Below are 72,089 nucleotides of genomic sequence, written 5' to 3'. Positions count from 1 at the left end.
CATCCTCCTTGTATATTATTCTTTATTGTTTCCTCTTGTTGAATCAGTGAAACAATCTTGGCACAGCATCTTTCAGAAAAAGGGTGGTTCAGGATTAAAACAGGCCAGTGTTTGCATGGAATGGCCTTTAAGGCTGCAGCCGTCTCATGGTCCACAGGAAACGCTCATTTAGATGGTCTCTCTATGCATGTGCACAGTGACCCACTTGACTTAAATTTTGAGATTCTGATGTAAACACGTGCCAAACTTCATTTTAGTTTAGTTTTGGAAGGGTTAGGGTTAGGTTCAAACAGGTCTGCCTGAAACTCTGCTGCTCTTTCTGCAGACTGCTTCAAATCATCCTTTGGGAGATAAAACCAGAGACTCTGCTTCCAGAAAGAAGAAACTGCCATTACCCCAAATGCATTCCTATCCTAAAGCTGCCATTGAGCCATGCTTGTATCTTTTATGTTCTTTATCAACCTAGGACAACATCAGATGAATGAAATACTGTACAGATATTTATTTATCCAATTTTGCCATGCCTTGAGTGCCAAGCACTCAAGAAAATGACAATATATTAACAGTAAAGGTTCCTTTGAGTCAAGCTCCATTAATCGTAACTTTACCCATGTAAAGGGGATTTTTTTGACAACAAAATAGAACTGGTTTGACATTACCTTCTTATGGGATATTTCTTTTGTGCGGGGGGCGACATGGAAGACGGCTTCTTAATATAGTTTACAGCCCTAGTTTTTCCTAATAGTCCTCCATCCAAATACTAACTAGGCCTGACACTTCTTGGCTTTCTTTGCTAATTTAGCTAAGTGAGACCTTCCACGCACCATCCATAGGCTACTTAACAAAACTTTGAAAGATGCCAATGCCTTGCAGGCTGGTAACCAGATAAATGGAGGGGGGGGGGGACACCAAAATGGTAGGAAACAGGTTATCTGGACTTTTAAAGACAAATTACAGTCATCAGCTTTGATACAAAAATTAGGGAAGGGGAAGAGAAAAAATATGGGAGGGGAAGGTGATCTGTAGCCCCCAAGTGGCCATAGACATGATCCCTTGCAAATTAAACTGAGTGATCAGGCAGCTTAAAGGATTGCAGGAAAACGTAAGATTAATGTATTTGAGCTGCAAAATGTGAAGAACCTCTAAGTGTCAGTCATGGTCAGAGGAAACAGGGCTATAACCACAGTTTGCCATCCTTTTTCTAAGACGTAAGTAGGTTGATAACAGAGGTTCAAATAGTGGCACAACTTTTGCTAGATCTTGTTCATTTTTGTTGCCACACACCTTCTATATCTATACATGTATTATTTGTGGGTTTTAGAGGTTTCAATGAGCAAGAGTGTTCCTATGAAAGGATCTGAAATCCTCCTCAGATCTCTCCTTTGCCTATGTCTGTCTTCTCTTTGGAACTTTGACCTTGGTTCAGAATGAGGTATGACTAATCAAGTTGGAGACTAGTGTTTGGATCCTCATCATTTTTTTTTTTAAATCAGGCTGCTTGTTCACTTTCCGTATGCTGCTGAGTATTGTATCTGTGCAATTTGAAAGTTATCCTTTCTTAATGACATTTGCTTAGACTGCTGGTGATCCTGTCCAGGCTTGGAGTGGTTCGAGTTGTTAAATCCAAGCCAATCTTATTCAGAGCCATGCATAAACCTCTGCTTGCTACTTGTGATTTAATTCTGTGCCTTTTCCTTTTAGCTTGTATGTTGATCATGGTTATGCATGAGCTAATTAATTCCCTACCAAAATTTGTTTGCTAATTTCCCCCACAAGAGATCATTTGTACACTTCAGTTCTCATGTAGTTCTCTCTCTGTGTGCTAATTCTGTATGCATTGCTACTTCATCTATTCACAGAGATGAACTACTACCAAGGTTAAAATTCCTTTAACGCACATGCATACGCACACGCACACGCACACACACACCCACAAACACAACTGAATTTTCATTGTGCTTCTGAAGCAGATGTGGTAAGGACAGGGTTGGGTTTTTTTTTTTAAAGTATTCTTCTTCTAAGTTTGGAGAAAGAGATCTGACTCCAGGTAGAGCTTTCTCTGACATTTAAATGGTGAAATCAGACAGCATCAAAAGGAGATATTCCATGAATGTTGCATGATGTACTAGAAGAGGCTATCACTTTGCAAGAGCCAAAGGCCCTCTCCCTCCCCTCCTATTCTAAGACTGACAAAATAATTATGTCAAACCTGAGATGTGCTTATTCATTTCTCTCCCATTGGAAACAATGGAAAACAGTTTTTAAATTGAAGGAGAAAATGTAACTCTTCTCTCTTTTTTATTGCAAGGAATTTGGATAAGATGATTTTTTTTGTATCTCCTTTCCCATTATACAAAATATTTGAGTAGGATAATAGCATTTTGAGTTTCACTGAATTCTCTGTAATCAGTAGCATTTTATTGATTCCTTCTATTACCCTTATTTTAAGCAACTTCTGATTCATTTGTGCAACCCTTTTTGAAAAAGATACTGATGCATGACTATACATCGTAGCATGTTTAACTGGAATGTAAACTTACCATCAGTATCATAATGCAGAATAATTTGAGATGGGAACGCCTCTTCTTTAGAAAATTACCGAATCCAATTTGAAATAATGAAATCTACTGATACAGATTTTCTTCTTAGCTTCTTACATTTACTCTATCCTGACCTAAAACCATCCAATCAGAAATTCAGTTTTTAAAATGATGCATAATTAAACAGTGTTTTTGAGAAGCTATCCATCATAAATATGTATTGTGCATTATATCATTTAGCATTTTTTGTTTTACATTTAAATGCCCGCTGTCTTCCTATCTGTAGTGGGAGGTGAAGAGATTCTAATTTCCAAGTGATATCAGTTTTCTGACTCTGATTCCCAAAAGCTAAATTAAATCTTATTTGCTAATATTGTTGTGGCCTAGATTAGACAAAAACTTTTCATATTAGCAGTGCCAATTATGAAAAAGCAATTGTATCTTAATGAAGCTTGAGGCATTACAGGTGAACCACAAGCTTATTGTGATTCATCTATTTTTCAACACCACCAACCCCCCAAAATCTGCCCTGGAATTGCTACAACATTGCCAAATATATCACCAAGAATATACGTGAGCCAGGGGTGGGGGACAGGAAACAAGCAACAATCAGTTGATTTAAGGATCCCTTGAATTCCATCAGAAACACACAAGTAAATGAAGTAATATTTCAGGAGGGAATTTTTTTTTTTGTCCAATTATCAATATTACTAAATGATAAAAATATTCAGTCTAAAGTGTGACTCTAGGGAAGGCAACGGCAAACCACCCTGCTCCATAGTCTGCCAAGAAAACATTGTGAAAAGCGGAGTTCCCCCAAAGAGTCAGAAAATGACTCGGGGACCTTTGTTCTTTCTAAAGTGTGACTACTGGAAAATTCTCTGAAGGCCCATTTCAGCCCCACCTCCCCCAAGATTATCCATACTAAATCCTTTATGAAAATGGATATCAGAAGATACCCTACAATTCAAATCAGAACGTGCCTGTTATTGTGTTGAAAGCTACTGTAGGTAAGATTGCGATACTGTTAAACGAATAAAGGATTTGCAAATCTGGTTGTGGAGCTTTATTAAGCTTTCCATAAACAAAAGAAAGAACTTGGGATCCTATGGTTTTGCTACTCCTTTGTTTTTTCACTAAGTAAAGTATAAGTAAATGTAATATGCATTTAGTATGAATTATTAGCAGCCATTATCATACTTTTATCAAAAAGCAAATATAGCAAGTGCTGTATGTGTGTTTGTGTGTGTGTGTGTGTGTGAGAGAGAGAAACAGAGAGAGAGGGAGTGTGCGTGTGAGGTAGCTGTGAGCAGAAATGTAAAAGAAATTATTTCCAAGAATGGTTGATATTGTTATGAATAAATTTAAGCTGAATTAATATGCATGTAGTGCTTCTGCTGAAGGTAAATGTACGGCAGAAAAAGAAATAAAGCAACCAATTGCTGTTAGAAGGCCATTTGTTAAAGAGCTGAAGTGTTAAAGCTGCTTATAATCTGCTAATTGCTTCTATTCCACATCTAGAAATGTGTTTTTTAGAGGGTTGAACATCTGCATGGAATATAACCTGGTGTCACAAAGTCAGGCATTTATCTGCCTTTTGATTTCACTCTTACAAGTAAAGTCTGCAAGCCCACGTGTTAAGAATTTGAAAGAGAATGGGTTCCGTAGAATTGTACCACAGCCAGTAAGAGCCAAGGACTGTGGCTGGGCAACTCTTGTTTGTGGCAGGAATTGGTTTGCTATGTTTATGAGCTTTCCAAATGGCCACGGGGAAGTTGTGGTATTGTTTATTTGGATTTCTGGCTCCAATATTGATGCTCTGATTGTATTACTTTCTTGGAATAATACAGATGGTCCTTGTTTAGTGACCACAACTGGGACCAGCAACTTGGTTGCTAAGTGAGAAATCACATGGCTGCAACTGTGCTTCCCTTTTCCTCCACTCTCTTGTCCTTTGGAATGCTCACCCCGGCACTGGGATAGTTAGCAAGAAGGGAATTAATATTTGTATTTACATTAATTGGAGAGAAAGGAATTACAAGAGGGTAAGAAGGCACAAAATGGGGAATACACATTGAAAGTAATGCACTAGCACTGGCTGTTTGCCTAGCGTGCTCAGGGCTCCTGTGGTGAACACATGACTGAGGGAGAGATGCTGTGAAGGTTGTAAATGCATGCCTTGGTTACAAAGTTATTTTTTCAGCATCTTCATAACTTTGGTCACTGCACAAGGCAGTCAGTAAATGAAGTCTACTTGTACCTCGGCCACCCTTCCCAAAACAATGCAACAGATCTGATAAGAAGATTTGGCCTTAGATGTAAATGGAAGATAAGGTTAAAAACATAGAATGAATTTGCAGTCCTAGTGGCTATAGCCTGTCAGAAAATATCCATTTACCTGGCAAAATGAACCTGCCAGGACATAAGGTGAAGCTTTTATGGAAAGAACCCAGCATGGCTGGCTAGTATATTGGGCAAATTCAGGAAATGGCTTTTCAGTAATCAAATTAAGCAGGTTGTATAAACCAGATCTGTAAAGCCTTGTGAGAGGCAGCAAAAGGCAAGTTCAATCTCCATCAAGTCTCAGCCACTGCAGGACTTCCAGTGGGGACATGGCGGACTAAGCAGCTGTGCCCGTGGGCTCCACAGGCAGAACTGACAACACAGCAATTTTTTTCAGGCTGAAGCAGGTTTTCCTTGTTGGAAGTGTTAGCAAACCCAGAATGCCTCATTAGCATGTGTATTAGCATGTAAATTGGGTTCATCCCAAGATGCAACTCTGAGGAAGCTGTTTGTTGCCACTCCCACTTCCTCTCTCTCTCTTCCCCCTTCTTCCACTGAGCAGGCAGCATGGATGCTGCTCTCTTCATCAGGGCCATGTGCTCGGGCCTTGATGAAGAATTCTGCCCCTTTCTTCCATGCAGCCCTTAGCAGCTATACGGCTAAGGGTGAATTAAATTTAGAAAGAACAGAAGAAACAAGGAACTTCATTTTTCCACCAAAGATGAATGTAACTGGACCAAAGAATAAAGTCAGTGAGAATTCTTTTACTTATCTTTAAACCTACTATGTCTAAGCGTGTGACAAGAGTGATGGGTACCTGATCCTACCTATACAATTAAAAACCCTTTCCTCTATAATCCATCAGATTTCCATGCTAAAGGAATATGCTTTGTTATGGGCATTTTAAGTTTGCATTGCAAGATAATGGCTTCAAAGCCTGGATTAAATAAGAAGACTGCAAAATGCCAGTATTGTCACTGAGTGGGAATTATGAGCCCTTTCAGGCTCCAAGTAGACTTAGCAGCAGTTAAACTGCATAATATTTTGCTTGAGTTGACAACAACAATATAACTGACAATGTAGCAGAAGACTGTCTCCTCTGAGTCTGACTATAAATTAACAAAATACAAGAAGTCTATTCTTCCACAGAGCTATAATCCTACCTCCCAACAGCAGTGTTCCTAGAAATAGATATATTTCATTATAGAAAGTCATACTTGCTCATGTGCATATTAAAGACCAGAACAGCAGCTATACTTTAATGTAGTTCTGATATCAAGTGTAATTCTGATATCATGGTGTTTAAAAGTTGTTATCAAATTTGATTTTTAATGTGACAGAAGGAGAAGTTATACCCAAGTGGTACATAATCACAGTGGAAGTCACCTCAGAGGTCATCTAGTCCAAGTTCCTTCTAAGTGCAGAATACACTACAACATCTCTGACAGAGAACCATCCAGCTTCTGTTTGAAGGCCTTCAATGAAGCAGAACTCATCATTTCACGTAGCAGCCATTGGCTGACAGCTCATACATTCATCCTTGATGCAGGTGCTTTAAAGAGTTGGAGACAAGTGTTCTGTGCATGCCTCTGTGTTCTCTGAAGCACTTTTTGCCTCCAAATCCAATGCGTTACACAGCCTTATCAGAATACCGCTACAGCAGCACGAACTGTTGCAGCATCAAAAAAGCACATTGGAATGAAACTGCCTGTTTCATTGTCCCTTGGTAGCTCTTCAAGTTCTGGAGGTCTCTGTTTCTGAACAGGAAAAAGATTTAACAGAAGTAAAAAGGACAGTGTTTTCTTTTATGTGACATTTTATTGGAAAGGTCCCTGCTGAAAACTATAGGAAATCGCATCCTTGGATCCTTCATACATGTTTTTTTTATTTCCGAAAGGATTTCAGTACAACTGGAATTCTTTGATGCCATCATTTTTCTGACAAGCTGTGCTGTGCTTCCCCTGTAGAAGGTCTGAAGCAGCCAGACTCTTTTTTTTTTTTATTACTCCAAGTGCTATCTTGGAACAAATTTTGTATTGAGCAGCAGTTCTTTTGCACTCAGCCTTACTTTTTCCTTCATAAATTAAGAATGTTTTCTATTTTACTTGGAGTGATTTCCACCCATAATTAACCAATTAATGGAAATGCCAGTTACGTTGCTCAGTATTCATGCTATTATTTCTTCCCATTTGTGCAGGGAAAGGTTTAATCAAAGAGTAGAGGCAATGGCAGTTTTATGCGTGGGAGACTAGCCAGTATGTGGGGCCCACTTTGCTTTGTTGATAGCTAAATGCAGCCAGAAAAATATATTTTCAATCCTGCATAATCCAAAGGTAAAGTAGAAAGGATAGGCAATTGACCATCCTCAGTAGACGCTCCCATGCGAACTGTGTTAATTCCATTGCTATTCATCAGCCACCCTGTTGCACTCCCATGTATTTTGGAAACACCAACCAATACAAGATGTTGAGTGAAGCAATGCTCATTCTAATCCACTTCACATGCCTTTCCACATATTGTTCACAAGGAAAGACAGGCAAAACCCCCAGAAAGACTCCCTTATTTGGAGCTAATAATGAGAAAATGGGAAACCAAGCCACGCCTAAAGATGGCCAGAGGTGGTCAACTTTGACTTTCCCTATTTCCACTTTTTCCATGCATCAGTTTGAGGTTTAAAAAAAAAAAAGTTTGCATGAAAAATGGTATGCATTTTCATGAATTTTCCTGAATAGAACTATTTTTATCCATAACAAGATAGCCCGTTGGGTCATTGTTTCAGAAATATTCCCTTACCTACAGTGAAACAGAATGACCTCAGGTGGATTGCTGTTGGTTTGGTTTGGAAATTAAAGAAGAAAGCATCAGTTTATTAAAATAGAAAGATGCATAGCAAGAGAAATATAGATTTTTTTGTTTAACAAAGGATGCTTTTGTTTACAACATTTCTGGTTGATCTGCCATCCTTTAAGAATACTTTAACGTTTTCACTTCTTTTTCCCTGGCTTAAAGCAACATACAGCTGACCATGCTGGAATACCAGTTTCTCCAGATAAATCAGCACATTTTCCACGTTTGTCTTTGTGCTTTATGTAGAAAGAGGGCAAAGCATGACTGTATCAGGAACTGGGTCTGCTAAAGACTGACATCTTCACCTTCTGATAAATTGAGCATAATTCTTGGAATCATGACAATGTCATTTTTTAACACACCAATGTTTATCTTTGCTACGATGAGATTCTTGTAGAGTTCTTCCATGATCATCCGCATTCCACTGCAAAGCCTTGGAAGATTAAAGCCTTGATTAAAGCCCTTGAATAATTACAAAAGGATTCCATCCATTCCTGACTGGAAGGACTTCTTTGGCACTAAAGGATGTCATTTGTATTGTCTGATGCCCTTCCTGAACTCATTTGCAATAGGTTCACCATTGCTGTATAAATTGAGGAGTTCATTAGATACAGGTTGCAAATTGCCTATCCTGACCTTTCCCTTCATACAGCAGAAATTGGCAGTTTCTCCAGGGAACAGGAAAGCATGACCGTGAGGGCAGACTTTGGCCATCGCACCAACATCAGCAGAAATATTATTCCATGCCCTTTCATTCTCTGTTCATATCTTTTGCTATTTGTTCTTTGTCTCTGATCCTGGAGACATTCATTTCTCTGCTCCTTTGATTCTTCCTCTCTTCTCCTTCTGTGCCTTTTGTTGTCATTCTGGAGACATGCATGCCTCCTTCCTCTGTCTCTCCTTCTCTCATGTTATTTCTCCTGACTGATCCTGGAGTCATGCAGTCCTGGCCTCATCCAATTCTTGTTGTCTCCTCCTCCTTGCTGCTTCCCAACAATGTTTGGTGTCATCTGTTGAGCATGACATCTCCTCTCTTTCCACATGGCATAATTAGGCTGATTATATTTTTTAAATTTTTATTTGTATTTTTTATTTTTATTGTATTTAATTTTTTAAAATCACAATGCTATATGGTGCCATCATCACCTCAGAAGAGTTCATACTTTCTGCCAGCTTCCCCATTGACTTGTGGGAAGTTGGCAGGGAGCATTGGAAATGGTGATCATGTGACTGTGGCTGACTGTGGCAGTGCTGAAGAGTCCATGACTTTTCCAAATTTCAATCCCACAGAAGTAAAGGATCCCAGATTTTGATGCATTCTTTAAGTTATCCCATTTGAGGTACATTGATTCAAAAATTGTTGCCCTACAATGCACCGTTTTGCCCAATTGAAGGTTACAAACAGACAAACAGTAGTAGTATATAGATTTGGCTTAATATATACAATTTACCTATATAAATTTACAGATATGCATATTGCATGTTCGCCATACAAAAGCACTTGGTATGACATTTTACAATATGCACATATTTTTGTGGCTACATTTCCCCATATACCCAGTGTTGTGCCCATATTCTTTGATTGGAGAACCACACTGCCCATTTTGGAGAGGCATGAACTTGGAAATATGACTTTGTTATAATTTGCATTTTGTTGGAAAATGTGGAATTAGCTAAGTTCAAAATTGCAGAAGCCCATTCATACAGGCACTTGATATGTAAGAAAAGGCAAGAGCAATCTAAAAGAAAGGGAACCATCCATTTATTCCTCCTCTTCCTCCCCCCACAAAATAATTGCCTTAAAGTAGGATAATTTATTCAATACATTGCTAAAAAGATGAAGTGCTCTGCAGGTTAGATAATGTTACCCAAATCATAGTAACCAAAAAAGAGCTCTGAGAAATACAGGTTTGCTCTGCAGCTATATAAGAAATGGCTTTTACCACATTCATTTCATAGGTTCTATTAACTACAATCTAGTTAATACATAGAGTAATGTAATTAGTATTGCTACTATTGTTATTAACAGTATTGCCTTCATTTTATTTTTGTTTTATATTAATATAAGATTGCTAAACTAATGTGAATGCACTCGTTTCCATCTTTCACCTTTCCTTTGTACAGTGACTGTGCAATCTTGGCAGGTAATGCAAATTAGAAGCCTGAACATTTTATACCATTTGGACCATGACCCAAAAGTCACAGATGCCAGAAGTCATTGAAATCAATGGAAAAACAGGTGAAACACAAGATTATGTAATTAAAACAAAGATGAAATGAAACAAATGCAATTAAAATGAAAGTAACATTAAATGGTTGTGGCTTTGAACACAAAAACCAAAATGGAAATGAAAATGGATCCACTGTACACCATGAACAGCTTTTTCCCACCTGGGAAAAATGCCAGGTCCAAGGCAGGAAATTGCAGCAGCCAGTTAATTCCATTGTTCAGTGGGAAGAAAGAGGTTTAAAGATAGATTCTGCAAGTTAGTTGTCCCCCCTGCCTCTCCCACCCCCAAGCACTTGGCTTTGCTGCAGGAGAATGAATAGATTTTTCTCCAAATATATGCACAGGACATAATACATTTGCACTAGTATCTGTAAAAGGGGACTTTATTTTTTTGCACAACCATTTTTTCACATTTCTCCACTAACTTCGTATTCAAGATTAGAGGCATCTTCACATGCTCTTCTTCTAATGTGAGATATTCCATCACCTGACAGCAATGCCCCCTGGATTCTATGGAGGCCAAACAGGGCAAACTTTCTGCAGAATTAATGGACACAAGCTTGATATCAGGACACAAAATAAAGACAAAGTAATATCTGAGCATTTATACCTCCCAGGACACCCCATTATACATCTCAAAGTAGCCAACTGAGTGACAGGCTGCTGAACTCACATACCTACAAAAATTTCAGGCCATCTCAAAAAGTCTGAACAAACACAGTGGGTTTTTAATACATTACAAGCCTTTGTAAGAATATAGAAATATATGATCACAATAATAGTTCTTTAATCCCCAACATCTTCCCATTGCAACTGTGATTCAATGGTCCTGTTTAAAAATAGAAGTTTCTCACACTGCTTTTTTGATCATAGCACACTGAAAAGTAATGAAGTTCTTGAATGGCTTTGACATAGGAAAGAAATGGAAGCATTTCAAACACTTTAGTATGAGGTGAAGCATTGATAGAGAACATTAATATTGGGTTTACTGACAGCATACAGGGTTCACATAACATGCTTTTGGCCAGAACCAGACATTCTCAGGAGTACGACATTGTACTTCCATAAAATAGTCCAATGGTTTCTTCCAAATAAGAGCAGATGTCTGATGCTCCAGATAGAAAATAAGGACATTAAATAAACATGCTGGGAGTAAGTAGCAATTACTTTATCATACTGTAGCCGTTTGTAATCAAATCTGGTTATCTGGACAGCTGGCTAAGTAGTTTGGAAACTTGAAAGCTGAAACAGAAAATAGACAAGAACTAAGAAGCAGGAGCATAACCATGAGGAGGAAAAAAAAGAAAAGTTTTTGTGATTGCACAAGAGGAACAAATGAAGCATGTTGGTAAAATGCTTGCCATAATAATGGTCATATGAAATTAAGCAAGATAAAATGTCATCACCTACTTGTTATGCTATAGTTATATAAATGTACAGGAGATTTACTGCACTATCAGAAGAAAGAAAAGAATCAGCAGAAATGCATGCTGTAGGCTCAATATACACAGGCGGTCAGTGTGACAGCCCTCTTGTTTTGGAATGACCTCCCCTTGGAGCTCAGACTCCTCCCCTCCCTGATATATTTCAGGAAGTTGCTGAAGTATTTCAGAGGGCATGTTCTTGACTTACTGTCTTGCACCATTTTTATATATTATGTTTACTTCTATTCATTTTTCTTGTCACCTATGTTGTGTTTTTACAGTGGATGGTTTAATTGTTTGATTTGATCTTGGAAGCCTCCAAGAGTAATTTGATTACTGGGGGCTATATGTTCAATGGATAAATCAGTGATACATAGATCTTTCTGCACAACCTTGGAAGGGTTCATCTAGTTACAGAATAATTTTTGGACCTTAGATAAATGTGTGCCTTACTTCCTTTTGCATTCTTCCATACAGTAAATGGAAGCCAGATTTTCAACATTTTGAAAATAATTTGAACTAAATGCTTAGTAAAGTGGGGCTCCACTCAGCCCTAAGAATTAGAAGTCTGTGTATGACAGCTCACAAATGCAGAAGAGTATTTCCATCTTCCTCTAGATGAAGGGCAGGGGATTGCCAACCATGGGCTAGATGGCACATATGCCACCTTTGCATCCATTTTGTGTCAGCTGGGTATGGGGATGGAATGGTTAACTCTTGCCTCCATGCTCAGTTTCTTTTTCGTTTTTTGCAAAACTGATTGCAGCAGTAGATTTTCAACAGAGAGGAAAGAGAAAAGAGAGGAGAGGAGAAAGAGAAGAAAAAAGAGATGGCAGCAGAGAAAGTAGCAGAAGATGTGAGAGAGGATAGGGCTAGCAAAAAGGCATCATCCATATCTGATACATAACCCTGGTGGGATTTTTCCCAATGAAAAGTGTACCCAAGCAAAAGATACTACCCAGAAGGGCACTGAAATAATTAAATTAGGGGATTTGATTCCAAATTCTCCATCTGAAATATCTGGAAAAATAATGAAACAAGAAATAGGCAATTAGACAAATGGAATAAAACAGCAACAATACGAGCTGTTTGTTAAAGCAGGCTTTTTCAACCTTGGTAACTCAAAGAAGTGTGGACTTCAACTTCCAGAATTCCCCAGCCTCTGTGAGTTGAAGTTCACACATCTTAGAGTTGCCAAGGTTGCGAAACACTGTGTTAAAGGAAATAGGTAAATGGAAAGATACAGCAGCCACCAGCAACATACAGAAATCTCCTCCCATGAGATTATAGTAGCAAAACACTCAACATTAAATCATATTCTGACAAAAGCCAAGTTTAAGGCAAGCTGCATATTTCACTCTTCATGTCCCTCCCCTTCACCACCTTAAAAAACATGCCAAAATAGACTATGATTTTGAAGAAAAAGCATTTTCAAAATGTGCTCTAGTTTTGAACTGCCCTTTCTGCTATAAAAGGCCTTTCTGGAATCAAACACAGCAAGTACGGGCAGTACTTAACAGAAAACCTGTGAAATCTAGTGGCTTTTTAAAAAAATTGAAATTAAATGGGCCATGATGGTGATGGTTAAGAATGGAATCTTAAATCTGGAAGGGGCCACATGCCACCAAGTCCAACCCATGCAAACACATACATTTCACAACCTAAATACTAACTGTGTAACTGTTTACCTCACAGTAAACAAGTACAATCCAATATATTCTCCAGCTCTGCTACAGTGATTATAATATTGAATCCCTTTCTTTTAAAGTGTAAGAAGCATGGCTATACCATTTGTTAGTCTGTCTCTCCTTCCCTCCCTCCCTGTTGTTACCTAGCTACAAAACAACAACAACATGTAATAATAAGGAAAGACAACCTTTCCACTACATAGTTATTATAACTTAAATGGCCACCATGTCTACCAACCACATTCAATTGACCCTGAGTCTTTGGACATGAATGGAATATATGAGATGTTATATATAGATAGGAGAAGTCAAACAAGATACCAAGAAAAATGTTTAGAATTTATAGACCCTAGAAGTTAATTGATGTTAGCCTTGCAAAGTAGTCCAGACAAGAATTACAACCAAGAGTACTAGCTTTATCTTTATTGTAAAGTTACATTAATAGAATCTGGCAAGTCTTAAAGTACTCCTCCTGTCCCTCACTTTTACTCTCCCAAAACTAGGGACAGTCCCTTCTGAGATGCTTTCACCACCCCTCCGCCTTCGGACTAAAATTTCATTTATCAGACCATTGTCTAGGCTGTGGCTCTTTGTCTCGTCCCCAAGGTCATTCCCACATACCATTACAATAGGTAACCAAGGAATTTCTGGGAAAATCAGATTTATATGCTCCAACAAGCCAGCTCAACTAAAATTCATTAGATAGCAAGTATAAAATTTGAAACTGCTTGATTAAAATATTAAGCAGATTTCTCCAGAAGGGAGTTGTCTGGTCATAACAATTAGGGTGGATAAATCAGATCATTCCCAATCTAATAAGGCCATTTTATATTGTTCCCATTTTTTAAACGGATCTAAATGGATTCTGAATGTCTTACATACACATTTTATCACATAACTTTACAAATATTTTTTGCTAAGAATTGTGTTGCCAAATTTGGAGAAAAGCACTATCTAAAGAATAAGGCTATAGTAGTCTGGGAAATGTGAATTTGCTTGGTTATAAATACATATGTATGTATGTATGTATGTATGTATGTAATAAACTTATGTGGCTGCCCAACTCACACACGGTGGGCAGTTTACAAAATTAAAATCTACAATATAAAAAACCCATTGACCCCACCCCCCACAGCAGCTACAAACACAATAAAATCAGGCACTTGATCAGCTCCATCTAAGTTGTTTCATATTTGTAATAAATAAACATAAGATATTATAATTCAAATTTATAAAAACAGAAATCACTGCTGACCAGTTAACTGACTTTGTAGAGCTAACTCTTTTACCCCATTTTGTCTCTGTTATGACATGCCACTTTTTGTCCAGGTCCCATGGATTGGAGTAACTGACAGTATAATTAGTTGCAGGAAAGAATCACAAAACTGCATGGATTTTACCTCACTCTTCAAAAATGTGCTAAATAAGTTGCATGCATAAGCATGATAGCTTTGAGACTAAGGAAATACTAAAGAAAATAAAAGAGACATATGAAATCTGGGGAAAGGGCAATATCAAATTACTGAAGAAAATCCAAATTAAGCTCCCTCACGCCATCCACCTCATCACATTAGAATCCAAATTAAAATGTAATTTAGAAGCAGTCCAAATTAAAAAAGCTCACTTAATTCCTTCGATCTGCAGAACAATTCCATGTCATTAGGCAACTAATTTCTACCTGTCAAATACAGAATGAAAGTGGTTCCTCTCAGGAGGAAACTTTTTATTTGAAGTAATTAGACATGAGGAATCTAGGAAGATGCCCACATTCTGATTGTTAGCTTGGTTTAAGCCAAGAGTAAATGACAACCAAATGTTGGCTTCAGGTGTGCCATAGAAATTTCAGCTGTGCTTAGATGTTTCATAATTAAGTAACAACATGGCTTGCCATTTTTATTTGGAAATCGTAAAAAATTTACCTGTTTGAAACTCCAGTACATAAATCCCTTTTGTTGATTATTCTAATGAGTTCTTAGAGACAATATGAAGAGATCTTGATTACATTTAGAAGATAAGAGCCAAGAGAGTACAAGGAATGAAGCCCATCATGGCTGTAATAAACATGGAATGGTAGAATTCTACAGGCAACACAAAATTGCTTCTTTTGCTTTTCCCTTTAGACAGTCCTTCAATTTATCTATTTACTTCTTTCCCAAGTGTATGTAATACATTTTATAAAGAGGGAGAGACAGATTCACAATGAAACATTACACTTGTCAGTTAAAATCCCTTGTCCTTTATTTTCTAAAAGACTACCAGTTCGGAAGAACAGGACTCCTATTTATTATTCACATTTTATATCTACATGCAAATGTAGATATATAGCCTAAGGGGCACAGATTGCACTTTTTGTATCCTATCTGTTCTGCATTAGGTATAGCATGGTTAGCAACTGAAAATAAAATAAAAACAAAATATTTACAAATATTCAGAAACTGATAGATTGCAAAATCTTGTGAAAGGTGGCGTTGTTCTCAGAATCTCACAAAATCTCATATGAAAACCTAGAGATGCCCTAGATTTTGATATCTCACAAGATGTCATCAATTCAAACTGTTTCAAATTTAAAACACCCTGTTTTGAGTGTACAGTACTCTTTTTGAATGTGAAATAGCTGTTAGATGTTTCATCAGATGTTTTCTGGCCTGACCTTCTCATTTTATAACTTTATCTCATATTATAACTGCCCTCATCAAACTATCCAGAATAAGGGATTTGATAAAGAGATCAACCTGGTTCTTTTTGCCTACCACAGCCTTGAAAAACAGGCTTGGCACTTCGTACCCTCCCTGGCTCCATCTTAGCAGTAATCTGTATTGTGCTGCCTCCAGGCTCTGTCCTTTTGGAATAAAAGATATATGATCAATCTGCTGCTGTTTCCCAGAACCTCTAATAATGCTGATGGAATTTCTCATGGCCTTTGTGATTCTTCAAGAACCACAAGATGATGAAACTGGCAAGACTGGAATCTAAATTCTGAAATGTTGGAAAGAAGCAACAGGGTCACAGAAAAGAACAGTATTCTTAACTGCTATACCTACTTTTAGCAGAAGAATGTGAACTTCAAGATCAATTTACTCTAGAAAAGCTTATTTAGAAGGAAAATGATCTGATCCAAAAAGCTGGGGGTTAAAGCTTGAGTCCAACCTGTGTGGGAACAATAACATTAACATGCAGTATGTATGTGTGTGTGTATATGCATGTGTGTGTATTTGTGTGTGTGTGTGTGTATGTGTGTGTAAAACAATTTTTAATGTATTTTATTTTATCAAATTTATCACCACCCATCTCCTCCCATCAGAGGGACTCTGGGAGGTTTTACAACAATAATCAATAAAACAATAAATATACCATAACATTACAATATATAAAAACATAATATCTAAAAATACAATTACAAGTAAACAACAATCATAGATAAAAATAGAATCCCAAATGATAGATAATAACTCAGTGCTCTAGAGCACTAGCCATCCCCAGGTATGACTATTCCCCGCCCTGCCCCAAGGCAGGTGGCAGAGCCAGGTCTTCAAATTCCTCTGGAAGGCCAGGAGTGATGGGGCTAGCCTCACCTCTGGGGGCAAGATGTTCCAGAGGGTGGGAGTTATTGCAGATAAGTCCCACCTCCTGGACCCCGCCAGACAGAATTCTCTTACCAATGGGGTCCGCCACATGCCCTTTCGCATGATCGGGGGGGATGGGTTGACATATGAGGGAAGAGGCGGTCCTTCAGGTAGCCTGGCCCCATGCCATGTAGGGCTTTAAAGGTGATAACCAACTGCTTGAATTGGACCCGGAAGCAAACTGGCACCCAATGCAGCTCTTGCAGCAAAGGTGTTACATGTGCCTTTCTAGGGGCACCAAAGATAGCCTGTGCGGCTGCATTCTGGACCAGCTGAAGCTTCTGGATACTCTTCAAGGGTAGCCCCATGTAGAGCGCATTGCAATAGTCTATATGGGAGATAACAAGGGCATAAATGACCGTTCAAAGGGCCTCCCGATCCAGGAAGGGGTGTAACTGGTACACAACATGAAGTTGCACAAAGGCGCTCCTGGCCACGACTGCCACCTGATCTTTGAGCAGGAGTTGTGAGTCCAGGAGGACCCCCAGATTACACACCGGGTCTGTCTGGGGCAGTGCAACCCCATCCAGAAGCAAAGATGACAAAGTCCCAGATACGGAAGAGCCATTAATCCACAGCCACTCTGTCTTACCAGAATATGTATGTATGTATGTATATGTGTGTGTGTGTGTGTGTATATATATTTATATGCACATACTGTGTGTGTATGTATATATGTGTGTGTCTCTATACACACACACACACACACACACACAGTGTGTATGTGCGTGTGTATGTATATATGTGTGTGTCTGTATATATATGTGTGTTTGTGTGTGTGTGTAGAGAGAGAGAGAGAGAGAGAGAGAAACCTAAGCCTAAAATGTAACCTAAGCCTCTAGGAAATGTTTTCAGAATAAGATGGTTGGAAGGAGATATACAGGTGCAACTAAGCCTTTGCAGGTATTTTGGCTTTTATGAATATCAAATATAGAATCATAATGAAATTTGGATTTTGGGACAATTTTTTTTTTTTTTTTTTTTTTTTTGAGTTCAGTGACTTTAAAGATAAGTTTGTACAATTGCTATGGGAACCTACAGCCCTTTAAATTTTGCTGAACTATAACATCCAGAAAATCCAGTCTGCAAGGTCAATTTTTAATAATATTTGAGATGATAGTGCAGTAATATTTGCATTAGGAGTGATGTCTGATGCATAACATTGCTTGTTCCTACTCTGATAGAGTCTTAGATTACTGTATATACAAGGGCAGAAGGAAAGGAAGAATTGCATTATAATAAAAAGTAATCTTTTTATTAAAGTTACAAGAAATGACTTTTAGGTAATTATGGACTCAACCATTCATACTTTCTCAGTTGAAAGAAGTACTGAGAAGGAAGAAAGGAAGGTAATTAAGAAAAGGAGATTAAAATTGTTACATGATTACTAGTGAGTAATACTGTGAATAATGGGATTTACTTCTGACTAGACATAGAGAGGATTTCACTACTAATGATAGCAGTGCTGTTGGATTATAATAAAAGGCAGGTACAATGTAATTGAGTCTTAGATGAGAATGTACAGAACTGAATGTGAACTTTCTTAACACAGCAGCATAGATAAATCTGCCACATAAATAGCTAGCAGATTCTCTCCTCATCAAGAACTGAGAACATTGGCATATGCCAGTAGAGATTTGTAGGATAGGTTTCTGTTAAGCAGTTGCACAAAGCCATACATTCTAGAGGAGGAAGCACCATGTTTTCTGTACAGTTACAGACAGTACATGTATTCATTACATGAAACCCCTTTTCCCACATGCAATTGTTGCTTAATATGCACATAGCAAACAGTATATCTATCTATAATGTTTAACACATCAGCATGAGACACATACCAAATAGGACATGTAGAAAAATCATGCACTTTTATTATTCATTTATTTATTTTTGGCATTCGTTTATTTTATTCTTTAGATGTGTATCGCATCTATTTTCCAGGAACAAAAGATAGCATTTGTAGCCCTCCCTTCTCCAGGTTTTCCTTGCAAAAACTACCCTAAGAGATGGTTTGCATTGAGAGATTGGGAGTGCATTTCCATGGCCTGCCCTTGACTTCAACTTCTATAGCACTGCAAAGGCAGGTTACAACTAGTGTCATATTTATGGCTTCTTCCTATTCAACATTTGTCTGTAATCATGTGCAATTGTGAACTTTAAAAAATAAACATTGTGCACTGATACAAATTTAAAACACAGTACCTTCATTCTTTGCAATTAATCACAGTTTTCTACATATCAATCAACTGCTCACAAGCTAAACAATCCTTTATCAAACTGGGTAACTCTGCTTATTTATTTTTCTGGTTATCTTTGCTTATTTGTTTGTTTGTTTATTTACTTTATTCCTCTCAGTAGCATCTTCTGTGACACTCAAGCTCTTTTTTTTTAAAATAAGAATTTTATTAAATTTCAGGACAAGATGAAAGTTACAGAAAAACAAAAAACTACAAAGAAAAAAACTAAAAACTTTTTTAGTTTTTTGTAATTTAGTTTTTTGTAATTTTGTAATTTAGAAATTACAAAAAGAGGTAACTTCTGACTTTAAACAGCAAGGATATACAACAGTTTTCCATAATCAATCCTTTACTCTATATTAAACCAAGATCACATTATTTCTATAAATCATTCCATAAGCACATTATGAAAATCACTAAATACAGTTGCTCCCTCACCTTATATTAAAAGAAAGAAAAAAAAAATACAAAGCTCCTAATTAACTCTCCCGCCAAAGATTGGGCGCTTTAGAAATGGGGTGGCTGGACTTAATGTCCCTTTAAGGTTACAGTGCGGCTTGGAAATGACATCCCAGCCTCCCGGCGAGCTCTTACCAGTCAATTGTGAATGCTGTTTATGATCTTCTGGCTATGAGCTGCTGTCCAAAGGACAAGTGGGGTGATTCCGAGCCTTTTCCTTTCTCCAGAAAAAATGCTCCAGTGCTTCAGAAAAAACCTGCCTGAGCCCCCACCCCCCAAAAAGCCATATTGTTAGTTCTGCCCATGGAGCTCGTGGGCACCGCTGTTCAGTCCGCCATGTTCACACCAGAAGTCCATGACACTCAAGCTCTAATTGCCTTGTAAGGGCACTTTGTCTCTCTCCCCAGCCCTGCAATGGAAACCCCTCTCACCAAGTTAAAGTTCTACCATTTGAAAAACAGATTTTGCCCAACAGGTACAGAAGCCAGAATCGTGCCAAAGAAGCGTAATGAAGACAGGCAGAAATATACTGAGAGAAATAAACTCCATAATGACAGGTTGGACAAGATGCCATGTGAAAAGAGCAAGTTATGTGTCACCATTCAAAGAACAAATGCTTGTGAAGTCCAATCATAAGACTGCATTCTTAGTCTAGACCTAAGCAATTATTCAGAGAATTGATTTTTTATAAATTATCTTTCTGTCTTTGAATTATCTTTCTGTCTCTATTCTAGCTTTGGAGAGGCCTCTTTTACAATTTTCCTCTTTCATTCATTTAAGAAACCATGTTACTTATGCAAGTATCTCTTCTCCTAATTGTAGCCATTCTGGACAGATAATCTCTGAATCCCCCCACCCACCCACCCACCACAGTTAATAAAGAATATTCACATGCTCATTCCTTTGTGAATGCAAAGCTATTTTTACCCATGAAATATATAAGCACCTAGGGGGATGACAACATCTGAAGAAAATGATCAACTGTTAAAGTAGTCAGAAGGACCATTTAGAACTCTGTTCATATAATTCATCTTGACAAACTTTTTCTTGATCTGAGAACAGCTCATATACATTTATCATCAAAAGCTGCAAACTGAATAAACATCCATTTATCCTTCCTATTTTGTCCCTCCTTGACAGGAAAATAATAGGATGGAACTGTTGGATCTTTGCAGAATTTGTGAGCCTGGCATTATTACACATAATAAGAATTGCATTTAAACTACAGGTAAAATAGGAATGTCCTAAAAAACAGTAAACACAGCAATCCAGCAATCTCTTAAAGTCAACAACTGTGAAAAGGTCAAGAGAGATATTCCTTTCCTTCATCAATTCCATCAGAGGTACTATTTTAAATTTTGATATTCAGAATCTACTAGAACTGATTTCTATAAGCATATATGTGATTTCTCGCATTTAAACTTCACATAATTTCTCTGCAGAAAGTCAGAAAATGTGTCTGTATGTGTCTTTTTCTTCTCAGGTTTAATAGCTATTGGGGTCCTTCTTTAGTAATCATTGCAACCTCCTCTGTAATTATTTGTGATTAAAAAAATCATCATAAAATGCATAGGTAAAGTTGGTGGCATATGTAAAGGAAATTTCCAAAGTACCCATCCATAACTAATAGTAGATTTATTTCTTTAAATGAAATTAAGTCATGTACAAAATAAACAAATAAAATAAATAAAATTACAGACATACTGGTTTATTTTCATATCACATGCCTTAAAAAAATAAAACTGTTTTGGACCCATCATCTAACCATTTTTCTTCTTCTTTGGAAGAGTTTAGATAACCAAAGACTAAAATAAATTAATTTCCCTTATCTTTTTAAGGAATATATTGTTTTTTTGTTCTCTTAAATTAAATCCTACAGAAGGAAATATTCTATTGTAAAACTTCATTTACAACCTCTTCCTTTACTGATTTTCAAAATAACCTTTTCATCTACTTCTGAGGCAAGTTTATCACATTGTACCATAGATAAGGGCATTTTGCAGGCCTAAGTGATGTCACAAGAATCTGAAATAGTACAGTACAGGGAATAGGGCACTTTTGAATGCTAGCAAACATGGCCAGTGGGAATATCTGCCTATGACACTGAGTTAGTCTTGCTTTTCTGCCTGCATTTATTGCTGTCAGTGTTTGTTGAGATTTCTGAAGGAAATACGTCCAGCAAATCATTGTTTACCATGACCATCCAACATTTACTGGAAACCTGGATTTGAGATTAACTTAAGGTCTAATTTGAGCAAACCATGCTTTGATATTGCACCTGAACGGACAAGCCATTGTTCAAGTTGTTACTTTGCTAATATCCAGAGATGGAGGAAGGGTGCAATCATAGGTTGTCTGTAAATCTGGAGCAAAATCTAAGTTTGGGTTCCCTTACAGCTTTGGTTAATGTATACAATAGTATTACATCTGGGAACAATCCAAGGCCAAATGAAACTTACTTATTGCTAAAATGTGTGTCACGTTTCAAAATCAGGATTTTCCTAGGGTGGTGTGCAACAGACTAAAATCACTCAACACTCCAAAACAATTAAAATATACAATAAAACACATATTTAAAATGTATAGTATTGAAACAGTGAAAGCAGAAGTCTAAATAAAAACTTCATAGCAATATGAGTGGCTCTTGTTTGAACTTACAATAGTGCTGAACAAGTACTACTTACAATGGGTCCTCATACTTTTGTGAGTTGCAGCATCCCCCAGTCACGTGATCGTCATCTGCAACCTTCTTTGCCAACTTCCTACAAGCAAAGTCAATGGGGAAGCCAGTGGGAGGATGGCGACTACGTGACGTCTTTGCTTAACGACCCACAGTGATTCACTTAACGATGGGAAGTGGACATGCCAGAATTTCCATCACTAAGCGGAATGGTCACATAACATAGCGATGAAAATTCTGGTCCCAATTACTATCGTTAAGTGAGGACTACCCGTAGTTTGTCTGATCATGATGCAATAATATGGCTGCTGGTTGTGGTAGATAACTGATAGAACTCCAAAGGTGAAGAACAACGAAAGTATTGTCAGATAATCCTTTATGGTTATCTTCTAAAGCAGTGTTTCCTTCAGCAACTTTAAGATATGTGGCCTTCAATTCCTAGAATTCCCCAGCCAGCATGGGAAGTTGAAGTCCACACATCTTAAAGTTGCCAATGTTGGGAAATGCTATTCTAAAGTCAGACATTTTGGTTAGGAATCATCTGCTTTCTTATGAGCAATGCTGTTAAATTAACACATACATTTCAGGAAAAAACAATGGCTTCCATTTTCCCTACTTATCCTCACTGAAGCATGCACATCTCCCAAATGATGAAAGTTTTAAGTCTTGTATAAAAGATATTTCATCAAGTGTTATATTAATTATAATCTGCTCTTGGGAAAAATTAAACTGCCTTCCCCCTGCAGAACAAAAAAACAAAGGATTTTAAAATGTTATTATTACCATCACCTGAGACTCTGCTTGTGGTACAATTCACTGAACAGCTTTTAAGAAAAGGCTTTTATTTTGCAATGACATCATATCACAAATCTATATTCTGATGATGTTCAGAACATGGAAGAAAGAATTGTGACTCACAAGTTTCTTTTTTTTTCCCTATCAACTCAATGTTTGGATATGTTATAAATAGAATATAGAAAATATTTTTTCTTATATTTTGCCAATAATGGTTCAGACCAAAATTCAATCATGCCAAAATTAATGATCTAAAATGATCCAGTAATTATGCTAAAGGCAGCAGGAACACGCATCAGGCGATGAGGGTACCAGGGATTAAGCTGCGCATAAATTCGCTCATACAGGAAAAGGTCACTGGCTGAGATTACCAAAATTTGATTAGACATAGGAGCTTTGGGCTTGAAATCAATGTTTCCTTGGCTTTGGCATTTCTGCTCTGAGTCAGCCACTCTCCTGGGGCCTTGGCTTTAATCATGGGATGTAGCAATGTTACATCCCTTCCAGAGCACAAAGATAGCAAGAAATTAGAAAGGATTTACAGGTCAAAGCAGACTAACGTCTGCAATTCATACAACTGAGTTGGGCTGCAAAGCTGAAGGGGAAGTCCGTAGTTGCAGCTGTGACGACAAAGCAACTGTCAGGATGGTTAAAGCCCATGGGAAAGCTAAAAGAAGGGCTGGTGATTTTACAGCTCTCAAACTGTTTCCAAGAACACTCTAATCAAACATGGCTAACTCTCACCCCCCACCCCCTGGACTCTGTATGGATGTTGGACCGTGGCTACAGAGTAATAACAAAAATGCAACTTAAGACAATAATTCAATGGTACCATTTTTTTAAAGATCCAAAGTAGGATTTAAACATACAGGTTTTCCAGACTGTGAAGCTAATATATAAGAGGAAATAATGAAAGTTCCTTAACCCCTTACTTCAACTCTCTGTTGGTTTGAGCTTAACTGTTCAGCAGATGACATCTGCTGTAGGAGATGTTTAGTTTTATTCATTCTCCTCATTAATTAAGTCCAACTCCTGTTCCCTACCCCTTGCCCCATCTCAGCATCTCAGTTGACAGCAGTGGGACAAAAAAGGCAAAGAAATGATCCCCAAAATGCTGAAAATGGCCTTCCTTTCTCTGGTTTGTGGACTAAACAGTTTTAATGTTCTAAAATCTGCTGCATGATGAATAAAAACCTTTTGATTAATTGGTGCCAGATTTTTTTAAAATTTATTGAATCAGGGCAATTTTAATTATTAAAATAGTAATGTTAGAGAATAACTTCTTAATGTTTAAAAATGTACTAAGAAGGATCACCCATTATAAGTGGTGCTCCCAGGTTATCTGGCAAATGGCAATCAAGGAAAGCCTCCTATGTTTTATGCTGGGTTAATCTTTGTCTTAATCTAAAAAATCTTGTCTTAATCTAAAAAAAGTGTGGATTTGGTGTTAATCTCTCTTGATCTGCTTTGCAGGACTTGGGGCATCCACAGGGGTCAAAAAATGTCAAAATGACAGCCACAAAGACATGGGGGAAGCCTCATCACATTTTAATGTGCACTGCATGTGCAAAACACATAAGAGGTGGGGATTTGATGCCGTGGTTGTGGGCATCTTGACTTTTTGATCACCCTGGGGATGCCTCTTGTGGGATTTCCAGGGGATTCTACTTCAATACCATTTCTTTTGCTTCAGATGCATTCAGGTTTCCTTGAAATCAAAGTGAAATTTGTTAAATTCTTCATTCACTGGATTCAGTCTGCATGTTCGGACCTTCTCTCTACTAACAGATTATGGGCCCAGAGATGTTGCTGCATAGATAGTGACTGAGTCTAATGTAGATCTTTGGGTAGCTCCATTGTGGTTTGTTTTTTTCAGAGGGGCTAGTTCTGAATTTGAGAAACTGCTATGAAGGGAGAAAATGCCCAGTTTTAAGACCCCTGAAGTTTCTTTTTTAAATTCCTATCCAAACCTGCTGCTAAATCTCCCACAAGTAGGGGCTCTGAGGGATATTACTCCCTGCACCTCATTGAGTAAGACCCAAAGCTCTTATAATTATGAACAACTAACTAAGTTTACCTTTCCAGCATTTCAGAACAAAAACTGGGAACAGCTGTCTTTTACTACTTGCATTAAAATAAAAACTGTAAAGAACTACAACTATTTTTTTCACCGATACAAACATAACATAATAAAAGAGTAGCCATTGAAATAAATGAAAATGAATCTATCCCACCCTCATTCTTGACAGGCTTACTTGGAGAGTGTAATTCCTCTCATTCTCCATTATTCTAAAACCCAGTATGGTTTAACCTCCTGAACATATTACCACAGTTCAAGAACCTTACTTGTCTTGTGAAAGTCTCACAGAACAGTTTCCTCACCTCTTCTCTTGACTCCATTTGATCCCTCTTGTGCTTCCTCATTGCTGGTCCTGATCAGCTTCTCATCAGTTCTTCCAATCATGATTGCTCCCTCTCTTTGCTTCAATCCTCTCTCCAGCTGATACTTTGCTTCCTTTGAACTGAGGCTTCAGACAGGCCTACCATCAGTGCATACAGCAAGGTATTCTTGGGCATTCCTTCTTTTTTTTTATCTGTTCAATTATGTCTAATTCTCAGACACTGCTTAGACAAGTTCCTGCTGTTTTTCAGAAGTGGTTTGCCATTGCTTCCTTCCTATGGCTGAGAGAAGGTGACTGGCCCAAGGTCGCCCAGATGGCTTTGTGCCTAACGTGGGACTAGAACTCATGGTCTCCCAGTTTCCAGCCTGATACCTTAACCACTAATCAAACTGGGTCTCTTTTCCCTCTGACTCAAGAGCAAACCTTTGTCACTTCCTCTCTTTACTCAGATTCTTTGCCTTTTATCACCATACTGTCTTCTTAAGTTACCTCACTCAAAAATAATCTTTTTATTCCTTCCTTCCACTCAAATAATTTTCCTGTAATATCCCACTTTAAATATAATTCCTTTTTATTTCCCCAGGTTGCTTTCCTACACTGCTTCCTTTTCCTAGCCATTTCTCCAGGGTTGGTCTGTCTCTTTGTGTCAAGGAGAACACACATCTCCATCTCCTTGCTTATCAGTGTGCTCTTGCACCACATTAATATCCTTTCCTCCAAATTAGGTTTCATTTCTTCCTCTCACCTCTTATAGGGTGATCTTCCTATTCCACTCAGAAGGATCCTCCTCCTCTTGTATGTTCCACTTTGGCTGCTAAGGAGCCCCTTATCTCATTTTTTGACTTAGTCCCCTTATTTCCTTCTGGCAGTGCTAACTATTAATATTGGGCCTCCAGATTCCTAGCATCCAAGTTATTTTCTTGTTTCTCAGGGGAGACATATTTGCTCATTCCCCAACTTCATTGCAACTCCCCGGGTTACATGAAGAAGAACAAGAAAGCAGGCTAAAAAGAAAAAAGAAAAAACCATGAAGATAGAAGTTGCCAAACAACCCAGATTTAAAGCTGGGAGTAGTGAAGCTGAACCATGGAAATTGCTTGTCGTGGAAATTTAAGACCTTTATCCCTGCTCTTCAGGGATAAATTCTGGGAAATACTCAGCATAGGCAGTCCAGTAGGCAACATAGGAAACGTGGAGGAATATTGCAAGTAAAGGCTGTGATCAGTGTGCTTGTGGAAGGTAACCAGCTTGCCAACATTAGGAAGGAAGGCTTAGATAGAGGCATGAGTGACTGCACAAGGATAGGACTGAGAAGTGGTTCTATAAAAAATATGTAGTGAGATTGGAGAAGGAAGGAAGGGCAGTATCAGGCTATTCTGTCTGGAAATTATACAGCAGCCATAAGGAATAAAGGGAGAGGTTTTTCTTTTTTCTTTTTTTCTTTTTGTTTAATGCAGTAGATCTATTGCTGCATAGGCTTTCCAAACTGTATAATATTCTGATTAATGCCACTAAGGCCAAGCCAGAATCAGAGCTTGTATTAAAAACCATCAAAAGCACATGTTATCAAGTTCTGTTTTTCATATCTTTAGAATCACAAAACCATCGAGTTCAAAAGACTCATTTAGACCATCAACCTCTGCTCAGTGCAGGAATCCACACTAACACATCCCCAACAAATGCTCTTTAGCCTCCGCTTAAATACATCCTGCAAAGTGGATCCCACCATTTTGCTGGGTAATTTGTTCCATGGTCTTCATTGTCTGTTAAGAATTATTCCTTTTATTCAACGGGAATTTGAATCCATGATTTCATGCCCTTTACTGTGGAATCATGGTGAGCAGGTCTTAACCTTCGGTATGGTATCCTTTTAACTACTCGAAGGTGCTATTATATCCTTCTTTGGTTTTCTTTTCTGAAGACCAACTCTTTCATTCAACTTAGCCCACCCCCCACTTAAAGCAAAGGCTAATTCTGAGTTCAAAATGTGGTTTTCCCCAAGAATCCTGTATGGAGCCTCCCTAGCTTTAATGCATTTCAGATAAAATAAACTGGTGCCAAGTGTGTGCCTTCACAAGCCTGGAGCTCTGTTGGATCAATCTCCCATTCTTGGAAAATCCAAATAAAATAAAATCCACCCCTTGTTTGTGAGCAGTAGACAGATTTCCTACAAATATTATTCAAGTTATTTTACAAAACAGATGGTTAACACAGAAATCTTGTTAGCATCAACACAGGGTAAATGCCAGAATTCATGCTGCAGAGAATCCTAGGCACAATACCTTCTTAGACACAATAAACTCTGAAGAATCCCAGATAATATCACAAGAAGTTGATTCACTACAGTGGTTTCTTCTGACTGGCATCTAGCTCAGAGCACATGCAAACAACTTTATCTCCAAGAAAATGCAAAATCATATACTGAGCCTGCTGGAGTCTTATTCTGCATGACTCCCCAGAACAGTCTTAAGAGGACTGTTGGGTAGGAGACCGCAGACATAGTAAGTGTGGACAGATACCCAGATCAGGTATATCTATTCCTGTGCATTTGATTTGTTTCTTAAGTAAAAAACTTTGCATTTGTCTCTATTAAATGTTATTGTTATTTTCTGCCCATTTCTCTAATTTATCAATACGTTTTTCAATTCTATTTCTACTATGTTATTAGCTATCTCATGCAATTTTGTGTCATCTGTAATTTGATAAGGTTTTTCTTCCCCTCTTCATCAAAGTCATTAAAAATATTAAGAAAATATCATTGTTTGTAGTGTAAGAATAACTGTGATCTTTATATTTTTTTGTTGTTAATTCCTAAGTATTTAACTTTTTATAGTAAAGTTGAACCCTTTAACTAGATGCAGGTGTTGCTTTTCTTCCTTTATCAAATTCCATGTCAACATTTGAGGTTTTTCTTTATTAATCTGATAACCTGACACAAAATCAAATTGCTGCATATGTTCTATTGACAGTACTAAGGAATTTTTTGGTTGAGTAACTGTGTGTACGACATTGTTAGCATATTGTTTCAATTAACGTTCTTGCGTTGCTAATTTAACTCCCTGGATATTATTTGCATGATGTATTTTCATTGCCAATAGTTGTAATGCCAGTAAAAATAAAGAAGGGCAAAGGCACCTTGACTTGACACTTCAGTAGGGCATTGCTATGTTAATTTACTATTATCTTAGCTTTCTGTTCTTTCTAAATATTCTGTGTCCATGTGAGAAAAGTAGGTCCACAATTCTTTTTTCAAACTGGAAGCATGACAGACCATTATAAATTATTTAAAGCTTTTTCTGCATCAAGAAAGATCATAACCACTTTTGGGTTTTTAAATTTTTGTATTTCTCTTATCAATAACATTCAAAATATACTGTACATGATGTTATTTCTGTTATTTAGAATAATAGTTTACAAATTGATTTTGTTGTAGGAACATTTTTGATTCCATCTCAAATACAGATAGTCTGTTCCTTACACAATTGATTGACCAGTAATTTATCTAGTTTATCACCTTTTTCAAAGTATTTCTGTTTGAAAAAAATCATCTTCTTGTAAGTTTTGTTCACATCCAGTATGTAATGATTCTGTATTTATCTCTTGTTCTAAATCTGAAGTTGTGTTGAATTTATTCCTGGATTCTAACTGTTTCAGATCATCCAGGACTGTATTGTTCTGTTTTTGCATGGGTTTCTTTCTATTTCATGTGAGGGAAATAATTTAACCTCTTATAAATCCATACTGTAGATAAGGAGACATCAGAGGTTAAGTTTATTGGGAAGAAGCTGCTTAATTCCTGGTAATACTTCAGTTTGTCATCCTATTGTAATAACAATAGTTCATTGTGTCTCAACCCTTTGGATCTAGAAGTTCCTCTGTTTAATTCTTTAATCATTAGATTATGATCGGCATAAGCAGGAGTTGCCACTTCCATGTCTATAAAATTGATTAACAGTGAGGTAGAAATCCAACACATATCTAGCCTTGATTAAGTTTTATAAATGGAAAAATAGTAAGTATACTATCTCTCTGTGGGTTGTTTATATCTCTATGCATCCAAGAAAAGTTAACAATGACATATAGGCTGAAATATTTTAAGTACGTTTGCTGGTGCTTCTGTTAGATAAAATAACTTTACCATGTCTGGGGAAAAGATTCCATTCATATCTCTAAGGATTAGGATATCTCCTTCTGCAGTTTTAAAAAGTGATTAAAAAGATTTGTCATAGAACTTTGTTTTATTATCACTTGAAGCATAAATTGAAATAACTGTTATTTTTCCAGATTGTCTGAAAATGCAGCATTATGAATCTTCCTTCCTCATCTTGAATTTGTTTTTCTAGAATCCATGGTAATATTGTCACATAGCTACTCAATTTTCCCCCTATCTATCCGAAGCCACATAATTTTGATGAATGTTTACATTTCAACATGTGGGACGCGGTGGCGCTGCGGGTTAAACCGCTGAGCTGTCGATCGGAAGGTCGGCGGTTCGAAACCGCGCGGCGGGGTGAGCTCCCGTTGCTCGTCCCAGCTCCTGCACACCAAGCAGTTCGAAAACATGCAAATGTGAGTAGATTAATTGGTACCGCTTCGGCGGGAAGGTAACGGCGTTCCGTGAGTCATGCTGGCCACATGACCCGGAAGTGTCCTATGGACAACGCCGGCTCCAAGGCTTTGAAACGGAGATGAGCACCGCCCCCTAGAGTCGGACACGACTGGACTTTACGTCAAGGGAAACCTTTACCTTTACCTTACATTTCAACAGTCTTATATTATCATTTTAATGTGTCTCTCTTGAAACATATAATATGTGCTTTTTCCCAATATTTAAATTTGATTCATGATAACAATTCTTAGTTAATTTATGAAGAGGTACCAGCTCCTTGGTCCAGTTTTTGATCTTCTATCTGTTCTTGGTCTTTATTCCCCTGTTCTGTTACAGACAAGGACTCAAATGTTCTCTCAGCACTCTCAACAGAGTACACAAAAGTTTTGCCTGGGTCCACAAAGGCCATCAGACAAAATAGAGTAGCTCATCTGTATCTAATCTTTTTTTCCTGAGGAACAGTTGTAAAAAATCTCAGGTTTCTTCTCTTCCTAAGTATATCTGGCAAAATCGCAGTTACAATATTCCAAAGTTTTAAAGGAGTTTCATTTATTTTAAATTTCAGTATTGCCTCTTTTGTCTTGAAATATGAGAATTGACAACTATATACTATGAAAATGTTCTCCTTCAAACTGCTCAAGAGTTTATTTTGTAAATTTCCTAAATTTCCAAAGTCTATCATCTATGTTCAGGTCAAGATTAGTCTTAATAAATGTTCCATTTCTCTTTCCAGATTTTCTTTACCAAAATCCTCAGGTACACCTCTAATTAAACAACTTTAAATTGTTTTTACTAGTCCTAATTTAGCTTCCAAATTGTCCAATTCTGTTTGCTGAGACTTCTGAACTAAAGAGTAGAGACCAGATGTCCTATCTGCAATTCTTTAATATCTTATCCTGATGTTCTTCTTAAGTCATTAATTTGTCATGTCTGTCATTAATATCAGCCTTGAGACAATAGAGATTTGTTTCCAGATCTTGATGTGTGCATTGAATTAATTTATAGAGATTATTTTCCATTGTATGCCGCTCACCTGTAAGACCTCTCCCCCGGTTATAAAGCAGAAAGGGATCTGTATTTATATGACAAACTAAGATCAGCAGTACTGACACATGAACACTAAGTTGATAAGTCACCATGCTCAGGTATTGATATTCAGCAAGCTCAAAAGACTGAAGAATATGCTAATTCTTGTAACATTGTCTCTAAGTGTAGTCCTGATTAATTTTAGCTATATTCTAAAATGGAATCAGAGGAGATGGGCAGTGGAAAAGATAGTATTCGGGATGTGCCTTTGGTGTAGAAGGTAGATCATCTAGTGCCTTCCTAGTACTTTGGACTGAACTTCCATAATCCCTGACCATAGAAATGTTGAATGAGGCTCCTGGGAGATGTAATCCAAAACTTCTGCTCTATCCAAGGTGGTCTACCTCTAGCATGCTGCTTTTCCAATACAGTTTTTGAGTATAGAACAAAAATGAATGAATTTGAATCCATAAAATAATATGGAGGAAAAGGAGTAATACCATAGTAAATTCATTATACCCTGAATCTGCTCTTCCATTTGCACTAATTTTTACCGTAAGGTCTGTTTTAAGAACACACCTTTTTAAAAGTTGCACATTGCATTTGAATATGTGGTTTCTAAAGGCCATATTTTTTTTCTTCTTTCAAAATTCTCAAAATCACATTCTAGGAAAAAACCAATTAAAAAGCCAAAACCCAAAAAAACCTCCTCTCCAGTAACTCCCCAGATCTTTAAATTAGTCCCAGCTACTTCAGATGAACCTGATACCCCAAATCAGATGAACCTGATACCCTGATACCCTATATCTAGCAAATAATTGTTTAGATCCTAGTGTTGCCAAAGGGTAATAACTCTGATAAGCTTTTAGATTAAGAACTATAAATCAAAATGGAAAATGTGTATGAATAATTCTCCCAAGGTTCTACTTCCCTAAAATTTTGTTTAGATATAGGTATAGGTATAGGTATAGGTATAGATTAGATATATAGAAAACCTTTGCTGCTGGGCTCTGAAACAGTTTTTCAGTTCTTGAAAAGTATATTATTATTAATAATAATATAAATTGTTTTTTGCATTTTTAGATCAGCATTTCCTGCAACAATATATTATATCTATGGATCATGTGAGTTCACATTTTTCTTTGTGAACCTATAGAGAAGAATTTTGCCAGCATCCTTTATCAGCAGATTAGTTTCTAACTGCAGCAGATTGCTCTGCTCCATGGCATTTTTCCCCTCCTTCCCAAATTTGAAATCTTAAAAAAATAGGTAAAAGATAACTTCTGCATTCCTTTTAACAGCTTCTCAAAGCAGCATCCAGAACTTGTCTGCTTTCTACATTGTAATGTTTTTGTGCTATTTGCTCATTTACTTATTTTTTTCCCTGACATACCCATAAAAGAGAACAGAGTTGTATTTTCCACTTTATGAGTTTTTCTTTAATGTTTACTGCTTTGTTTTTATTTTGTTTTGAAGCTGCTTGTAATATTTTATTAAAAACAGGGCATTGCTGTTTTTAATTCCTGCATCAGTAAACCTAGATTCCCTTGGTATTAAAACACCATTTTGATGAAACCTGCACAACATGGGAGGAAAAAAAATCACATGCAAGACAAGAAATCAGATAAAAGGTTATTTAAGGAAAATAGAACCCTAAGGAGATATATTTCACAAAAACAAATTGGTACTAAAAGCAAAAAGCAGGTTTCAGGCTGCTATTATACCAACAGATACATTCTTGAGTCAGCCCAGAAGTCTAGCACTTCCAATCCTATACTGATTTAGAAGGAGAAAAAGTGGAAAAAAAATGAATTGCACAAATTCAGCCATTTTACTGGGAAGAGCATATTTAACCTACTCTTACCATAGAAAATCACAAGAGACATGGAAAAAAGGAGATATGTATACCCACACTCAATACTGAAGCATGTGAGAATCAAAATATATATTATATTATACACGTCAGGTGCATCCCAAATGTTATTTTTGTTTTCCTAAGGATAAGTATGCAGTGGCAGCTGTGAGTGGTAAGGAGGATTATACCTCATTCTCTAGCTCCTCTTATTCTAAAAATCTCTCCCACCCAATAAAGATTAAAAGATAGAAAGCCTCAGTTTATACTAATGTATTGTGGGGAGGGGGGGTTCAAAATCAAGGTAATTGAGGAGGAAAGTTTTCCCTTCTCCAACTGAAATGACTTGGTTCTGATTCAGAGCCTGTTTTTCTGAACTAATGACAACATTGGGTCAGTGTCTGACATATGTAATATGTAGTTTGGCTCTAAGATAAGATAGTTATATTACTACAGGGGACATACAATTCATATATTTTATGAAATACAGATTGCTTACTTCCTTTCAAGGTATTTCATACTCACAACTCAGCATGCATTTTTAATTATAGTGCTTTTATGCAGCAGGTTGAGTACCGTAAGGCTTACAAGGCATTCACAATAAACAGATATGCTCTATATAAACATTTAAATCTAGCATTCACTCATTTAAAAATGCACAGTCAAGATTACTGAAATGTAGAAACAAACACAACGTAATTCATATTCAAACAGAAACAAATCCTTGCAAATTAATGTGATTTATTCCACACCGAAAGGACAAATGCTGTAGACTAGTCCACTATTCTTGCTTCAGTTATTTTAAATGAGCTGTGTGTTTGCATGACACCTTAAACCCCATTGCAATTGGGCTTACAGTGTTGTCTTAAGCAGAAAGTATGCTCAGTGTGGTACAGTGGGAGGCTTTGTGCTTGGTTCAACAGGGTGTCTGAACTAATGGCTGGTGTATGGTTAAGCGAGCATCAGTCCTCCAGAAAAATGAGGCCAAATACTAAAGAGGCCACAAAAGGGAGCTGTTCCTGCAGGAGTGTTTCAGCTGCTCCATTTTTGTGGTTTTCACCCACTATGGAGTGACCCTTCTTTTAGAAAGCAAACAAGTGGAAGGCAGGATGGTTATGTAGGCTGGTCGCAACTTTAAACAGTCCAGTGTGCGTTTGTTGTTGTATGCCAAAACACAAACAACTACACATTTGAAAGTGCTGAGTGATACAAAGATGGTCTTCTTTCACCTTGTTTTTCAAGAGTGCAATTTCTTACATTTATTTATTACAAGCACTTCTATACCATCCAGCATCAACAGCTCTTGGCAATTTCCTATGATAACATAAAAAAGAGATCAAAATGATCTAGATAACCTCATAATAAACCTATATATAGAAGCGAGCCTTTCCAAAGAATAAGCAGAAGAAATAGCTCACATACACTGAAGCAGAACTGAAAGATACCATCTTTCTGTGTTTTAGCAGGGGCGAATCTGGCGATCTCTATCTGACTCTCTTTGACATACTATAAGGGTAGATTGTCTGTTTCTTTTATAGCCAGTTGTACCAGTACGTTGCAGCAACGATGTATATTTATGGATTCCATGTGCAATTCCTCCATGGAGACAGATTGGAACATATCTTTCCAAACCAGACAAAGGGGATAAGGGGTGGGGCTGGGGGGAGGAGGAGGAGGAGCAGGAGGAAATGCACAGTATGTGATAAAAAATATAGCCATTCTAACCTTGGGTCACTATTCAGAGTTTAATATTCTGTCACCAATTTTGCACATTAATTGACTGGCTTATGTGAGACATTGTTTGTATAGACAAAAATTTAATATTATTTTAATAGTTTATTCATATTTCAAGATCTTTTAATCTTGTGAATACTTTCTCTTAAAATATTATTTTTCCTTCCCATTAATTTACCCTAGGAGTTCCCCAACTAACACGTCTCCCAGAATGTTCAAAACACTATTTCATTCTCCTACGTAATAACTTCCATTGTTTTCTAGCTCATTTAACAGATAGAGGCTTCTTTTCTTCAAGTGGCAGATGAAGCCTCAGGTTTTCCTACAGTTGGAAGGGTATCCAATAAGCAAAACTAAAATGTTAGTAGCAACCCCTAGAGTGGGAGATAGCACCCCTCCTTTCCAGTTATGCTCCTGTTTCATTCCAGTGTGAGAAGTTCATGGAGTTATTCTTGTTCTCTCTTGATCTCATCAGTTCTTTGAAAATATAAAAATGATGAAAACCCAGTGTTTTCTCTGGATACTTCTGTGGATCTGTGCCTCTTCCCTTTTGTTACCTCAACAGCACTCAGCACCCTTAGCTCATACCAGCCTGCCAGGTCTCAGCTGCGGGATAGCTGGAAGCATTGGTAGATGCAACATCTGCTCTCATTAGGATGAGACCTTTTGGGAGAATAACTACTTGGTATAGTAAGCTTACTTTCATTCAGATCTTAGGAGAAAGGATTTCAATGCATGCAGCCTAAGATGCCCAATATTCTACAGAGTGGTACAGGTATAACAGATGGACATTTCCCCAATTCCTTTGGGGATCAGAGAGCCCAGAAGCCATTTTCTTTGGCAACGGACTCAACACTTCATACAGGATATCTGGATATGCAATTTATATCAGGTAAGCTAAGGTTACTTCACATATAGAGGCTGCTGTATCCCAGGACTTGTTGGCTTCTCTCTTTCCTTAGAAAAATAACTCCCAGGATTTGTTGGCTGCAGTTTGAGGAACATAAAGTGGGACCTGCCTTCAATTCAAGGACTGGGTTAAAGGGACCATCTGCAGACATGCAAGGAACAGTATCAGCATTTTTCTTTTTGCCATTACTTCTCAGTAAAAGCCAGACCAGGACAGAACTTGAATTAAAAAGTCAGCACCCTTGTGCTCAACCTTACCCTACTCCTAAGGGACTTGTTTCTTCTTCCTTCTCTGGAAGAAAACAAGGGGAACTGATGGTGGAGACAGAAGACAGTTTTGTGCAAAATTATCTAGGGTTAATATCAAGCCATTCACCGTCTAGAAAGAAACTGCTTGATTAACATCAAGTAGTTCATACAGCAGTTCACAATCTAGAAAATAAGATTCCAATAGACCCCTTCCTGCAATGAGCAAGGTGTAATGTGTCCTTACCTTATCTGTGTTTGTTTTCAAATTTTCAACAGGCAGCAATTGATTGGACAAAGCTATGTACATGTTCAGTACATAGCCTCTGTTCCTTTGATTCACACTGTGTTCTCATTATCAAATCCATCAGAGTACAAGTTAAATCAGGGAGAAAGTTGTAACCTCTTCCAGACTCCCTCCTTGTTTTCAGCTGTGTAAGTCTGTGTTCATTCCAGCTCCTGCCATAGCTCAGTTGATGTTACTGTGAAGTGCTTTCAACTTAGTGCCCTCCCACCCACAGGAAGTGGCAGTATTTCTAGGTGATATCTGACTTAGAATTATTTAGTTTTTTTCAAGGAAGTTCCAGTTACAAAGAATAGAGATATATAGGATGGAATTCCACCAGACTGTCTACAGTAGAGTCAGATAGCAAATAATTCATGGGGGAGATCTAGCACTAGGAGTAAAAATTATTAGGCAGAGCCACAGTCTTTCTTCCAGTACAAGTTCAAATGAGACCAAGTTCCTATTGGTGAGAAGTTCAAGGACAAGACTGTTAGTATCATCAGTTCCAGACAAGAGACAAGATTTGGCTTAAAGTAAGATACAGACATTACAGCACCACCCTAGATACAGATGATTAATTAAATATAGAAAGTTCCTAGCTTCCACTCAACCACAGCTAGTTCCAGTCAACCCTGATTCCCACATGCAGGCTACTCCCAAGTCATCCATACAATATCAGAAGTTTCTGCATATGACCAAGTATTTCTTCATCTTCCCTCCCTCTGGATCTCTGTTGGAGATAATGGTATTCCCGTAAGCTGAGTGGAGAGTACTTTGGTTCAGAGTTTTGGACAATGTTAGAAGAAGTGGGGCATTATTACATTTTCCCACTTGTGCTGGGGCCTGAACTTTCTAAATCTGCTCTACTAAATTTCCTCTGCATATACAAATGATTCATAGGCGAAGTCATGCTGCTTCCCTTGATAGTTAAGGATATATATGATGTCTTATTTTGTATTGGAATTATAGCATTGTACCCAATATTTTTTTCATCATGAATTCTGTAATCCTCAGCAGACCAGAAACAGTTGAAAAATCACAGAAGCATATATATTATACATCTCAGCCATCAGGTTTTATTTTCCCTGTTGCTTAGTTTATGTGACTTGGGAGTAAGTAGGCAAAAATGTTCTTAATACAAAACTATTTCCTTAATGCTGATAGAAATCAATCTTCTTCAATCTTGGCACCCTTCAAATGTATTGAATACAATTTCCATCATTCATATACATTCTGCATGTCAGATATGGATGATGGAAAGTGTAATCCAACACTTCTTTGCCTCTGCCTTGGAAAAGATTGAAAGAATAGAGAATAGAATAGAGCAGTGTTTCTCAACCTCAGCAACTTTAAGACATGTGGACTTCATCTCCCAGAATTCCACAGCCTGCATGAGGAATGGCAGGCTGGGGAATTCTGGGAATTGAAATCCACACATCCTGAAGTTCCTGAGGTTCAGAAACACTGGAATAGAAAGTAAAATCTTTCAAAAAATTGAAAAATTCAAAGCATTTCCTGTTTAAGGAAAACTAGGGAAGATGTGACAATATGACATAGAGAAACTGTCCTGTAGGTTTTACATGAAGTACAGAGTGTCACCAGTTTTAGTCACCTATGAATAAACACATTGTGGCTTTAATAAACAGTTCTGCTATATCTTCCTTTTTATAGCCTTTGTTATTCATCAGTGCATTTAAGAACCAGGCCTTATAACCTCTGGGAATAATAGAAGCATTCCTTACAAAATGCAGAATCAGAGATTGGCTATAATAATGAATTTCTAGAGACTTGGGGGAGTTTGTAAATATTAATTAAGGTGTTATAATTAGCAATAATACTCTCCCCATGAGATTAATTCATTGTTGTTGGACATTTACCATCTTTTCTGCCTTTTTTCCCTTTTGTTTTAGAATATGAAATACATAATAATAACAAAGCTCAGAGCTTACAGTGGTGGTCTTAATGGGTAATTACTGAATATTTTCTGTTCACCTTTTGCACTGTTCTCTTTTTTCCGTCCCACACCACCTCTTTATATTGACCCAGAGGGACCACAAAAAAGCAGAAATGTTTCCTGGAAGAGCAAGCCTTCAGTGCAGGATGATGAACCAAGCATTGTATTAAGTCCCGGAATGTTGCATGGAAGAAAGTACTTTAAAATGTAGAACTTTTTCTCAGATAACCTCTGTCTAAATAACCTCAGTGTGCTGTGTATGTCAAGCAATATTGCTGTAGCAGAGTTAAAGGTTGGAAGTCCCAAATGCCCTGTGATCCTGCCTTCCAGCTTTGATGTAGCTGCTTTGTTGTTACAGCTACCACTACTTATTTTTGAGGAAGATGACTTATATGATGTCTTCCTCCTTAATCCTAGCATGTGAGAGAGATAGGACCCCAACAGCCTATGTATTTTACTGGCAAGCATAAAAGAAAAAGATGATAAAAACATGAAATAAATTCTGTAGATACCTCCTGGGCCTGTAATGTGATGCATGCGATTATGCCCTCCTTCCTCTGGAGATAAAGTAATCTTCCAAACAATGAATAATATGTAGTGGTGTGAAAATCACAGATGGCCTCTCAAAAAGATCTTCAGTGGGAGAAATACATAAGAAAACTTTTTAATATACTATACATAATTTTTGAGAGGCAAAACTTTTCATGGAATTTTCTTGGCAAAATTTTTTACAAGGTAGGTTGCCAGGTCTTTCCTTAACCCACCCCATTTGTCTGGGCTTGGGACCGGCATGTACACTTGACTGAACAAGTGTATATCACTAGAAGGAAAAATAACAAAACTTAGGCTTAGTTACTTCGATCATGTCCTGAGATCAACATCGCTGGAGAAAGACATTACACTTGGAACAGTCAGTGGCAAAAGATGACAAGGATGCCAAAGAATGTGCTGGTTGGATGTAATCAAAGCAGACCCAGGCCAACATATAAAGCAACTGAAAGAAGCTGTACAAGATCGGAAATCATGGAGAGAGACAGCTTATGGAATCGCCAAGGGTCAGATACGACTGAATGGATGATTCAGTTTGATTCAATTTGATATAATTTTTATTAAGAGTTTTGAAAAGAAGATAAGCAACTAACACGAACTAATATAAAGTAAAGAAAGGAAAAGAGAAAAAAAGACAAAAAGTGCAAAAAGAAAATGAATGAAAATAAATAGAAGTACCATAGAGAAAGAGGCAATTACAAAATTACCTCTTACTTTATGGTTACAGAAAAAAAAGCTCTCTTTTTTCTCTTATCTATTTTTTTCTAATCATCAAAGCCATAAATCATAAGTTCATTTTTTTCTGTTTCATGCAAAGCTTATAAGGGGTTTCCAGTCAGCAATAAACAGAGATATTGTCTTTTTTGTAATCAAGGAAGTCAGTTTGTCCATCTCTGCAAGTTCCATCATCTTCACCAACCATTCCTCCATTGTGGGTAGTGCTGAGTCTTTCCACTTTTGAGCATATAATAAAATTGCTGCAGTTATCATATATAAAAACAGAGTTCCATGACTTTTTTCCAGCTGGCTGTCCATCAATCCCAAAAGGAAATCCTCTGGTTTCAATTGAATATTAGTCTTTAAGGTCTTCAAAATACATAAGAAAAGTTGAATCTTTGAGCATATCATAAAATGGCACGGTTTGTTTTTTAAGACAGTCACTTTGCTTGCATAGAGAAAATACATATGAGAAACAATATGCATCAAAGATCATAAAAGTAGACAAGAATACTGACCTTCAAATAAAGCATAACATTCTAACATAGATTTCTAGCTAAACTTATTTAACCTATTCCTTAGAGATAAATGGGTGTCCAGAAACAAAGATCTCCTAGATTCTAGCAGCACTGTAACCTTTAATCAGAGGCTCAGGCAGCAACTTACCATATCCAGACTCAAACAAGCAGCCTTTTTTTTCTCTCTCTAGCAGAAAGGAAGGGTATGGGCTATTCTTCCTGAGTACATGCTCCAGTCAAGTCCATTCTAGAGAAGATGTGGATGGTTTTTTTTTCAGCTGGCGGCTTGGTGTCTGGCCTGTGGAGTTAGGAGGCAACTTCCTGCCCGTTCATTAGGATTAGTTTTTTTAATGAATGATGGCTATTATTAAAATAACAATCAGTTTCATTTTGAGGTTAATTATTGGAAAAGAGAAAATCTTTTAAACCCATAGTGTCCCAACTAGAAAAAAAAATTGTAGACAGTAAGCCAACAATGCATTACCATCAGCAATTTTAAAAAATAACAAAAATAAATCTGGACAATACACAAGCAATTTGAAATATAGAGTTAGAGTATCACATATTACCAAATCAACATCCCAGTTTTTAGGAACTTATCTTCTTAGGAAGTTAAGGTTTAAAGATGTTAATCAATGGTTAAATCATATCTTCCAAACTTGGAATTTGATGATGAGGAGCTTTTGATATGTTGTGCCTGGGCAGTTGCAAATTAGTGATTGCACATTTTCAAAGGACATTTATGGACCAGACTCAGAAGGTTGGCTTAATGAAATCCATCAGTTTTCAGCTTTTGAATTGGCTCTATATCTTATTATTAATGTATTGTTTCTTTCCTTTTATCCCTTTTTTATAGTTATGTTACTTGTTGATATTATTAAACTTTTTAATGTATTTATTTTAAATTGTTTGAATTATGTTTACAAGTTAAACCAAAACACTGAGTTGTCAAATCTTGAGCCTGTTTCTTTGCTGCCATCCTTTATGACTGCCATCCTTTTCTTTCTTTTCCTTTCCTTTCTACTCTTATACCCTTTTATTAAATGGACTAAGAGTAGTGATGAAAGGTAACATTAAGGGTTTTTTCTTTTTCAAACTCATTGTACTATTAGAAATATTGAGTTGGACAGTTGCCTAATTTAAGGGTTCCAGAAAAAATAACTTTTTAAAAAAAATTGTAACAGTAGGCTTGTTACAATCTTTTTTTAAAAAAATTAATTAATTTTTTTTAAAAATTAACACTTAAAAATTGTTACAAATGGTAACAATAGACTTGTTAGAATTTTTTTTTAAAAAAACAAAAGGATCTACCACCCCACACTCCACAGTGTTATGTGGAAGATCCTTTTCATCAGGGCTATGGTACAGGAGAAGGAAAATTTGAATTCTTCCTTCTTCATTTAAATTGCAATAAAATTGCCCCTTCAATTGCTATTAGTCTTAACTTGGTTTGTACAGAATGCTAAGCCATAATGTAGTATTTTGGGTTTTGTCCTGTTATACTATTCAACCCAGCCTTTGTAATTTATAAATGATGGTTTTCGGTTTAACACTTTAAGTGAATCAAGCCTGTGTGAGCTTGTGAAATGTTGGCCTTTTTAAAAACATTTTTAAACAAATGAATTTGGGGCTCTTTGGGCAGGAGACAAACACTGTGGCACTTGAGCAATGTTTCCTGCCCTTTGGGAATAGACAAGATTTATTGCATTATCTCCTAGTTGATTTCCAGTGACATAAATGCAACTGCCAACTTCTTTCCCCACAAAACCAACCTTTAAAATGTAGTGGTGGGAAAATTTCCTTTTGATTTAGTGAACCCATTGTTTATTCAATATCATTCTAAAGCCAGAAAGATCAAAAACCTGGATCCTAAATTCTTTGCATAAATTAAATACCTTTAAATTGAGAGGTGGGATTTATTTCCATGTAAGATGTTAATCATCTTTTAGAAACATTCTAGCATCCCCATTGTAATACAACATTCTCTCAACAACCAGAATTATTTAATTTAGGAGAGCTACCTGCAATAGGAAACAATGCACATACACATACTAAAAAGGGTTCATTGTCAAACAGGCACCAATTATTTAAATATGTCCATTATTCCTATAGTAGCTGTGATATGTTATTCTCTAATGAAATAGAAAAGATTAAGATGAGGCTTTTGTTCTGTGATCTGAATAAATGAATATTCTGTGTCAAGAGATTGTCACTGAGTTTTAAATTCAAAGTGCAGATATAACATTAATAGAGCCTAATTTTGTGTGGTTTTTTTTTAATGCACTAAGTCTGGTAAGATTTTTTTCTATCAGAGTAGGAAGAAATTTTTGAAAATTCAAAACTTTCATGGGGGTTTGGCACTTAGAATGTGGGGTCTGCAGCCTCCTTGACTCCCCCACCTGCCCGATTAAATTTCCAAGAAAAGACACCATGAGAGATACCTTCCCATGTGTTTCTTTTTCAGAATCAGAGCAGAACAAAGCATTCTTTATTACCTGGTACCTAGGGTTACCAGACGTCTGGCAAAAGGAGGACATGCCCTCCTTTTGTCCTTGTGTCCTCTATCTGGCAGACATAGTCTTAAAATAAAATACAGGTAGTTCCTGCTTAACAACCATCCATTTACTGACGGTTCAGATTTATGATGGTGCTGAAAAAACCTCAGACTTACAACCATCGCAGTGTCCCCATGGTCACATGATCAAGATTTGGGCACTTGGTAAGCAGTTCACATTTATGACCATCACAGTGTCACATGGTCACGTGATTGCCATTTTCTACCTTCCTGGCTGGCTTCTGGCAAGCAAAATCAATGGGGAACTGTGTGATTCACTTAAGAACCACATAGTTCACTTAACACCCTCAGTGATTTACTTAATGACAAAAAGGTCGTAAAATTGGGTCAGATTCACTTAATGACCACTTCACTTAGCAACCAAAATTCCAGTCCCAATTGTAATTAAACAAGGACTACCTGTATAGTCTGAATTTTCTGCATTGCCTTGCAGAAGAGCATCTCTCTTCTGCAAGGCAATGCTTCCCTAATAAGTGCTACCCACAAGTTAACAAGCTCATCTCCCTGACCTTACTTAGTTGATTAGTACCCTGCAGCCAGATTGCCTGGCTCCTTGAAATTGACAAGACCTTAATCAGTTACATGCTTTAGGCTTTTACCTTGGCTCTAGCACATTCTTGCCACTGAAAAAACAGTCTTTCTGATGCTGGAAGAATTAATTTCATATACATTTAGGCCTAAGTACATTTTTATTTTTTTGCAGTTTTTCACTTTATTTTTTGTCATGGATGCCAAGAAAGTTAAACAGTGAGTGTGTTCTCCCCTCTCCCACCCCAATTAGTCTTCCTTTCCAATTGTCTGTGTCTTTCTTTGCCTGTTAGAATATCTGGTAACCCTACTTATACCAGAACAAAGCATTCTTTGTTATCTTGCAACAAGAAATCAGCTTGAAAAACACCATCAAATGAAATTCAAAAGACATTTGAAAATACTCAGAGAATAAGATAGAATACAGAAGCCTCTTTTCCAGGAGGAAGAAAAGTTTCTGAAAATTGATTTTGACAAAATTACTAATATTGAGTTTCTGTTCTAGTTAGACTGATGGCAGAAGATCTGAGTCTTCAGACTTGGATCCTCCACCCCTGCAAGCTAAAGCAAGGGGTTCATGTTTTGAATAAAATAAAGAACAAAATAAAGTTGTCCTTCCCCTGCTATCACCTTCCCCACTATCTTCAATTTCAGCCAATGCTTTTTTATTTACCACTTTGATTCTGTAGAGGAAGACAGAGATGACCTTGGAGAAAAGATGCACAACTGTTAGTAAAACTTGAGCTTAGCCCAGGAAAACAGGAAAGTGTGAGAAAGAAACTCAAGACTGCCCTGCCTTGACTCTCTTTGGTATATGAGGGAGGGAAGGAGGAATGCTGTCAGGCTTTCAAGATTCTGTTAACCATTCAAAAGAGACAATAAAAAAGCTAAAGAGGAAACAAAAAGACCAGAACACCTCCTGACCAGCAATCAACACCCAGATAAGCAGGGATCAACACCAGGATTAACCCCAGACAAACAAGCAGCAAACAATACCCCAATCAAGGAACTACCAACTCAGACAAACAATCCAGCAGTAAACAACAGCCTAATCAAGGAACTACCAAGGAGAGAACACCCCCACCAACACAGGCAGGGCAAGCTGCTGTACATAAACAGAGCGCAAACCCCACACTCACTTGCACTGATGACGTTATCTAGTCAGGTAACGAAACATCTGCAAGAAAACAACCAAGCTCAGAGAACACCAAAGACACCACAGTTTAGATTAATACACAGTGCAAATGGTAAAGTGCCATTTTTCCAGCTAAGAGTGACTATGAAGGGAACTGCAGAGGTAAATGAGGACCATGAGCAACAAAGATTGAGAACCCCTGATTTAGAACATCAGGAGAGATGGAGTCCCACTGTTGCCAGGATCTTAATGGATTTACCCCTTTCCTTTTGTTACCTCCCCCATGTCCCTTTTCCTCAATTTCCTTTTTTTTAACATTATGAAAGAATTTGCAACCACTAACTAATCATATAATAACAAACACATTTACTGGTTTGGTTATTATGTAAAAATTACTTTAAAAATTTAAAACTAAAAAAAAAAGAATCACTTTATTATTTAAAAGAACTTGGGTGGATCTGAATGTGTATAGTACGGCCATATTCAGCTGATGGAAAATGGGTGCATTTTTAAAATAATGTATTCTAAAAGCTTGGAAGCAGCTTTAGACTCTGACAAACTTTGGATGATAAGTGAGGAGCAGTCTCCAACAACTCTTAGTTCCAAAAGCCACCAGCATGTCAGTAATACACCAGTGGTTTTCACAGAGTAGTCTTGTACTTGTAGTTGAATCTGGAGCTCAGACACTGTGGGATACATTCAAGGCTACCATAAGATGTATCCTCTTGTGGAGAAGTGAGATGGAAGAAGGCTTCTCCTAGCATGTAGGAATTGCAAAGGCAGAGAGTCTGGTGAGATTTACTCTGGGTCCAAGTTTAAGAGTACAATGTTATATTCCAAATTTAAACTTCAGGTATGTACTTGGATGGACTTATCCACTGAAGAAAGTAACAGATACAAAAATCCCCTAGTATCCAACTTTAAATAATCTTAATCACCTATACTGTATGGAGTCACTGCACTATGCAGCTGGTTGTTCTTCTGTTAGTCTACATTAATAAATATGAATATCCAACATATAATGCCATTTATTATTCATTTGAGGACAATGAATAATTTGGTTGGTAAACTAGTTTGCATGCTTTATATAATTTCCAAAGAGTTTGTATCCTTTGAAATGAGGGGATCAGATGATGTTTCAGATGAAATGGTAATTACTTTCAAGGATTAAATTTTTAATTATAACTATTCAGTTACCAATTAACAGTGAGATTCCACAGTTTAGATCTTTATGCAAATAGCCCCATTGTTATACTGATAAAGGCAACTCATGGTTTTGAAAACAACTGTTGTAAAATTATGTTAAATGGGTCACATTTACTTCCACTGAAATAAGAGCTAAATTTAATTTCATACAAAAGATTATCTTAAACATTTCGTATATGTTCGTCCTCATCAAAAGATACAGTTACCATGTAAAATTAGGAGATACTGTGTTACATAAGAGCAAAATAAATAAAATTCAACTTCTATTAAAAGTTACCTGTAGTTTTTCTGAGAAATAGAGGTTCAAAAGTTTTCTTTTGATATATGTTAATGATCTCTTGTGCCACTGGACTGTGCTGTATGTTAGCATGAAATCTTTATTTTCTTTTCACACTTAAGATATCTTATTCTTGGAGTAACCTTTATGAACCCATTTACAGAGAGAAGAGCCATGACCTCATTAAGCCAGTGATGGGGAAGCTATGCTATGTAGATTCCTCACCATGGATCATGTTGACTAGGAGTATCAGGAGTTCAGAAATATCTGAAAGGCCATAGGTTCCCCATTTCTGAAGCAGAATTGCAAGGAATGTTCTATAGTGATGTAGGTTTTCTCTGTTTTAACATGATCTTAGAGGGCAAGGATAAAACTAAATTGACACTACTTTATAAACATAATTTATAAAGTGATTAACTAAAACACCAGGGAAAGAGGTGGATCCATACTAATGATATCCATGATAACTACTTCTCTAGAACAGTAAATTTATTGCAGTTTATTTGTGCTCATTATTTATGTAATTTTCTCTCTGTGTCCCTGATCTCTATTTTTCTCCTTGCCCTTTCAACTGTGTGTATATAATATGTTCCCCTCCAAGGACCATATCCTAAATGTTGGTTGTAATCCAACCAATTCTAAGTTTGTGTCCATTCATTTTTTTAAATCACAAGTTTAAACCCTTTTAAATTTCTAAACGTTCAGAGTACTGTTTGATTATTCAGCAGCTGAGAATGAGTTTTCTACTGAATTCAAAATTTACAAAAATTTCTAGATGCAATTTGTTCTCATCTTCTAAATGCTGTGTCTTTCATATATATATATATATATATATATATATATATATATATATATAGGGCTGGAGTTGGACACAAATTAAGTTAATTACCATTTCAAACATCTTCTGGCATAATGGGTGGGGAAATGATACAGCAAGCTAGTTTCTGAAGTTGCATAAAAATCATAAGCAGTGATAAAGCTCACATTGCAGGAAACTGATGCACAATTGTATATACAATGCTTTCCCTTGCAAACATATCTGTGGTATTTGTAAATGTCTTGAAGAGGCTGATATCATTTGAATAATGTTGCTGGAAACAGAGTTTATCAGGAAAACTACAGTGATGAAACCTCCTTGTTTGTGAATGCATATGCAGGATAAATTCAGGTGACTATAAAGAGGTCTATTAAGTATACAGAATATATTCTGGAGCACAGATGGAGGAGCCAGAGGTGTCCATAGGAAGTTATAAAAAAAGTCAAAATGGTGGCTGTGATGATGCGATCAAGTCTGTGCAATGCATGTAAAAAACAGGCAGGCGGCTTTGATCACACCATCATAGCCACCATCTTGACTTTTTTGAGCACATCCTACCCATGGGAGTAGCTGTCTACAACATCTTGAATCAGCTGTGCAATTGCAGGAAAGTTTATGGCTGCTTTAAAGTGTTGCAGAGAAATACTACTTTCATATTCTTGGGTGCTCCAAAGCACCTTTTGGAGATCAAATCCAAAGCACTGCAGAGATATGATAACTGATAAAGCCCTTCCCTCCAGATCTCTTTGAGATGTTTAATGTTAATAAATGATCCACCTTCTCTTAATCTGTGGCAGCGAATGATGGAATTACAATGGCTGCCCCTGTTTAACTAAAAGCTGACTAATGCAGATGACTTTTCGTGCTTCACTGGGAATCCTGATATTACAGCAAGAACCTGACCTGCCCATTATAGTATTCTAGCAGAGTACTTTAAGAAAAAAAAGCCTGGTTTCTTTTGCTGTCACAATACTATCTAATGCAGTTGTAATTTATACAATGTATCTGCTGTATATTTTTAAATAGCTGACACACAGTTAAAATTGAATCACTTATTGTTTAAAACATACACTGTTACAAGCAAAATAAAATTACAAATACATACTATACTATTCCTGTCCTGTCCTGTCCTGTCCTATCCATAGGAGTGATGTTCACTTTGCTTCTTAAAGCTAAGAGCATCAGAACACCAAAGTCCTTTCCAAAGGCAAAGATTTTGAGTGTTGAGTCTTGAAATAAAGCACAGTGTTCTTTCAAGTGTTCAGTCTGTTCCAAGTGCTACAATTGTGGTATTAAGTATAGCAGTAGGGATCAGATATGTCCTGCCACTATTGATTTAAACTAGATAGGGTGATATGGGAATAAAGTGCCAGGAGCAGTTAAGAATATGGCCAGAGAGAAGACTGCTCCTAGCTGAGTGCTTACCTTGTAAGTTACTGTATTTAAAGAAGAAATTTTTATTAAGAGGAAAATGGAGGTAATGTGTGGGAGCCATTGTGGGACTGCTTATCGTCAATTATCTCTGTCTGCTCCACAAGATCTAACAGAGTGGGCATCCTCTGGGTCCTCTCATTAAGCAATGAGGCTCAGGAAATGTGCCTTTTTTGTTGTAGTGCCTGCCCTGTAGGACACCAGACTCCTACGTTTCAGATGGCCCTGAACTTGCTGTCTTTTAGTAAAGCACTGAAGATCTGGTTCTTCCTCTGGAAATTGTTGTTAATATAGAAATTGACTTCCCCTTGGTGCATTGGATATTTACTTGCTTTTAAATAGGCAATTATGAATATGATGATGATCAGTTGTTTTACTGTTTGTTAGCCAACCAGAGTTGGGTGTTGAATGGGCAGCCATGTAGCTTAAAGAAAGAAACAAATAATTAAATAAAATGCATTTCACATTATTCTGCAGGCAATTAATGTAAAAGTCATGCACTATTGTACTGCATAGGTAAAGGTAAAGGTTTCCCTTGACGTAAAGTCCAGTCGAGTCCGACTCTAGGGGGCGGTGCTCATCTCCGTTTCTAAGCCTTGGAGCCGGCGTTGTCATAGACACTTCCGGGTCATGTGGCCAGCATGACGACACGGAACGCCGTTACCTTCCCGCCGAAGCGGTACCTATTGATCTACTCACATTTGCATGTTTTCGAACTGCTAGGTGAGCAGGAGCTGGGACTAGCAACGGGAGCTCACCCCGCCACGCGGTTTCGAACCGCCGACCTTCCGATCGGCAGCTCAGCGGTTTAACCCGCAGTGCCACCGCGTCCCTTATTGTACTGCATACAGAAGTACTAATGTTGTTCAAGTTACAGTGTTGTTTAGGTCTCTCTTGTTGAGCTTTAGAGTACATATGGACTCTGCATGAAGTTTTATTGTTTGCTTATTTATGTATTAGGCTTTTATATCACCACACTTATACAGCTTTCAGCTTTCTCATATGTTCTCAGGTCCTTTTGACATTGAACTTCAGGGTGCATTTTAAAATGCAATTATTATGTTGGCTGAGTTGATTTTTTGAGCTTTGGTATATGAATGCACTCTCTGCATGCTTTGTGCCTTGTTGTAATGTTAATGTTATTTATGCAGTGAAGCAGCAGCGACCTCCTCTTCTCTCTCTCTCTCTCTCTCTCTTTTTGCAACCAGAAGCCGCCTCTGTCTGCAGTCAACAACATCACCAAATAACTTGCTGAGCTTGTGCCTAGCAGGCACAAGTCCCACCTTCCCCTGACCCGCCCCAAAGAATAAAGATTGATCTTTTTAGGTAGATGGGATATGAGTGGCTAGATGAGTATTAGCCAAGAGGATGATTTTTAAATGAAAGAAGGAAGTTCAATTCATAAATAAAAATCTGAAAAATCTATGTACTCTATTAAAGTAAGAAGGCTGCTGTAAAGTTCTGACACAGTTGACTCAATAGAATTCTGACTCATGCATCCAGATGAAATGCAGATTTCAGATTTATTGATAACGTGTACAGATGTTAAGCAAAAAGCCACGACTAAAAAAGTTCTCACACAGCTACCTGATAAAAGACACATAGGCACGTCAAAACCTCCACACTCCCCCCCTTTCCCCTTAACAGTCCAGCATTCCACTCCTGGCTGGCTGGTACGACCTTGGATTCCTTCTCACTCTCAACAACTCCCCCCCCCCCCACATCCGGAGCTTGAGATTTGTTGCTTAAATGGCAGAGAACTCAATCAACAGATCTAACAACTCTTTGATTGTGGGTTCTGACAGCTGCCATGATAGACGCTGCATTGTTTCCTATTAAGATTTGTTTAGATTTAGACTTGTTTAAAAATCTTTTAAAACTCACCCATTAAAGCAATATTTCTGCAAGCTAGCTGGCCAGGAGCAGCCACCATAATACCATTTCACTTTCTCTTGTGATCCCCGGGGGTGGGGTGGGGTAGGGTGGGGGGAGAGAACAAGGGCTTTGTTTTACGTCCTCACTGCTTCAGGAAGCTAAAATTCTGGAAACATATTGAGTTCTGTCTGATCACAACTCAGCCAACTATAAACATCTCAATGGACTATTTCAGCTTGGGAGTTTCAGTTTTGTGTATATACCTATTTATTAAGCCTCCTACAATACACACATAATTTCTGTTCTGATTTGCAAAGCATGTTGCTGGGGATTGGTGACAACATGTCATATATGGTTCCATTTTCACCTACAAGCATCCATTTCTGCTTGCCTCAAGTGGCTAAATGTCACCTGCAGTGCAATCATGATACTGAGTAGTGATGATTTCAGCTAAAGGCAGGGCTGGCATCAAGTTTATTGAAAGTAGCAAGTATAATCTGAACACTGATGCTGTTAAAGTTTTCTCACAAATGGGAATGTAGTCTATTGATCGTTCTTCTTGCTTTCAAGTATATTAGGAAGAACAAAATGAAAGTAAATTCATGTGAGCAATCTAGGTAATTTATAAATCTGGTGTATTAGGATATTGATCTCTTGACATTCCTGCAGAAGGAAATTTGAAGAAATACAAGTAAAACAAAATGGTGAGCAATATATTGCCTTTTGCAATAATCTGGTGAAGTTTATAAATGATCTCTCCTATCAGTAAAATAATTTAGCAATGGGGTTGTAAATTCTATTTTATTCACAGTTGTTTATGGTATATGAAACATAAAACAGTATTTGGTATAACACAATTAATTACCTGCCATAGTTAAACTGAAGGACTTGAAATTACAAAGATTTAGACCATGATTTTAAACACATTAGCTTAGAAGTAAATTCCACTGATTGATTTTAACACAGAAATGTTATTGTGTGCCCTTTGTAAGTAGTAGTGATTTTAAATGGAATTTGCATTTAAAATAGGAAGTAGAAGGAATCAAACATAGGACATTGTCCAAGTTCCAAGGGAAAAGAAAGGGGAAAAAAAAGAAAAAAGATCAGTGCATGTCAGTGCTGGATCATGTATCCATCACTGCTTGCAGGTATATGCTGTCAGTTCTGTTCTCTTGATATGCTATTCTCAGAAAGATACACATCTAAACAGAATTTTATTTCAAAAAGACACTGCCATTTTAAAAACAAACAAGGTTACTAAAGCTACTCCAACTGATTGAATCATGCCAAGTGTCATGACATGAGTTTGTGCATGTTTGTGTGTGAGATTGATGATACCTGGGAAATTTTGCTACTAATATGGCAGCAGATGTTTCTTATTTTACTGGAAGACTTTTTTTTTCAAGAAAAAACAGTAACAAGACAGAACCCCTCTTTATATCATGTGGAAAAGAATATTCTCTTCTGCGTCCACATGACTGAAGTGTCATCCCTTTTAAAATGTGTTGCGTGTGTGACACATATAAAGAGGGGCTGGGTTCAATCATGCAGTCACAGCTACCTGTCTTACTTCCTCTCCCCTACCTGATTTCACTTTAAATGATTTTGGCCTGGCTGGCTAGAATTTACTCAGAAAGCATACTGTAGCTTCACTTCATTAGACAGGATTATGGATATTATCTTGAAGGATATCCTTTGCAATTTGGCAGATACTTGATGCTGTATTTTTTTACAGAAATTTTACTTTTCTTACTTATTCATAAAGACTGAGACCAACTCTCCATGTAACTACTGATTTTAACATTTGTTATAATAAATGGACCCCTGCACTGCAAGGATTATAGTTTTTTTCATTGCTTATTCTTCTATTGCCAAGTAAATCGTATGGATATCATATATCATATATCATATACCTGTAATGATTGCCTATTCAAAATCACTATCAGACTCACACAAGGCTTTCACGGATATCTGATTTAATAATGAATAGTATGCAGGATCACAAGCAAAGCTGAGAATAGTAAAAGCGTGGGATTTCTCCCAGTAAAAACCCAAGCGGTGTCCAGTCCCTCCCCCCAGAGTCAGTACAATTCCATTCCTTGCAGGTGCCCCTAACAGCTTCTGCCGGTCTTTGGGAAATGTCCTTGACCAGTCAAGACAACCCAAACATGCATTCTTTACTCCTTGCATCACAGCCTGGTACAAGGGAACAGGAGTAGCCCCCTCTCGTACAGCAACCCGTGTCAGCACCAACAGGGGATGGGAACACGTGACCATGTTTTCCAGGAACATTGGAACAGGGACCATGACAATATCATATCAATCATATGTCATATATCTCCTATATCCTATATCATATCATGAAGTGTATAGGATATACCCCTTAGGTGTATAAGATATACACACACACACATATATATATATAAAACTAAGGTGTGTAAAACTACAGGTTGTGTAGGTATGTAAGGTGTGTAAAACTAGAGTAGTCTTTATAAGGCTAGGATAAATCTACTTGTGAGCAAGTTATATGGATTTCAAAGGAATCCAGTTACAAATAAGTATAGCTGTAAACTTAGTATAAGGTCCTGTTTGTGCTATATACAGTATTTGCAATTATTTATTTATCAAACTTTATCACCGCCCATCTTCCTCCCAAGGAGGGACTCTGGGTGGTTTACAATAAAAATGAAATTAAAATCAAAAGAGTTACAAATACGATAAATACACTAAAAATAAAATATGATGAGGATAGAGGGCTGAGAGTTCTTATCAGTCCATGAGTGTAATAGGTCCATTGAAAATCACTCTAGGCGCTAGCCATCCCCAGGTATGTCTATTCTCCCTCCCATTCCAATCTTGCTGGCAAAACCAGGTCTTTAATCTTTTGCAAAAGTCCAGGGGCAAGGGGCCCTGTCTCACCTCTGGGGGAAGGATGTTCCAGACGGCAGGAGCTACTGCAGAGAAGGCCTGCTTCCTGGACCCTGCCAGATGGAATTCTTTTACTGATGGGCTCCATAATATGCCCTCCCTGCATGACCAGGTGGGGCAGGTCGATGTAATAGAGATGAGACGGTCCCTCAGATATCCTGGTCCCATGCCATGTAGGGCTTTAAAGGTGATCACCAACACCTTGAATTGGACATAGTGGAACCCAGTGCAGTTCACACAACAAAGGTGTCACATGTGCAAACCTTGGGGCACCTAAGATTGCCCGCTCGACTGCATTCAGGACCGTTTGTAGCTTCCAGATATTCTTCAAGGGTAGCCCCGTGTACAGCATATTACAGTACTCTATATGGTAGATGACCAGGTCATAAGTGACCATTCAAAAGGCTTCTCAGTCTAGGAAAAGGTGTAACTGGCACACAACACAAAGTTGCGCAAAGGCCCTGGAGAGTGCAGTCACGGCATCACTTACTTCACCAGGGAAGGAGATATATTATTGAGTATCATCAGCATATTGATGATACCTCATCCTGTGATGACAGATGATCTCACCCAGTGGTTTCATGTAGATGTTAAAAAGGAGCAGAAAGAGTACCGAGCCCTGTGGCACCCCACAAAGAAGGGGCCATAGGCTGGATATCTCACTCCCTATCGACACCGATTGGGACCAGGCCTGGAGGAAGGAGGTGAACCAGCGCAGAACTACACCACCCACCTCCAACTCCCTGAGTCGCCCCAAAAGGATACCATGGTCAATGGTATCGAAAGCTGCTGAGAGGTCAAGAAGAGCCAGGATGGATGCACTGCCTCCATCCCACTCTCGCCAGTGGTCATTCATAAGTGTGACCAATACCATTTCTGTCCCATATCTGGGCCTCAAACCTGACTGAATGGGGTCTAGATAATCCGTTTCATCCAGGATCCTCTGGAGCTGCAACGCCACCACTTTCTCAACCACCTTCCCCAAAAAGGGAAGGTGGGAGACTGGACAAAAGTTGTCAAGTACACTAGGGTCCAGCGATGGTTTATTGAGGAGGGGGCACACCAGCACCTCCTTAAAGGCTGCTGGAAATACTCCCTCTCTTAAGAATGCATTCACCATCGCCTGGACCCAACCACGCGTCACCTCCTGAGCTGCCTTCACCAGCCAGGAGGGGCATGGATCTGATTGGCAAGTGGTGGCATTTACAGACCAGAGGATCCTGTCCACTTCCTTGGGCTCAACAGGATCTAACTGTTCTCAGATAACTGAGTAAGAACATTCCCCTGGTATCTCCACAGACCCTGCCTCATACTCAGAGTCCAACTTGGAATGGATTTGAGTGATTTTATCCTGCAGATGCCCAGAAAACTCCTCAGCTTGGCCCAGTAGATGGATCTCTGAATCCCATTTCCCCAAAAGGGATCGGGTAATCTTAAACAGGGCTGCCGGGCGACATTCCACAGATGCAATAAGAGTGGAGAAGTATTGACATTTTGCTACCCTTACCGCCACAAGGTAGGCCTCAATAGTTGCTGTAGCTTGTGTTCAGTCAGGTTCAGTCTTAATCTTCCTCCAGTGGCACTCTAGGCATCTCTTAATCCACTTCAGAACCCTCAGCTCCTCTGTAAACCATGGGGATTGTCGGGTTTGATGGGATAAGAGAGGCCACATAGGTGTGATCCTGTCCAAGGCCCCAGCTGCCTCCCTATTCCAGGCAGCCACCAGGGCCTCTGCTGGACCATGCAGCAGATTGTCAGGTATAATGCCCAGCTCCCTCTGAAACCCTGCCGGATCCATTAGTAGCTGGGGGCTGACCAATCGAATGGGTCCTGCCTCCCTGTGGAGGGGGGAGGCATAGGAGAATCTCAGGCTCACCAGGGTGTGATCTGACCATGACAAAGGGGAAAGATGTACTGCTCCCCTCAGATCACGGTGCCACTGCTCCGATAAGAAAACTAGGTCCGGGGTGAGGCCACTGTCCCGAGTTGGGTCCTGGATAATCTGAATCAGGTCCATGGCAGCCATGATGGTCATGAACTCCCGAGCTGCCTCCGAGGCCCATCCCAGGGACAGCAGATTGAAGTGCCCCAGAATAATAAGTCTGGGGAACTCCACTGCCAACCCTGAGACGGCTTCCATCAGCTCAGGCAGGGAGGTTGCTACCCAGCAGGGAGGATGGTACAGTAGCAGCACCCCCAACTGTTTCCAGGAACCCAACTTGAAAAACAGAGTCTCACAGCTGGTCACTTGTGGAGCATGGCCCCTGAAGGCCACAAGAGATTCCTGGATGACAAGAGCCACCCCTCCTCGCTTGCCCTGAAGTCTCGGCTGGTGCCATACTCGAAACTCAGCCAGGCACATCTCTGCAAGAGGGGCACCTCCTTCTGGGCCCAGCCAGGTTTCAGTAATGCACGCCAGGTTGGCCCCCTCCTCCGCAATCAAGTCGCAAATGAGGGGGGCCTTGTTGTTAACTGACCTGGCATTACAAAGCAGCAGCCAGAGGTCAGGGCCACCATGGATCTGCTGACCAGGACCTGGTTCTGAGCACAGAGGGCTGGAACATGCCACTTGTAATAAACACTGGGGGCATCTTCCCCATAGATGGCCTACCAAATTATCAGTACTGAATTGAATATTTCTTAAGAGCAGATGACTTGCTGGTCTGTGAAGTGAGATTAGTCAGTCTGTTGAAGTGGGCAGCTGTAATAAATGTAATGAAATAAATACAATATATAATTAAAGTAGAAATTTGGTGTTAGCCAGGCTAAGCCACACACCCCTCGCCTTTCCTGGGCCCCTTGTAAAGTAAGCCATTAACACTGCTGAGAACAGCCATCAACTTGCTGGGAAAGCAAACGAATGTTGAAAATAGTGAAGGGAGATACCGGTGGCAGGAGAGGCTCTGGGACCAAGGACAAGTTCAGATAACACAGAGTAAAGAATAAACTAGAAGTAGCTTCATTTTAACAAGTAACTTTATTCTACCACATAGTCCTTTGTATTCTCAATAAACCATTGTTTTGTAGTACCACCTCCATAATTCACTACCTCTGATGTCATGAATTAGAGGTATATCTTAAACCTAGATCAAGGTTTACATTCCCTGCCCATTGGACAGTTGACTCTGATCTCTGGTATACTGCAATAAACTGCAATTTGTATTCCTATTAGTGAGTATTCTGGTCTCCATTATTAAATGAACTCATAAAGGACAAATTTCTCCTATATCTGCACAGATTCTACCATAAACTAGGTTGGAAGAGATCCAATTTATCTACTTAGACCAAAAGTGATTCCTTGCAAAGTACAAGGAACATGTAAGTGGCCTTCTGCCCTTCCTGGTCTACCCCTACTCTACTTGGAACAAAATGTGATTAAATAATAGTATCTTTCAAATCTATGGCAATATAATTGCTTACATTTCTATGGTTTGTCCCACAGGCTGGGCTTCCTTGAATGGTTAGCATGCATCAATTGCTTTGGAATTCTCAAACTGACAAATCCTATTGTGTTAATAAGGAAGGAGGAAGCTTTTTATTGTTGAACTTATTTCTGTTTAGTCATTCATTTAATTTACATGAAGAAAACCTTCTAGCTTCCAGAATCTCCATGCTTTGCTGCTTTTAAATAATTTCTATATGTAACACCAACTGATGGTAGCATTTCCACTATCTGACAAGGTGGACACTTTTTTCATATTAAAAGTGTGATCGTATGCATATTTATCTGAAAGTGACATTTATTCCTGGAGAATAACTCTACAAATATGCATCAGAAGGTACTTTCAACATCACAATCTTTAAAGTGCCATTGCCACTCTTGGTTTCTTTTTGATGCAACTGGATTAATTCTGGTTGACCTACTTTCTGTCTTCAGTAATCACCCATAAAATATTGATTCTGATATTATTCATTGTATTCTGCAGTTCTCTTTTGCCCTGTGGCTAATGTGGAAATAAAACTGACTTCAAGTATTGAGCAGCGTTCCTCAGGAATGTATTGTTCATGAATATAGTCAGGGACTGTAAAACTAACATAACAATAGAAATCACCATAGTTTCCTAAAGAAGGTTACTAGATTTTAATCATTTCTAGTGCATCAAAAGAGAACCAATGATGTGGAGCAGGACCATCTTGTTAACCTTCAGGAAAAAAACAGGAACAAAAGGGAATAATGGGGAAAGATAGCTCTAGTGCTGCCTTGTTATATTACTTCCAGCATAATAATTTTTTTCACACATAAAATTTAGCTCAACTATATGTATTGGCTTCAACTTTAGCCCTTGAGTTTATCAGCTAGGAAATGAAGCCAGGTATATTAAGCACCCACTAGGTTGAAGCTATTGAACCCATCTACTAGATTACTTGGTTTCCCTTGACGTAAAGTCCAGTCGTGTCCAACTCTAGGGGGCGGTGCTCATCTCCGTTTCAAAGCCTTGGAGCCAGCGTTGTCCATAGGACACTTCCGGGTCATGTGGCCAGCACGACTCACGGAACGCCGTTACCTTCCCGCCGAAGCGGTACCAATTAATCTACTCACATTTGCATGTTTTCGAACTGCTTGGTGTGCAGAAGCTGGGACGAGCAACGGGAGCTCACCCCGCCGCGCGGTTTCGAACCGCCGACCTTCCGATCGACAGCTCAGCGGTTTAACCCGCAGCGCCACCGCGTCCCTTACTAGATTACTTAAGGGGCTTTAAAATGGTAGTTATAGGCTACAGAATCAGAACAAAGGCCACAATTTAGGTAAATGTCCTAATGTAGATAGAAGCTTTTAAAGTTTTCAAAACAAATTCAAAAATAGCAAATTGCATGTATTAGGGGCCTGTTTCTGATATACAGTATGCGTATTAAAAACAATTTGTTCATCAGCAATTTAGTGAGCATGGCATTCCTACATTTCTTCCTTGTGATGCTAAAGGGTATTTTAATAATATGTTTATCTGTGGCTAACAACCATAATTAGCTTAAGTTATGGAATGCCCCAAATGAATGAAGAACAGTTTATACTTGTTCTGAGGAACATTTTGAGTTAGTGCTGATTTGTTAAATATTTGCAGGAAACATGATTTGCATCATTTGGAAGTTACATAAACCTTTAGTAATTATGGCCCAAGGTATTATCCCTGAGTAATTCCCAAAGAGTGCTTCTTGGTATACCATGCATTAATCATCTTTTGTGACTATTATGAATGCAAAAGCAATTAAATTATCTGTCATGAGAATATCTTATTGCAAGGGGGAGGTATTTTCCACCTTGTTTTATAAGAAACAATAATTTTTATACTAAAGAAAAACAGAGCATTACTGTATGTAGTAACATCTGAGGTCACAAAAATGCAGGCAAACAAATAATGCAATGATAATCATACATAGCATAAACATTGCATATTAATTTAATGTAATATACATTCACATTTATGACAGATTGCAAGAGGGTCAAACAACTTCAAAAAAAATAAGGAACTTTCCCAGAATATATCAGGAAATACCTTTTCCATCTAGTCCAGACTTCTAGAGAGGATCTGCTGAGGGTCCCCTCTTCTTGAGGTTCATTGGGTGTGGACTTAGGTGATAGATCTTCTTAATGGCAGCACCCATTCTCTGGAATATTCTCATACTGGAGGCAGAGATGGTTCCCACTATACTTATATTTCACAAAAAAGTGAAAACTATATTGTTCGAACAGGGTTTCAGCCCTTAATTGTTTCTTGATGCCTATTTTATTTACTAGGTTTTTGAATTCTTTGTTTTATTCTACTGTTACTTGCCCAGAGACCTTCCTGGGAATAATGTTGGAAATAAAAACAAACAAACAAGAGTTACCTGTTTTGAGAATCTGTATGCACATATTGCACTTACACTAGAAAATTCTGGGTTCTTGCCCAGCTAATAATGAAGACAATGAGTGAGTTTGTGAGTTTCAGACTAAAGACTCTCATAAGGGTTGCAAGAGAATAAAGCAAGGGCTGACATCATATATTTCACCCTGAAGTAATTGAAGGAAGGATTAGATAAACATGTATTAAAAGAGTTCATTGCTCTTTTCTAATTATTTTCTAAAATTTCAATTAAGGGTAGAGATCTTCACATGAAAAAGTTTTTTTTTCTTCCAATGGGCCCACTAGTTTGCCTATATTTCCTTTGTAACAACTCTTTTCCAATGGCTTGTTATTCACAGTCTTTAATTAGCCATTTTTATAGGAGCCTTTATTCAGGATCACTAAATACTGGTTTTGTCAATAAAGGGAAAGAACTATTGACCTGCTTGAGAGTTTCCTAATTAGCTATGCACAAGACAAACCTAGGAATAGTGGATGATTTTCTTTGGTTTGTTCTTACAAGAACTTACTAAATTTGCAGATATTTTCATTTAAAAAGAAATGAGAAGAATTTTGTAAGATCTTAATTGACAGGAAGAAAAAGTAAAATTGAAAGATCAATACATTTTCAGTACCAATGGACTGCTTTCAATACTAAGATTGTGGAAGCTGGGGAGGACAGTAGCCCTCCAAGGGTTGCTGAACCATGCTCATGTTACAAATAGGCACATGCATATTGGTGAAATGCTTGAGGGGAAAACAATATGGGTGTTCTCTGAGGTTTCATGCAAAGGAAGTCATTCATTAACATGAGGTAAGGAATCTTAATATGTGGATGATACCCAGTTATATATCTGAACCCCAAGTTGAATAGAAGATGTAATAGAGGTCATATCCTCTGCCTGGAGGCTATTAGGATGGGAAAAAACAGGCTCAGAATTAATCCCTATATGGTAACCTTTTGAGTCCAGAGGTATTTAGTTCTTGATGGGGCCACACTTCCTTACGCAGAACTGATCCAAATGTGGAAGTCTACTTGGACTCATACTCCTGCTCAAAGAGAAAGTGGCAGCTGTGCCTAAGAGGGCTTTTTTTGCAGTTACAACTGGAGTGCAATTTGCAACCATTGTTGAACTGGGAGGCCTTGCTTATAGTCACAGATACTTAGTCACTTCCTTTTGAATTATCACAATTTGCTTTACATGTATATAATAATGTAATAATACTCTTGAAGACTTCTCAGAACCTTCCACTGATCTAAAATGCAGATGCTCTAGTAGTGGTAGGACTATCAAATTGCTCAGATATAACAACTCTACTCATGGTGCTATTGCTGCAACCCAGTTTGCAATTCAAGCTGTCTTTTGTCACTTTTAAAATCCTACATGATTAGCACCTGGATATGGATAGGACTGCCTTCTCCCAGGAGCTTCTGCCTACACATTAAGCTGAAGTAGGGTAGGCTTGCTTCTGTAAGAGATTACCAACTTCAGGGACCACTATTGAGCTTTCCCAGATGCAGCTGCTCTTCTTTGGAAGAGCATAATGTATGAGATCAGACTAGTGTAGAGACCAGAATCAGCAGACATTAGCAGACATATATGAAGCCATCTCTAAAGCACATGTAGAACAGAAGCCATTTAGAGAGTCTTCCAGAGAGAGAACAGCCCATAATCTACTGCAGAGGCAAATAAGGTCCATAAATAATTTACTGTGAGGGAGGAGAATAAACAGTGAGAAACATAAACAGTTTGGGAGTAGAAACAAGCTGTTTTTGTGTGATCCCTAGAGAAAAGAACAAGTTTGTGATAATGGTGCCTGGTTAAGAGTGAGGTGGTTCTTTTCCAAATCAACCAGTTACTGTGTGACAACTCTTGTTTGTTCCCAATAAGGAACAAGTAGATGATGTCTCTAACCAGCTTGATAAAAGTGCTTACTGGTTTGTAAATTCTGCCTTCTCCTGGGAAAGAACACCCTGTGGCCCCAACTCCCAGTAAAGTGCCAAAGCACTCTTTGTAATTTCAGTTGTAATTGTTAATCCTTACATTGTTACACTGCTTGTCTTTTTCCTTTTTAACCTTGTTTCTGTAACAGGGGGATGTAAACTGCTCAGAGACCTCCTGAATTGGAGTGACATATAAACCCTAGTAAAAAACTAAGTAAATGTGTCTGGTAGTTCCAACTGATGCAAAATGTAGCAGCTAGGATATTCTACCTGGTATGAAGTACACAGATCATGTAAGGTTTGTACTGAAAAATCTGTACTGGTCATCAGGTACAATTTATGATGTTGGTGTTGACCTTTAAAGACCCTCAAAGCCTAACAATGATAAGGGACAACCTCTCCCATTATGAGTATGTGACAATCAGTAGGAGACACCGTCTTGAGGATGCCCCTACTGTCAGGATCCTGTGTCTTTGGTGGACAAAAGAAAGCCCTCCCTGGATTGCTTTCAATATTTGGAATGCTCTCTCTTGGGCAGTGTTCCTTAACTACATCAACTGTAAGCTTTGTGGACTCCAACTCCCAGAATTCCATGCTGGCTGGAGAATTCTGGGAGTTGGAGTCCACAAAGCTTAAAGTTGTTGAGGTTGAGAAACACTGCTCTTGGGAGATACTGTATGTTTAGTAAATCCATAAAAGGGCATCTCTTTCACCACACTTCATGAGATAGTTTTGGCATTTAGTTTGTTGTTAATTTTAACATCTGTTTTAAACCTCCTATAGTCAGTTTTTGTTTTAAATGTTATTAGCTGCTTTGTGTGCTCACAGAGCAGAATGATGGCAAATGATCATCCAAAATTATCTAATTGCACTTTTGCATTTCACTGACACTTTCATAACATTTACATTTCATCATCCTTTATACTTGTGTATACAGGCATAAACACTTAAATGTTATCAAATCAAATATTTTTATTACAGCCATAATAAATAAATATTGCATCTAATGAACTGACTCTGGTCCCCCAAAGCTTATATCATAATGAATATATTAAATCTGAAATCCCTGAAGGCTCTTCACTTTTGTGTTACTGACTTCATCTCCTCTGAAACTCGTCACTCTTATATATGCTGAAAGAGAAAATCTGCAGTAAGAATTCATTTAGGTAGAACGTGATACAGGACTTTGCACAAAGCTGTAGACTGTACAAATAGCTTAATTTTGTGGAAGAAGTTTCCTTCCTTCCTTCCTTCCTTCCTTCCTTCCTTCCTTCCTTCCTTCCTTCCTTCCTTCCTTCCTTTCTTGCAGAGGATCATCTTCATTCTTTGTAAGATGCAAGAACAGGCAACAAAGATATCACATAAAGCTGTGTCCTCCTCCTTACTATACAATAACAAGAATGGGGAAAAAATACAAATATATAGGATCACATACAATTGTTCATTCAGCGAACAAATATATATAATACAGAACAGTGTTTCTCAACCTCAGCAATTGCCCCAGCCACCATGGGAGTTGAAGTCCACACATCTTAAAGTTGCTGAGGTTGAGAAACACTGGTATAGAAGGTGGAGAAGGTAAAACTGAACAGAGAACTATAGTTTGTGCATCACTCAGAAACAACAAGTGGCAATAAATAATTTCTAATATATCAGTTCTATTTTAGAAACAAACAAGCAGCATCTCCAAAATTCCATAAATGTTCTTGTGTGGAACCCTAACTTCAGAAAGCATCCTAATTTCCATCTCAGCAAAATGTGCCATGCTTTGTGACTTCAAAGCACTGGTTTCTTTCTCATGTTACTGCAGCACTCCAATAGGAGGCAAGCTAAGACAAGAAAAACTGCAAGGCCATTTCCAGGTTGAGATATTGGTGGAATTCCACCAGTTTATAATTATTAAGTCCCATATGATGTACACTTTTCACTTTGATCCTTTATCTTCTATTTATCCAAGTGCTGCCTTGTAAAATCCTTTCATCTTTTTGTCATGAGTTTAATCTGCAATTCAGAAAAGGGATGCTTAAGAAAAAAAAATCCTAAAACAAAAGAGCTTTTACTGGTAAACAGCACAACATTAATGAGCATTTAAATGTTTCAGAGCAACAAAGACATGAGATATTACTCCAAAACACTTGCTTTTCACCTCCCCAGAGGCAACTTCATTTACCAGATCAACAGTTCTACAATTTGCTGTTTTTCCCTTATCCTGCTCTAATTTTCTTCCTAGTTAAAAAACAATGAAAGACAGACTGTAATCATAATGTGATTCACCTAGAAACAATATCAGTGGGTGCAGTTTTTAAAATATTATGCTGTCTGTTCTGAATTCAGTGAGACTTAGAAAGAAATAGAGGTTTTACAACAAATTCTCCCCATTTAATGGAAGTTGCCTACCCATAAGAAAAAAGAGTATCCCTAAGCAATATTGTAAGTATTATTTAATCTCTAAGTAAAATTTAGAGCAAGTATTAGCATTGGTAGGTTCTGTTTAACAAGCATTTGTTTCAACTATGATGTAGTACAATGTCAAAGTATACTAGACTTCAAGAAGGTTTCAGGAGGATGAAGGATGAACAGCTAACAAATTACATTAATGAAAATTCTTTAAGCATTACACAAAAATGTATTTTTATGAAAGGAGGTACAATGCATTCATTTTTTAATATTGTATGACAGAACTGTCAAGCCTTAGAGTTGCCTTTTTTTTTTTTTAAGGAAACATCACTATTGTCAGATGAAACAGGGCATTGGGGTAGAATGATGATGTCTGCGGCTGGTTGTTGGGGCATCCCAGGGGGATGACTGAGGTGCTATGTTTGTAGTTTTTCTTTTATGGTTTTTATGGTTTTGTGGTTTTATGGTTGTTGTGAGCCATCTCAGAGTTAGGCTTTAAGATGGGTTGCCATACAAATCTTTTAAACAAACTAAGCAACAAACAAATAAGTACAAGCTGTCAGACAACCACCTGGTATCTAAGCCACTATGTAAGTGTATGGATACACGCCCATTTAGTGAGTTTAGAATTTGTATACACATCATACCAATATCATTCCAGATGCTACCTCAGCACAATAGGTAATGGTGAATATTTTTTATTTTGTTTATTTATTTATTCATTTTCTATCCTGCCTTTATTATTTTTATAAATAACTCAAGGCAGCTGCCATGATGGGCCACAAAGTCCACCATTGGTTTCAGCTCCATTGTCCATTTTTAGCAAGCAACCAAGTAGGAAAACTAACCAGCAATGTCAACAACAATATGGAATAAGAAGAAAGAGTTTTTTGTTTTTAAATTAAATCAGCTCATCAATGTGAGAAAGTGAAATCCACTAGTTCTTTTGTGAATAGTCACTGTCAGTTAATGGGGTATCAGTTCATGTATATGCATTACATTTTCTTCTGTCATCCCAGTTAGAAATTCTCCCCCAGTGCTCCATCTTGGATTTACATATATTTGTACCTTAGGATAACAATTTGTGAACATGATTAAATGGATTATAGCCTAAGCCACAGTAAATGTCTACAGGAGGTTACAATATATTGGTTTCTGCTTTTTAAAGGTTTTGGACTGTGGAGGAGGGAACATTAAATAAATAGACCCTAAAGTCTATTCCTGATTTTTCATTCTTCTTTTAAAAAAATATTTATGATGACGTTAAGAAGGTTGGAAAAGCCCACTTCCTATTCCTTACTTCCTGGAGTCAATTTTGCTCGGTGTTTCTCTCTCTCTCTCTCTCTCTCTCTCTCTCTCTCTCTCTCTCTCTCTCTCTCTCTCTCTCTTATTCTATTATTCTATTGTTCTGCTTAATATACCTAGCCAGCATAAATACATACATGCAGTTATAAATATAGAATGAATACAGTTTTTCTTTCAGGGGACATAACTTTTGTGAACTGAAGGATGACAAATATTTGTATGCCTGTAAATGCTCCACTAAATCAGAGCATTATACAGTATTAGAAAACTGATCCTAGTTTTTTGATGACTGATCCTGATTATGAAGACTAATTGCCATAATGGCTGTAGTAACAAATGAAACACTTTAAAGCACAAATAGGGAATGCTTAACCAACAACCTTAGACAAGAGTGAAGAAAATGGAACAAAAGTTTCTGATTGCAGTTCCCAAAGCCCTTTTTCCATCTGAAGAAATGAAACTGACAGAAGAGAAATGTTATAATAATATACAGAATAGATATGCAGATCCTATACACAAAAGTCCACAGAAATCTTTAAAAAAAAGCTTTCAAAAGTCATTGAGAACCATGAAAGAATTCAGTTTTTTTCCCCCATTTCTGAAGCATAAGTCTGATGGAACAACAGTAAAAGCTATAAATTTGAGGCTAGAAAGTATCTCATGATGAAAGGCAAGCTTGTGCTCAGTATCACAAGTTTGAAGCTAAAGAGAAAACTTGTAGAAACTTGCATCTAAACAAGGTTACTGGATACTGATATTATATTAAAAGTGTTAATGCAGGCTGACCATATGTCCCGTTTTGAATGGGACAGTCCTATTTTTTAAACATTTCCAGACTGTCCTGTCACTTTAATATAAATGTTCATTTTGTCCTGTTTTCTTAAAAACCTTACTTAAAAATTTGAAAGTTCCCGCGAACCTGTCAGAATGCAGTCTGACTTTGAGTGGAAGGAGCGGGAGCTCAACAGAAATGGCAGGAAAAAAGCTGCAGAGCTCAACCTGGTGGGAAACCTAAAAAGAAAAAAACAGGATCAGCTGATAGGCAGTGATCAAAGGGCAAGCTGATTGGCTCCTGCCTTGAAACTGCCGGAAGAAAAGAATGTAAAAGCACAGCCAGAGGAGGAACGGCTTGCCGGGGACAGCCATTCACTAGACTCTCCAGACCAGCCTTGCCTCTTGCAAACGAAGGAATCCAAAGATTCCCAGCCCGAGAAAACTGGAGAAGTTCCTGCCTGCCAATCCAGCCTGTCACCCAGCCCTGCCCCGTTTTGCCATCTCAATATCCCATTTTTATCTCTGCCCCATTTTGCCATCCCAATGTCCCATTTTTGTCTCAAGGAAATATGGTCAGCCTATGTTAATGAGAACCTAACTACATGAAGTAAATGTTAATTATATGCCATCAAATCAGTGTCAACTCTTAGTGACAACATAGATAGACCTACTCCAGGATGATCTGTCCTCAACTCAGCTTACTGGATCCTTATTTCCCTGTTTTATAGGGATTATATACATGTTTCTGAGCTAGCTCCCTACTACCTCCCCAAACTAGCTTATCTTCACTCTGTTCTTTTACATGACCTTTAGGGTCTTCTTCTGCTTAAACTATATCTCAGAGCCAGCAGGTCTATCAGGAAGACAATCCAGCTTTTAACATTTTCCTGCATTGTGCAATTCAGTTATTTAGATTAGCAAATAAACTTGTACTTTCTTGTAAGTAATCCTGTAATCTAAAATAGGAACCTACCAGCAATAATGGGTTCTAAAACAGAGACACAAAAGGAACAGTCCAGACACAATATGATGAAACAGATTGGTTCCAGGCCCATAAAGGAATGAGACAACACTGTATACTCCCTCCTTTATTCAAGCTTTATGCTGATTGTATGTTAATTGAAACAATTGGAAGAAGATCAGCTTGGTTTTAAAACTGGAGGAAGAAAGATCAATAACCTCTGCTAAACCATTAATATGACTCTGATAGCTTAAAATGTAAATGATCTGCAAGCTCTAGAATTGAAAGTGAAGGAAGAGAGTGAAAAAATGGGACTACAATTAAATATAAAGAACACCCATCTGATGAGGACAGGTACATCAACCAGCCTTAGAACTGACAATGAAGATACTGAAGTAGTGGATAGCTTCTGCCTTTTAACAATGTTAAAGGAACCAACTTTACACTGGATCCAGGCCCTTTCTGGATAAACAGCCACTCCATTTTGCTGGGATTTAATCTAAGCCTATTTTGTCCCATCCAAATCCTAACAGCCTCCAAACACCAGAACTATGGGACCGACTAACTTATGTTCCAATGGACACACCAACCATAGGAGGCAGTATGCTTAATTTCAGTAACAATTGTATAGGTTTATAGTAGCCCTAATTAGGGCCACAGATTCTCAGAGAGAGATACCTGTGCTCTAATTAGGACTACTAGGAATGTGTCCTAATTCTCTTCAGGTTCTATGGTGGCTACATGCTTAGATGTCAAGGTCAGCCTCGCTTCGCAATAAGACACAGACTCACTTAATGGGTATTAAGGATTTCTGGTTTACTGGAATGATAGCTGACAGAACGAAAAACGGGAACGGGGGTGGTGGTGCAGAGGTGCCCCTTTTATACCCTCTTGTATTGCCCCGGGCTCCCCCACCCTGTATCGTCCTGATCCCTCTTGATGGGACCCTTGATGGCTGCCTGGGCGTTTTCCCGGTGTCTTCCTTTGTCTCCCGGCGTCGGTTGGGTCCTCCAGGGCACCAGGTGCGGCTTATCTCCGTTCCTCCGATGCCCTTCTTTTCAGCTGCCTATGGGTTCATGGGTGTGGGTGCTTTTGGGTGCTTGTGTTAATCCCTAGTTTGATTATCTCCTTCCTCTATTTCTTAATGATCATGATCTACGTTGTGAGGCTCTTTGTGCCTTGCAATGAGGTCATGACATTAGATTAGTAGAGGCTAATACAGGAGCAGGTAATCACTGAAAGCCAAACTCAGAATGACAAGTAGAACAGAATTATTTTACCTTACACACCAATCTTCATCTATTTATGGTCCCTCCCCTTCCACATATTATTTCTACTCCTATGGTGAATGGTTGAATGTAATTTGCCACTGGAGAGAGAGACTAGAAGAATATCTATCTATCTATCTATCTATCTATCTATCTATCTATCTATCTATCTATCTATCTATCCATCCATCCATCCATCCATCCATCCATCCATCCATCCATCCATCCATCCATCTATCAGATTTATATTACCACCTCTCTCCCCCAATGGGACAGAATATTCCTGTCCTTGGATCAGAGTAAGGGCAGACAAACCACCCTTGATATTTGAGCAATGGATCCTTTGGCACAAAATGTATCTTCCCCAATCCCAATCAGTGCATCATGCCCACATCTCTGGATCCAAAATTATATATATATATATATCTGGCTCACTCATTTCCCAGCTCTTAGTCATGTGATACTTGAATCTCTCATACTAACAAGACATAGCTTATAATAATTACTTTAATTAATTTAGTAATATTCAGTTACCAAGTACACACATAAATAAAAATTAGGTGTATTTCCTGCCTAATAATTGTTATTCAATAAGGATTAACATCGTAGAATCTATAAGTCTACTTAGGTGCAGATGTAAGAAGAGGTAATGGGCAGTCAAAGTCCCCACCCATGAAGATGTAAATTGATGGGGAGATGTTAGAAGTTAGGGACCTTCATAGAAGCTGAATGAAAAACTGAATGAGAAACTGAATAGAGTTGAATTAACTATCTTCTCTCTTCTTATAATAGTCAGAAGAACAATGTGTTGGATATTATTACAGTGTTACTCTTTTGGAAGGGAGATTTGGGGCAAATTGTTTTCTTTTGATCTCCAGAATATTATCTTCAGATAACAGTATTCCATAATGTCTTCATACACCACAATCAGCTTTCTGACATTTGATGATTAGGTCTCATTTCTCAGGCCTTCCCAGCCATTTCGTGTTTATATTTAATACAATAGGAATATCTTTCTGTTCAGTTTGGCAGGACTTCTTTCATTGGCATATTTGAAAACAAAATCATTCTAGCATGATTTTTCATTAAGCTGATCATTAGGTAGTAAACAGTCACGGAATATATTTATGAAGGTTACTTTCTGCTCAAACACAGATGCTCTCCAAGGTTGTATAAGTTCTTCTATACTTTGTCTTATGATAGCCCAGATATCACTCTAGCAAGGAGTTCCACAGCATCTGCTGCTCAGCCTTAGATGGAGATATACAACTGATATCACCAGCATATTAATGATAGCTCACACTGAGCTGGTGGTGCTTATTAGCAGTTTCATGCAGAATAAAATGGTAAAGAAGGAGAAGAATCAGAAGAGCTTCATACGTTTCATCCAGATCCTGCCAAAGATCACCCATAAGAGCAACCAATGCCATTTCTGTCCTATGTCCAGATATGAAACCAAATTAGAAGGGTTCCAGATAGTCAATTTCTTCCATGTTCCTCTTTACAACAACCCTAATCCCTTTTAATAAACCTTCCTTAAAAAAGGGAATATTGAAGACTGTGTAGAAGTTGTTCAAAATCTCTATACTGAAAGAGGATATCTTCAGGCTTTATCAGCTGCCTTAGAAGAAGTTCATATATGCCAGCTGCATGACGTTTTTGCACTAAATACAAAAATATATGTATTCCCTGAGCAATAGTGTTTCATTTGAGAATAGGATTGCCTTTTCCATTTGTTGCTTGACATAGTTATTGAACGTGTTTGGTAAATGATATATACATTGCAACTGCTCAAAACACACACACACACACACACACACACACACAGACACACCTGCTGCTATTACTTAATCTCAGGTGTATATATTCTACATTTTGTCCAGATTTTCTAATAAGAGGAGTGTCGTGCTATTTTCACAGTTAGATTGCCCAAATGTATGTGTGTGTGTGTGTGTGTGTGTATGTGTGTGTGTATGTGTATATATATATATATATATATATATATATATATTAAATATGTTTAAAAAGGAAGATAAAAACTAATACAAATTAATATAAAGTAAGAAAAAGAAAAGAAAAAGAAATAAATCAAAGAGAAATCTAACAGTGCAAGAAAGGGAAAAAAGTAAAAGAAAAAGAAAAAAGAAAGAAAAGAAAGAAAAAAGATACATAGAAGTAGCTTCCAATCTTCTTTACAGCAGTTATAAATACATTATAAATTTACCTCTTGCTCTATGGTTAGAACATGACTTTCTTCTTTCTATAATCTGTCTAATCATCGAAACCATAAATCATAAGTTCATGTTTTTCTTTTTTATGCAAAAAATCCATGCGGGGTTTCCAGTCAGCAATAAACATAGATATTGTCTTTTCTCTGATCAAAGAAGTCAATTTAGCCATCTCAGCAAGTTCCACCATCTTCACCAACCACTCCTCCATTGTGGGTAGTGCTGAATCTTTCCATCTTTGTGCCTACAATAATCTTGCTGCAGTTATCATGTACAAAAACAAAGTTCTATGACATTTTTTCCAACTGTTTGTCCATCAATCTTAAAAGGAAAACCTCTGGTCTCAACTGAATATTAATCTTTAAAATCCTCTGAATCAGTGTGGGTCCAGAATTTTCTAGCTTTTTTACACATCAGCCAAATATGATAAAATGTCCCTTCTTGTTCACATTTCCAGCATAAACTTGAAGTGCCTTTATACATTCTAGACAATTTCTCTGGTGACATATACCAACAGTACATCATTTTATATAAATTCTCCTTAAGGTTATAATATAATATAAAGATTGCCCAAATGTTATGTAATATAATAATAAGGAACAAACTGGAGCTGGCATACTATTGTGTTCTCTATCTCTCTTGTAGCTCATACAGCAGCAGAAGGAATTCCATGCTTGCCATAATTCAACACATTTTCCAAACATATCCAATTCAAATGTGCAAGTTTGAACATTTGTAATGAATATGTGTGGTTCTTTCTTCTTGGTTAATGTTGTAAAGTGATCAGTTATCAAAAAGCAATTTGTCACATGATTCTGTCCTTTTATTTATTATTTAGCAGAATTTGTCACATAATTCTGCTTTTCTAATTCAGGAAATGATTGTACAAAATTATATTGTAAGTAATACTTATAATCAGTCTTCCCCTCTTGGCTATATAGCAATATTAATCTTTGATAATTATTAAAACATAAGCTGCCCTTTTATTGGCTTCACTGTGAGCACACATAATCCAAATTGTACTGAAATCAATATACTAAATACATTACAATTATTTTCAATTTTTAAAAAGGACAATGAGGAATTGGTCAATTTTCTTTTTTCTGAATTTAAATATTCTCTGTGATAGTACTTTAAAATAACCATGAGATAAAATACTATGTAAAATTTATAAACAAGCCTGGAAGAGGTATTACCTGAATTATTTGGATTTACACTAATAAAGCAAATGGTAATTATTCTTTATTAAGGTGAATATAGCTGCCCCCCCCATTGCTAGAATTTTGGCAGAGGTTAAACATATACTAAAAATCATGACTATTCACAAATTATGCTGTGTTACTTAAAAGCCAACATTCAGATAATCTTAACTAATGCAATGGGTTTTTAAAATTGTTAAATGGCAAGGTACTGGTAATCAGTCTCACATGTAACCTGTGTCTGCATTACCTGCCTTTCCAAACCCCCCTCCCAATTTCATTCCTATTTAAATCCCAGCCAGTTTAGCCATTCCATGCATCTGATGAAGTGAGCTGTCATTCATGAAAGCATGTCTTTTAAGAAAATGTGCCAGTCTGAAAAGGTGCTGCCAGACTCATTCTGATTTTTGAGCAGTTTATTAATATATGTTATAATTTACTATTGTTAAAATCAGGATTGTAAAGGATATTTCAAAAATGCAGATATAATTCAGAATAATTGAATTGGTTTAAGGGACAAAATAGTTCTCTTTTGAACTGTAGGGGGACTAGCCATTATGGTACTATTAAGAGGGGAAAAAATCTCATATTTACCATGCCAGAGGTTTTTTTTTTCCCTTTTTATGTTCAGTTGTTTATTACTGCTATATGGTTAGTAGAATCTGGATGGTTTGAAAATACATGTTATGAAAAGTGGTGTTTTTTTTGAAAAAATAGCCTCTTTTGAAAGTGTTCTTTCTGTCTTTCTCTCCCTCTTTCTTTAGCAGAAAAGCATGTAGAAGGGAAGAAATACTGTTGAATGAAACTAGGAATCATATCTTTAAACCTAAGCTATGCAAATTTTATACATATGCACATGCAGATACATAATTATATTCTCAGTATGAATCCATAGACAGACTTGCATTTAGCAGCAGAACAGATTTTTCCTCTCCCCCATTTCTTTGTATACCCCAACATATCAACTCTGGAGTGTTTGAGGTTTGCAGGAAGTGAAGGTAAAAGGAAGTCCCTAAACGATCAGCATAGCATAAAAAGAAAAGATAATATATTTAAACACTATTTTTAATTAATATGTATCTATAATATATGTTAGAATCTTTAATGCCATATTGAGCTAACACAAAAGTGAGGGTTTCTCCCCTCCAAAAATTACACATAAATGGTTTGGGGAGGATTGTCTTGCATTTGCTGATAATAGAAAATGCATTGTCAATAGGCAAATGTCCAGAAGATTGCAAACACCAGTGCTGAAAAATATGGATGATTTTGAAAATTAGCTGTTGCTTAGAAGCAGCTGCTTGCCTGGTGAATTTAACCCTTTCTGTAATGCTTAAACTGAGTTATTTCCTTCCTTGTCCGGTTAGTTATTTCTCTCATCTCATCTCCATCCTCTCTTGTCTCAACCTTCTTTTCTCCCTTTTCTTGTGACAATACTTTCCCCCCTTATTCAACACCATCTTATGCTTATTTCTTCCTCCTTTTTCCTCCTTTCAGCTGGAATAAAGGAAGGAGAATGTGTGGGTATCTCTGTAGAATTTGTAGTGAGTTTCTCTATGTGAGAAGGAATGTTTGTATAGGTAGATGAGGATCAGTTCATGATTTAAGTAGGGTGTATCATTTTACAGGCAATTAATTAGTTGTTATTCATTTAATTCATATAGATTTTTGTCCTGGTCTATCCTTTTGGGAAGTATGATTTTTTTTTACAAGTATACCTACATGCATACGTGAACACATCTGCAAATGTATGACATGCACATATATTTAGTGTGGGAGGGAAAGTTTCCAGGATTGCTTTTAACTGGAG

This window comes from Candoia aspera, chromosome 3 (genome assembly GCF_035149785.1).
Source record: "Candoia aspera isolate rCanAsp1 chromosome 3, rCanAsp1.hap2, whole genome shotgun sequence".
NCBI lineage: Eukaryota > Metazoa > Chordata > Lepidosauria > Squamata > Boidae > Candoia > Candoia aspera.
The sequence above is the reverse complement of the archived record's forward strand: the minus strand, read 5'-3'. Positions refer to the sequence as shown.